This window comes from Arachis hypogaea, chromosome 10 (assembly GCF_003086295.3).
Source record: "Arachis hypogaea cultivar Tifrunner chromosome 10, arahy.Tifrunner.gnm2.J5K5, whole genome shotgun sequence".
Taxonomy (NCBI): domain Eukaryota; kingdom Viridiplantae; phylum Streptophyta; class Magnoliopsida; order Fabales; family Fabaceae; genus Arachis; species Arachis hypogaea.
The window spans coordinates 8,181,936-8,243,049 of NC_092045.1; the positions used below are offsets into that span (position 1 = coordinate 8,181,936).

Genomic DNA, 61,114 nt, shown 5'->3' on the forward strand with positions numbered 1-61,114 from the left:
GTTTGCCCAAGCTTGTACAAGAAATAAAAAAAACTACATTTACATGTTGAAGTAATCAGAGAAAGTTCAGAAAGATTGGGCAGAGTCAAAGTTTGAGACTTTGTGTACTACTACGATAAAAGAAAGCTGAATTTCTATAATGAATGAGTTTTGAATTCATTGTAATTCAACATTTCAAACCATATAATTAACATCATTGAACAATAGTAGAAATGCAAAAAATGCAGCCCAGCAAATTATTATTTGCTTGAAGAGGAACTGAATTCGCAAAAAGAAAGAGAGGGGAAGAAGAAGGGAGCTGCTGTGGTGGTTGATGCCATGGCCATGGCTGCCAGTGAAGAAAGAAGGGAAAAAGAGAAAGAGAAAGGATAATGGAAGAAAAAGAAAAAGAAATGGACATTATGGTAAATGTGTATTTTTTTTACGGTAAACGTTATTGAGGACCTAATTTCAAATTTTAATTTTTTTCTGGAACCCAATTATAAGCTTTTAAACTATAGGGACCAATTTACAATTTCACTGAAAGTGTAGGGATTAACTATGTAATTTAACCTAAATTAAACTATTAAGTATAAATTTAAAGAAAATGATATTGCTATTCCTATTTTTTATAGAATATCACTCCATACATAATTTACATTGTATGTGAAGGTTGTGGTAGGCTTAGAGAAGGGGGGGTTGAATCTATGCCTTCCTTTTAATTTGCTGTTTTGACCCTTTTTAAGCAAAGCTTTGAATCTGATTCTGTTTGAACTCAGCAGCGAAAATTATGAGACAATTTATTTTTGTCTCATGAAAAACAGAAAACAGAACATGACAGAGAAGAAGAAGCTAACACCAGCATATATCCTGGTTCGGTTGCTTTGTGCTATGCAACCTACATCCAGTCTCCTCCACAAATATGGAAGAATTTCACTATAGTTAACAGTATTACATACACCAATTTCACACTCAAGTTCTAGCCTAACTTGACATTGGCTATGCTAACACCTAACTATCTTCTCTTAGTGCTAACCCAACTAAGAAAGGGAAACCAAACAAGTGCAAGATACAAGACAATTAACCAACCTAAAGAAATCTGAAAACAACTCTAGGCTTTTCTCTCAAGTGTATCTCTCAACTATTTCACTCATGGCTTTTTCTTAAGCTTTCTCACTTTGCCTTTTCTCTCAAGAAATTACAGAAAGATAAGCTTAGAAAAGTACATTACAATCAGAAAAACATGAAGGAGATTGACTTCATCAACAGCCTCTAAGCTATGTGAAAAACCAGCTTTGCAAACCTCTGAATTTGTTCTTCAATTTTGGCAGAATGCTTCTTTGATAGAGAGCATTGTCCAAGTAGAGGAACTTCACAGGGAATACTTCACAGAACTCAACTTCTCAAACTCTGGTTTTCTCTCCTTACCTTGAATGAACAGCAAGCTCTTCTTTTATCTTCTTGCACGTTCTTTGGTTCTTCATCCAAGGTCAACACCTTGAGCCTTGAGCTTCACCAACCACAGATTCACTTTTTCTATTCAATCATCAAATTGGAACCTTTCCTTCTGACTTTTCCAACTTGACCGAAAGCCATGAATATGTAACTGAACTTGTTTTCCAATGGTCAACCAAATCTGAACCCTTGAATACCAACTTGGTCCCCAAGTCTTGAGTAAGACCGTAGATACACAGCAGAATAGGGCAGAGTGCAACTTTCCCTTCACAGCCATTTTCGGATAGAGCAGAGAGTAGGGAAGAAAGGATGAAGATCTGATTCATGCAAGATGATATGGTTTACCTTTCTTAAGCTTGATTTAGCTTGGGATTTCTGTTTTAGCTTCTGTGCTTCAAGCTTCAACTCTCTCTCTCTTGCTTCTTTGGTTAATGGCTTATGGAAGAAGCTTTTCTTCTCTTTCTCTTTCTTGCTTTTTCTGAAATCTTGATGTGACTTGATTAGAAGGAAGAAGAACGTTGCTTTTAGTTAAGCAGGAGAGAGGGAATTTCAATTCTGAAACCAGTTCGGGCTTGGATCATGTAACCCGTTTGGCCCATCTGATTTCTTTGGCTTTTATCCTTTGCTTTTGTTTGGACTTTACCCATTAGCCTTGCTGCATTGTCCTTATACCTTTTGGGCTATTAACATTTTGGCCTGCAACAATAAACAATTAGTTAATAAGTAGATATAATTAATCAACACTAATTATTTATTTTGCTCAAAAATAATGTTTGTCATCATTAATTAATTTAGTTAATTTCTTAACTCAACAATCTCCCCCTTGATGACAAACATAATTTAAGCAATAATCAAAAGGAAATAAGTTTGAGTTAGGTTTAGAAAAACTCCCTTTGATTTTATGTTGCTCCCCCTATCCTTTTCAACAGTAGCTCCCCTTGAATTTATGCTTTCCTCTTTATCCCTGTTTCACATTGTTCTTAAAGAAAGCACGATAAAGAGTTATGTACAATATATCTTGTACAAGGGTTATCAAATGAGCAACATCACATAATCATCCTATCATTAATTGTATGTTAGCAGCACAAGGATTCGAATGAACTACTAGCAGCTGCATCAACATCAAAATTACCAAAAAATACTATCCTATCCTTACTCCCCCTTTTGTCATCAAGGGTGGACAACCCAAAAACATCAATTCAAACCCTGCAAGGAAAGGTTAGATAGTAATTCAAAAGTTCTAACTAAACCAACAAAAGTGCAACAGTATTTAGAGTTATTACAGTCATCCAAAAAATTGAAAAAGTTCAACATATGCAGAATAAATAAAATTCATGAGACAAAACGAGAGCAGCAGCAACAGTCTTCATGAGACAAATCTTAGGCATCAGAACCATCTCCTTCCGAGGCAGCATCCTCTTCCACATCAGTGGTAATGTCCTCATCATTGTTAAGGTTATCAATGAAGGTCATGAGCACAGCCACTCTATCCCTTGATTTCTTCAGAAAGTTCTCATGCTTGCTAGCTAACTTCCTTTGTTCCTTGCTCAAGGCAATCATGTGATTTGATTGAGACACAAACTCTTGAGCTACATCCTTGACCACATTCAGCAGAGTGGATTTCTTCCCAGTGGAAATTGAAGTACCCTCGGTGGAAGGAGCAGGAGAATCCTCATGGACACATTCTTCATCTTCATCATCTAGTACGACTCTTTCAGATCTAGTGGTTCCTTTGTTCTGTTTCACTGAACCACCCCCCTTTAGGTATGAATGTCTATTTTCATATGTCTCATTGGTCAAGTCAACACCAAAATACTCAAATATGCAAGTTAGAAACATGCCATAAGGAAGTGCTTTATCTTTTGTACTTCGAACAGAATCAAACATGTATCTAGCCATCAAGTATGCAAAAGAAATTTCTGTTTTTGTAATAATGGCATATAAAACAAGTGTGTCAGTGTAAGAAACCCTTTGATATGAACCACTTTGAGGAATCAAAATGTGGTTGACAATGCGGTGTAATTGAGCACGTTCATATCCTAGGGCTTTGTGAGTGGGTGTGATTCCATCAATTAAAGAAACATGTTCACAAATGTGAGCCAATGCATCAAGATAAGAAATTCCAACACCTTCATCCCACTTAACCGAAGTGTAAGCACAAGGCCCAACATCAGTATACTTCAATGCATCACTGACAGTTTCATTATTTAAAAAGATGTCTCTGCCCTTAACATAAGAATGCACACTTCCTTCATGATAGGTCATGTTCGCATAAAATTCTTTGACCAACTGAGGATATACAGGTTTTTTGATGTCAAAAAGGTGATTCCAGTCTAAAAATTCTAAGTTTGCAACAAAAGGAAAACCTTTCTTTTTCAAATCAGGTAAGTCAGCCAGAAAAGATGGACATAGAGTACGGTACTTAATAACTCCATCATAGAAATCGTGGTTCATGGCAGATTTGAAACGATGGGGGTTAAAATCAGAGTGAGAAGTCATATAGTGTGATTTGTGAGCAAAAGGATCAACTTCAGGTTCTCTAACAGATGAGAGAGGAACTCGAGCTTTACCTCTCTGTGAACGCACAGGTACTGACCTTGCCCTGGGTTGTTGTGGCTCGGGAACAGGTTCCTCCGTCGCCGGACGCTTCCCTTTGGATGAGGGTGGCTTTGAAGAGCCAGGTTTTGAAGAGGCAGGTTTAGAAGGCGTTGCCTTTGGTGGTGGAGTAGGTTTGGCAGGGGCAGGATACCTTGGAGTAGTCTTAGTTCGAGCCATGGGATCACACCGAGGAGGAGAGGTTGGAGGAGAAGGAGAAGGGGTAAAGGTTCGGTCTTGAGAGCGAGTGGAAGGTTTTGTGGGCAGTTTGTATATCTTTTCACGAGGAGCCCTTTTTGCAATGACTTTCTTCCTCATAGTGGTGTGAGAGGGAAGAAACCGAAGGGTTGAGGAGAAGTTATGGAGGGAAGAGAGGGAGTGTTGGTAACCGTACCCAAAAGCAAGTTTCTAAAACCATGCAACTGCATCACCATTTGAAAAGACTTGACAAGACATGACCTCATAAAAGAAAGATTTTATTTGATTTTTAAAATTTGAAAACAACAAATTTAACCTGAAACCCTTTTTCGGCCAAAATTAAATTTACTTGATAACCTTTTGGGCCACAAAACATTTAGTGAAAGCCTTTTATGAAACACAAAAAAAAAACAAACAGGATTGTAACATTCACAATTGGGCATTGAGGTGGTATGAAATCAATGAAACACACTTGGACCACTCTTGATCTGAATAATGAGGTTGGCCCCAGATTGAATTTTACTTGAAACAAGCCCAGATCATACTGACTAGATGGAAACGTTCATCACTTGCCTAGAATTGTCTCATGCCTGTTTATGAGACAAAAAGCTACAGCAAATACATCAGTGTTTTTCAAACAAGGAATCATAACTCAAAATTCCTAGACACGTTCTAAGCATGCAAAATCTATCCTCAGCCAATGGTTTTGTGAAAATATCTGCTAATTGTTCTTCTGATTTAACAAATTTAATGCAAATATCCCCCTTTTGGACATGTTCTCTTATAGAGTGAAATTTCACTTCAATGTGTTTGGTCCTAGAGTGCAAGACTGGATTTTTAGAAATATTGATGGCACTCATATTATCACACATTAAAGGAATATTTTCAGCATTTAATTTGTAATCAGCAAGCTGAGTTTTTAACCATAAAAGCTGAGAACAACAAGAAGAAGCAGCTATATACTCAGCCTCTGCAGTGGATAATGCCACTGTTGGTTGCTTCTTGCTTGACCAAACATTTAAGGACTTTCCAAGGAAGCAACATAAACCAGAAGTGCTCCTTCTATCAACTCTGTCACCAGCAAAGTCTGCATCACAATAACCAACTGCAGAAAAGTTATTAGTCTTAGGATACCAAAGACCAAAGTTGGATGTGCCATGAACATATCTAATGATCCTTTTAACTGCAGAAAGATGTGACTCCTTAGGTTTGGATTGGAACCTAGAACACAATCCAACACTTTGCACAATATCGGGTCTAGAGGAGGTTAAGTACATAAGAGAACCAATCATCCCTCTATACCTAGTTTCATCAACATCTTTCTCATTTTCTCCCTTATCCAATTTAGAATTCGGGTGCATGGGAGTTCCCATGGTTTTGGCATTTTCAAGACCAAATTTCTTAACTAATTCCTTGGCATACTTTTCTTGATGAATGAAAATACCATTTTCAGTTTGTTTAATTTGTAGCCCAAGGAAGAAATTAAGTTCACCCATCATACTCATGTCAAATTCACTTGTCATGAGCTTTCCAAATTCAGTACAAAGGGATTCATTAGCTGATCCAAAAATAATGTCATCAACATATATTTGGACTAAAATAAAAGAATCATTAGAATTCTTGATAAATAGAGTTGTATCAGTGGAGCCTCTTTGAAAACCATTTTTCAAAAGAAAAGAGCTAAGTCTCTCATACCAAGCTCTAGGAGCTTGTCTTAAACCATAGAGAGCTTTAGACAATTTAAAGACATGATTAGAATGCTCTTTATTTTCAAAACCAGGGGGCTGCTCCACATATACCTCTCTATCTATCACCCCATTCAAAAATGCACATTTCACATCCATTTGGTATAATTTAAAACCACAAAATGCAGCATAGGCTAAGAGAAGTCTTATGGCTTCCATTCGGGCAACAGGGGCAAAGGATTCATCAAAGTCTATTCCTTCTTCTTGGTCATATCCTTGTGCCACCAGTCTTGCCTTGTTCCTTACAATGCTGCCATCTTCTCCCAACTTGTTCCGGAATATCCACTTGGTGCCGGTCACTTTCTTTCCACTTGGCCTTGGAACCAACGTCCACACTTGGTTCTTTTCAAACTCAAGAAGCTCATCCTCCATAGCCTTAATCCAAGATGGGTCACTAAGGGCTTCCTTGACGTTTTGAGGCTCAATTTGTGAAAGAAGGGCAATGTTTGAACCTTCATTTGCCTTTCTAGTGGAAGACCTAGTTTGCACTCCATGAGAGACGTCCCCAATGACAAATTCCTCAGGATAATTCTTTAAGAACCTCCATTCACGAGGTTTAGTGGACTTGGAGGCAGATTCGGTCACCAAAGGAATCTGTATGCTGCTGTCTGCAGAATTTCCCTCAGGTTCATGAGACAAAATGGAATTGTCTCTTGAATTTTCAGCATTTGCTGTTTCTGGTTCAGCTTGTCCAGAATTTTCTTTTCCATGATTCTGAGCTGATTCATCATCCTTTTGAGCTTGATTTCCTGCATCACCATCTTCCAAAATGCTTTGCACCAAGTTAGTATCACAAAATGTGACATGTATGGACTCTTCAATAATTCTAGCATCTTGATGATAGACCCTATATGCTTTACTAGTTGTGGAATATCCTACAAACAAGCACTCATAAGCCTTTGGATCAAATTTTCCCAAATTTTCTTTGTTATTTAAAACAAAACATTTGCATCCAAAAATGTGCAAGTAATCCAAGTTTGGTGGGTAGCCTTTCCAAAGTTCATAAGGGGTTTTCTTCAAAAATTTCCTTATGATTGTTCTATTCAAAATGTGGCAAGCTGTGTTAACCGCTTCAGCCCAAAGGAATTTTGGAACATTACTCTCACAAAGCATGGCTCTTGTTATCTCTTGTATGCTTCTATTTCTTCTTTCCACAACACCATTTTGTTGTGGAGTTCTTGGACAAGAGAAGTTGTGAGATATTCCAAATTCCTCACAAAAGGATTCAAACAAATTGTTTTCAAATTCAGTTCCATGATCACTTCTTATAGAAGAGATTTTCAAATCCTTTTCATTTTGAATTTTCTTGCAAAAAGGTTCAAAGGCCGAAAAGGCTTCATTTTTGTGAGCAAGAAATAAAACCCAACCAAACCTAGTATAGTCATCCACAATTACTAAACCATAATGTTTACCACCTAGGCTTTGAGTTCTTGTTGGACCAAATAAATCAATGTGTAGCAACTCAAGTGGTCTTTTAGTAGAGATGTCTTCCTTTGGTTTAAAAGAACTTTTTGTTTGTTTTCCCATTTGGCAAGCATCACAAGTGATGTCTTTGTCAAATTTAATCAAAGGGAGACCTCTCACTAACTCTTTCTTTACAAGTTTGTTTATTTGAAACATACTTGCATGGCCCAATCTCTTGTGCCACAACCACTTTTCAGATTCTTTAGAGTGAAGACAAGCTACATTTTGATCCTTTAGTTCATCAAGAGTAAGTCCATACATATTATTGAAACGCTTGGCAACAAACATAACTTCATTTGTTTTTTCATTAACCACACAGCATTCAAGTCTTTTGAAAACAACTAAATATCCTAAATCACACAGTTGGCTAATACTCAAAAGATTGTGCTTTAAACCACAAACAAGAAGCACATCATCAATGAAGGTTGATTCCTCATTACCTACTTTTCCAACAGCAATGATTTTACCTTTACCATCATCTCCAAAGGTCACAAAACCTCCATCATACTTGTTTAGTTTGATGAAGTAGGTTGACCTTCCAGTCATGTGCCTTGAACATCCACTATCCATGTACCACATGTCCTTTTTGTTCTTGGATGCTAGGCAAATCTGCATGATGAGTTTCAAGTAGCCTTAGGTATCCAAATTAATTTGGATCCTTTGAAGTTAATCCATCTTGGTTGCCCAAGTGCATTGAAATCACAAACAACATTGTAGACTTTGTTTCCTACAACTCTCTTTTCAATGAAGCATTGTACATATGAGTGACCAAATTTCTTGCAATTAACACAATGATTTTCTTGAGTGTGTTGTTGAAACTGATGTGAGTTATATTGCTTGAAATGATTAAAGCTTTGAAATTTTCTGGTTTTTGGAGGAGATGCATTTCTTTTAACAAACTGATTTTTGTTAAAGTTTTTCCTCTTTGCAAGAGTATTTTCACCAGAATTTTTTTGGACATTATTGCCTTTCGAATATGAGGTTTTGTTGTAAAATAATGGTTTCTTGAAAACAGCCTCATTTTTTGTGACATAGCCCAAACCTGGTCGGTTTGGACTCGGACCAGTTCTTGGTGAAATTTCAGTTTTATTTGTGTATTCTTCATCAGATTTTTCTTCACAAGTGGAAACATATCCGATACCTGATTTATTTGGTATGGATTTTGTATTTGATGAAGAGGCCACAAATTTTATAGAGGAAGTGTTGGAAACAGCATCTTCCTTGGCTATGTATCCTAAACCAGATTTTTCAAACAATGGTCTTTGTCTTGCAAGTAATTTGTCCAAGTTACTAGAACCTTGTGCAAATTTTGCCAAGTCACCATTCAGCCTTTTAATTTTGTCATTTAATCTTTCATTTTCAGCAATTAACTCATGTGAGGGATCCACAATGTGCTTTCCTTTTAATTTTTCAAGTTCAGATTTTAGAAATCTGTTTTCTTCAATGATGTCTAAAGCACATTCAGTTTCCTTCACTTTTTCTTTTAAAAACTCATTTTCAGCTCTTAACACATCTCTTTCAGATCTGCATTCATTGTATTTGTCAAGCAGTTTTGAGGTGTTTAAGGTAAGATCATCAATAATAGCATGCAAGTCCTCAATGGTCAAATCATAATAGTTTACCTCATCGAGATTGTTGTTTCCAGCCATGAAACAGTCCTTGTCATCTCCTTCAGATTCTTCTTCTTCATTTGAGTCATTCTCAAGATCTTCCCAAGCTGCCATGAGTACTCTCTTCCTTTCCTTCTTTCCTTTGTCCTCCTTTTTGAGCTTTGGACAGTTTGACTTGAAGTGTCCAGCCTCCTTGCAATGATGACATGTCACCTTGCTCAAGTCTATCTTGTGCTCCTTTGAACTTGAGCCCTTGTATTTGCCTTTGCTCTTCAACATCCTTCTAAATCTCCTAGCAAAAAACAAAAGCTCGTCATCTGAAATACCATCACTTAACTCACTCTCTTTCGGTTCTATTTGTGACTTAAGGGCTATTCCCTTTTTCTTTGAGTCTGTGTTTGTGTGTGTGGCTTCATAGGCAAGGAGTTTTCCTCTCAGCTCATCATAGGTTATAGGACTTATGTTGTTACTCTCGGTTAGGACAGTGGCAGTGTTTTCCCACTCTTTTGTGAGGCTTCTAAGGAGTTTTCTCACCAAGGTTTGTTCTGCATAGTTTGTACCCATAGCATCAAGGTTGTTGATTATGATTGAGAATCTCTCAAATGCTTCATCAATGCTTTCTCCATCCTTCATGCTAAACATCTCGTACTCTTTTCGCAGCATATCAATCCTCGTTTCTTTGACTTGTTTGGTGCCTTCATGTGTAACCTGGAGTTTTTCCCAGATTTCTTTGGCTGTCTTGCATCTAGACACCTTCCGGTATTCTTCAAAGCTGATAGCACAGTGAAGAAGGTTGATTGCTTTCGCGTTCAACTCTATCTTCTTCTTATCATCTTCATTCCATTCAGCTTCTTCTTTTGGAGTCACCACTCCATCAGCACTTGTTTTTGTTGGGATCTTTGGACCACTCACAACGATCTTCCATAGGTTGTAGTCAATGGATTGGATGAAGATCCTTATCCTTTCTTTCCAGTAGGAATAGTTCTTCCCGTTGAAGAAAGGTGGTCGGTTGTTTGACTGACCTTCAGTGAGGGTGTAGGCAACTGTGGTGGTGCCCAAGTTGTTCGCCATTGGATCTTTGCTCCAAGCGGTTAAGCTTGATTCTTGAGACCTTAGCTCCTGATACCAATTGAAGGTTGTGGTAGGCTTAGAGAAGGGGGGTTGAATCTATGCCTTCCTTTTAATTTGCTGTTTTGACCCTTTTTAAGCAAAGCTTTGAATCTGATTCTGTTTGAACTCAGCAGCGAAAATTATGAGACAATTTATTTTTGTCTCATGAAAAACAGAAAACAGAACATGACAGAGAAGAAGAAGCTAACACCAGCATATATCCTGGTTCGGTTGCTTTGTGCTATGCAACCTACATCCAGTCTCCTCCACAAATATGGAAGAATTTCACTATAGTTAACAGTATTACATACACCAATTTCACACTCAAGTTCTAGCCTAACTTGACATTGGCTATGCTAACACCTAACTATCTTCTCTTAGTGCTAACCCAACTAAGAAAGGGAAACCAAACAAGTGCAAGATACAAGACAATTAACCAACCTAAAGAAATCTGAAAACAACTCTAGGCTTTTCTCTCAAGTGTATCTCTCAACTATTTCACTCATGGCTTTTTCTTAAGCTTTCTCACTTTGCCTTTTCTCTCAAGAAATTACAGAAAGATAAGCTTAGAAAAGTACATTACAATCAGAAAAACATGAAGGAGATTGACTTCATCAACAGCCTCTAAGCTATGTGAAAAACCAGCTTTGCAAACCTCTGAATTTGTTCTTCAGTTTTGGCAGAATGCTTCTTTGATAGAGAGCATTGTCCAAGTAGAGGAACTTCACAGGGAATACTTCACAGAACTCAACTTCTCAAACTCTGGTTTTCTCTCCTTACCTTGAATGAACAGCAAGCTCTTCTTTTATCTTCTTGCACGTTCTTTGGTTCTTCATCCAAGGTCAACACCTTGAGCCTTGAGCTTCACCAACCACAGATTCACTTTTTCTATTCAATCATCAAATTGGAACCTTTCCTTCTGACTTTTCCAACTTGACCGAAAGCCATGAATATGTAACTGAACTTGTTTTCCAATGGTCAACCAAATCTGAACCCTTGAATACCAACTTGGTCCCCAAGTCTTGAGTAAGACCGTAGATACACAGCAGAATAGGGCAGAGTGCAACTTTCCCTTCACAGCCATTTTCGGATAGAGCAGAGAGTAGGGAAGAAAGGATGAAGATCTGATTCATGCAAGATGATATGGTTTACCTTTCTTAAGCTTGATTTAGCTTGGGATTTCTGTTTTAGCTTCTGTGCTTCAAGCTTCAACTCTCTCTCTCTTGCTTCTTTGGTTAATGGCTTATGGAAGAAGCTTTTCTTCTCTTTCTCTTTCTTGCTTTTTCTGAAATCTTGATGTGACTTGATTAGAAGGAAGAAGAACGTTGCTTTTAGTTAAGCAGGAGAGAGGGAATTTCAATTCTGAAACCAGTTCGGGCTTGGATCATGTAACCCGTTTGGCCCATCTGATTTCTTTGGCTTTTATCCTTTGCTTTTGTTTGGACTTTACCCATTAGCCTTGCTGCATTGTCCTTATACCTTTTGGGCTATTAACATTTTGGCCTGCAACAATAAACAATTAGTTAATAAGTAGATATAATTAATCAACACTAATTATTTATTTTGCTCAAAAATAATGTTTGTCATCATTAATTAATTTAGTTAATTTCTTAACTCAACAGTATGTTTGTATGAATTTATTTAAGAAGGAATGTTAATATCAAAAATAGAAGTGACGATATTTATTTTCTAATTTTAACAAATAATTAAATATTTATATATTGTCTTATTTTAAAAAAGAAAAAGAATAAGATCAGTTCAAAACAAATAAACAATTTTTAATAGGTTAAAGAATGTTTGTTATTCTTAATGTTTGTAATTTTTTTAAAAAAAGCATTTTTCATATTTAGTTTTATTCAATTTTAGTTCTTATGTTTTCGATTTATGTCAAAATTATCTTTTGACAACATTAGAGACAAAATTAATAAAAATAAATGTTAAAATTTTTTTTGTAAAAAATATAAATATTAAAGACAAAAAATATACTTTACTATTTTTTGTATGCTAATAAAATAATGGTTTTCTAAGTAACCAGGACAATAATTTAAAATTACTAGAGCAACTCGTCATAGCTATTTGGTATCTTTAAAATATGCACCTAAAATAAAAAAATATTAATAATTAAAAAATTATTTAGCTCACTTGAAATAAGAATAAATGGATAATTAATCAAAATAATAAAACAATATATATTTTCATGACAAATTTGATATTAGAGAGTGAATTTTCATATTTTTTACTCTAAAAATGGGCTTCATTGCATATGCGGCCGATATGTTGAACTACATTGATAAATTATGAAAGAATAAGAAAATAAATGATGAAAGGTGTTATACTTTGTATTTCTTGATTGATTGAATGGTAAATTATGAAGGTAAAACTAAATATATATAGAGCATTGGCCTATGAAAGATAAAAGCAAATAAAGATAAGATAAAAATAATAAAGGTTAAAATTGTAACTAAATTTATGTATTATGTTGGGCTGAATTTGTCAGCTGTGAAACTTCTTTATTGTTGTCATGGGATAAGGTAAAAGAGCGATTTAATATGCCCCACAAGCTGATGGATAGAAGATGTCAATAATAAGTTCCGATGAAATAGTTGAGGAAGACAAATGTGGCCAGTGATGCAGAAACATAGAAGGAAATATCGTGCTTAAGGGAGAGAGAACAAGCAGCGATCTTCAGAAGGCGCGTAGAGAGCGATAAGAGAGAGCGCAACAAGAGAGGGCGCGTAGAGTGCGATAAGAAAGAGGGTTCGTAGAGCGCGATATGAAAGAGGGCGCGTAGAGCGCGATAAGAGAGAGGGCGCGTAGACCGCGGTTAGAAAGAGGGCCCGTAAAGCACGATAAGAAAGATGATGCATAGAGCGCAATAAGAGTGCAGTTGGAACTGCTAAAATAGAATGCAAACGAACTGCCGGAAAGAAGGCACAGACGGAACTGTGGGGAGAAGGTGCAGATGGCGGGGAGAAGGCACATACGAAACTGCCGGATGTAAGTGCAGATAGAACTGTCGGAAGAAAGGAGGCGCAGACGGAATTGCTAGTAAAGAACAAGGGTAACCAAGACCGAGGTAGGATTTTCACTTGGATAGATGTAATAAGGATTGGATGGATCTTGAACTAAATTGGAAGATTGATTATTCATTGTGGGAGGAGGTTGAAAAAGAAGCATGGTGATTTCTCATCACCGAAAAGTTGATAACTTATATATCCTCCTCAAGAAGGATACCAATGCTCTGATACCATGATAAAACTATGAAAGAACGAGAACAGAAAATATGAAGAAAGGTAAAACTAAATATATATAGAGCATTGGCCTATGAAAGATAAAAGCAAATAAAGATAAGATAAGAACAAATATAGATAAGATAAAAATAATAAAGACTAAAATTATAATTAAATTTATGTATTCTATTTGACTGAATTTGTAAGCTGCGAGATTTTTTTATTGTTATCATGAACTAAGGTGTAAGAGTGGTTTAATATATATTAGAATGAATTGAAAAAATCACAAGGATAATGTTAAAAAAAACTAAAAATACCAATTATAAAAAAAGCTGAAAAGGTAAGGTTTTATATAAATAAACAAACAAGTGTTTACAGGACAATTACGAGGATAACGGACTAAAACCCCAAAGTGGCCCCTGAGATTGGGCGAGTTACCCATAATTGTCCTTAACTTTCAAAATTCCCTAAGAGTATGCCTCACATTCAGCTCCGGGACCCATAGTTTTCCTGCGACCCTTTCCGGCGCACATTCAGCAAACAGAGTAATGATCTGGCACCTCCCATGCCATGCTAGAGCCAAGTGAAATGACGCAGTATCGATTTGGCGCCCAGTGAAAAAGTAAACGACGTCGTTTCATACGTTGGAGCCCTTGAAAACGGTTTGCCTTCACCATATTTATTTGAACACTCTCACACTTTGTCTCCTCTCCTCCACGCTCAGTCTTCGTCTTTCCATTCTCTCATCAGTGGCGCCGAGTTAGCTTCGTCTTTTCCATCTCCTCCACTGTCACACTTCGTTTGAAGAGTTTGGTGTTTCTTTGGAGGCAAGTGATTTTTCTGTCTTCTACGTCGTTGAAGGTATGTGTTGGTTGAATTAATTTTTGAATTTATTTCCTGAATCAATATATGATGAAGGTGTATCATTGCGTTGTTAGTATGTTGGGTTGTCCTAGAGTTTTATGGCTGCATTACCATAAAGGATTGTATTTAAAGATTTTTGTTAGGGCAAAGGGTTTGATGTGTATATGCTCTGTTTTTTGGCAATGAAACATAGATTTTTTGAATATTGGGTTAATACATGGTGGTGACTGTGATATTAATTTATAGGGTTTTAATATGATGAACTTGTTGAATAATGTTGAGGTCCTCTGTTACGATTGTGTGTGATTTAATTGTTTTGAGTTATTGGTGTAGATGGATCTGTTATTGGATATAATGTTTTATCATGGGGAAAACTTTGAAAAAGATGATGAAGGAAAATTGAGGTATACCTCTGATAACTTATCTTGCCTAGGTGATCTGGATGAGGATACCTTAGACGTTTTCTTCACAAAGAAATATTACAAGGAGTTAGGCTATGACAAGGTGCTTCATTGTTGGTGGCTAGTCCGCGGGAGGACATTAGAAACTGGATTAAGGAATCTAAACAGTGACAACGAGTTAAGGGAGATGTGTTTCCTTGCTCACAAGAATAATGGATTGGTGGATGTGTATTTTGAGCATGGGGTGTCATCTCCAGATTATTTACAAGGACAGGAGAAAAAGGTAGGCATGGACAATACAGGAATGAATGTTGCAGAAGGAGAAGGTGCTATGGTCACTTCTAATGACAAAACGAGGAACCCCAGCAATCAATCCCCCCAAAACAAGCCAACGCCTGTCAACACCATTGACATTTCGAACCCTCCTATTAATCAAATACCTCCTACTAATCCAACACCTCCAACTAAGCCAGAATCTCTCTCACGAATCCAAAACCTCCAAGTCAGGAGAAGCCTCTTGCCAATCCAAATGATCAATCTCAAGGAAAGCCTCCTACTAATCAAAAGCCAAAATCTCCTACTAATTCCAAGCCGAAGCCTCCTACCAAGCCTATTCTCCCTAAAAGTGTGTCAACAGCAACACCCAACTCCATATCCAAATCCACCCTCAAGAAGAAAATAACAACAACCACCCATAATTTTAGGCCTTGTACTAGGATTGTTGCTAAGGGAAAGGCAATGATGCAAGCATGACAGGAGGGAGGTGATGCACTATCCTCTGATTCATATGATAGTGACGAAGATAATTTGTATAAGCCAATGATCAAAGATAGTTCTTCTAATGATGATGATTATGATAATGATGTTTGTAAGGCTAAGACTGTTAAAAAAGACATCAGATTTAAACATGCTCCTGTTGCTGCATTTGCTAAAGATAAAGACCAAGTTACTATTGAGGATGATACATTTGTTGAGGAGGTCTCAGATGGGGATGTGGACCTATGATTTGTGGGAGGAACAGGGGATGATGCATATAATGCATACGATCTAGGGGCTGACTCAGATGGGGGCAAATTCATGGCATTCTGAAGAAATGAAGACTCTCCCGAATTTAGAGGATGAGGGGACAGATGAGGAGTCCGAATATGTTTGTCCTATGTTTAGAGAAGGTATAAGGTTTGGAGAACTGCAACTAGAAGTTGGCATGAAATTCAACACAAAATGAGACTTTAAGGAAGCTGTTAGGGAGTTCACAATCCAAGAGGGCAGACGAATTAGGTTCAGGAAGAATGACAATGTGAGGATGAGGACTACTTGTAAAGTGAAAGGATGTCCATGGGTGGTATATGCATCAAGGGATCATGAAGATACTTGTTGGCAAATAAAGACCTTCGTTAATGATCATACGTGCCTAAGGGAAGATAAGAATAGGGCAGCTAACAAAAATTGGGTGGCGAGCAAACTAGTCAAGAAGGTTAGAAAGTACTCAAATTTCAGGCATTGTGATGCTTCCACTTACTTCAAGCCAAGGTTTGACTTGTCCTTGAACAAGAACTCAATATCAAGGGCCCTCTTTGATGCAAGAAATGTGGTGTTCGGGGATGAAAAGGAATAATACAAAATGCTGAGGGATTATGATCTTACACTTCTTAACAGTTAAAATTTGTTGCACTCCTCAACCAGAATCTGATCTAGTGTTTGAGAAAATGTATGTGTGCTTGAATGGATGCATGAATGGTTTCAAAGCCGGATGCCGACCATTAATTAGACTGGATGGTGTTTTCCTGAAAACTAAATTTGGTGGGCAAATTCTGTTGGCAGTGGGGCAGGATACTAATCACCATATCTACATCATAGCGTGGGCAATTGTTGGCGTAGAAAACAAGGAGAATTGGAAGTGGTTTCTTGAGTTGCTACACCAAGACCTTGGAGACTACAGGCAATATGGGTGGTGCTTTATTTCTGACATGCAGAAGGTAATTTGTTATTCATGAGTATGTATGAAAAAGGTGCATTGTTATCCATGAGTATGCATGAAAATTGTATGCATTGTTATCTCTTCCATGTGTTGATCTATGCTGTATATTCATTAGGGAATTGTATGCATTGTTATTCATATCTATGCTAAATTTTAATACTTAGGATAAGGAACGATAGATATGATGGACCTATATGAGTATCGTTTATCAAAATCAGGGACTATTATGTGTAAACTATCAAAATTATCACTTGGCTCCAGCATGGTATGGGAGGTGCCAGATCATTATTCTGTTTGCTGACTGTGCACCGAAAAGGGTCGCAGGGCAACTATGGGTCCTAGAACTGAATGTGAGAGATACTATTAGAGAATTTTAAAAGTAAAGGACGATTATGAGTAACTCGCACAATTTCAGGGACCACTTTGGAGTTTTAGTCATGCTACTTTTTATTTTTACAAATTCATAAAAATATACAATGTGAAAAAATCACTTGAGAAGTGATATTATTATTATCAAAAGTAGAAGTAACATTATTGTTTTTCTTATAAAAAATATTACTAATAAAATTCAAATGACACTACTTTTTAAGGACATTAGAAATATTAAATAATATTCTCATGTCACTTTTTAGCCAAATTCCGTTAAAAAAATGTATAAAGGGATATTGTTGTATTTTGAGTGTTTTATAAAAGGTGTTTATTTCGGTACGATGATAAATTTATACGTATCGATACAATAAAAATATGAACAAATTAAAATACGACATATGAATTATGTTTCCACGTCAATAATTAATTTTTTTTAATTACATATTATATCAATGATTTTACTAAATCATCCCTATACTTTAATAAAAATAAAAAATAAATTTTATTTAATTTTTACAACAGACTTAAATATCCTTTTCTTTTGTATTAGACAAAAACAACTATAATCCTTTTAATTTAATCAAAATTCAATTAACTTTAGTTTTATAATTTTAAATCTGAATTAATTTATAAATCAAAACCAAAATACATTTCATTATTTATATATGCTAAAAAAATTGTTTTATTTCTTATGAACTCTTCTAATCTCTACTACCCCCATTCATACCAAAAAAATTGTTCTTCTTCTTTGTATACCAATCTACTAAACTGATAAAGAGCTAACCTCACCCCTAATCTCCTATTGGACAGTAGCAGTCTATCCTCACCCTCTCCTTTCCTCGTAGCCACACTCCCTCTCCGTCGGTCTTCAGGATAGCAGCACGCACTAGCAACCGCCTTTCGTTCTCCGCCATTCTCCTCTCCGTCTGGACAAAGAAGAAGAAGAACCCAATTCCTCTAGCAAAGACTTTTTCTCACGGCATCGTCGGCTCCGTCGCCGCTGCAGTTCACGACACCGCTCTCGTCGTTTACTTGTATTTTTTTGCCAACATCATCCAAGTTCCTCAGCAAAGACTTTTTCTCTGTTAATTTATCAAATAATTTCTCATAATCTTCGTGAAACCTCTACAAAATATTGAATTGCAAAATAATTTCTCATTTTATCATTATACTTGAATTATATCCATTTTGGTAATTCACTAATTCAGCTGGTTTGTTGGTAATACTCCAAGTTGTTCTCTTTGAAAATTGCGATCAAGTCTGGATGATTTGCTTAAGTTCATTTTGACTTTGATTAGAGTTTATTTAGGTCAAAATGACCTCCTAGTATTCTTAATGCCCAAAGAGTCCCCTTAGTTACAACATGTACAGAAGCCTGGAGTGGTTTATTGCACCTGTAATGTCACGTTTCAGAAAAAAAAAGTAAAAATTTTTTAGGTAAGAGACCTATGGTGTCAATGCAGAATCATAGTCAATATAAAAAATAAGAAAAGACTTGAAAATCACTTTGGAAGATTTCCAAGAATAACAAAGAGAGACTAAAAAAATATAATATAACCTTATTACCTTTGGTTCTTCTAGAACAGCATTTGCAAGGATCTATGTAGAATCCAATCTTTAAGCTAATTCAGATTTTTTTCAGCTACAATATGAAATTAGACTGCCTCAACACTTCTACTTCAGACTCAAGATTCTTCAGCTTTTGCAGCTTTAATTAAATATCATGATCACAGTCAACAGCTTTGAATTCTTATTCTTGTTCTTGCAATTTGGAAACTCTTTGTTGAAGAATTATGATCTGCTCCCTATTATATTCAGCTTCATGCTTAAGTTTCTTCTGCAATAGTTCCACTTTGGCTTTTGTGGCCTCAAGCTTAGCTACCACTTTTGCATGATCAGCCACTTGTTCCTGTAATCTATGATTCTCTGATTCTAAGGTCTAAACCTTTAGACCGAACATCTTTGCCTCCATATTACTTATCTTCAATTATTGTGCAGTTCCTTCACTGCTTTTTCTTGCTCTCTAAGACCATAGCACTCAAGAAGTTGAATCTCAAGACTATGTTCCCTTTCTTGAAGCATTAAAATCATGTTTTTGAGTTTTGTTACCTCTTTTTCATAGTCATCCTTCTCATGACTTACACATTCTGTTGTTTCTACATCTTTTTCTAAAGATTTTCTGTTAGTGGTGGCTCCAAATTCTACTTCTTTCACAAGATTCTGAAATTTAGGAAGGAGTAACTCATTCTTATCTCCATTTTGTCACTGCTATGAGAGATACCTATTGTTAAATTGTTATAGATCACCTTGTTGATGCATGTATCTTCCTGCTATAAGAAAAATTCATAACTATCTAGGTGGTAGTTACATCCATATAATATTTCATAAGTACAATATCTAAAATTCTGAACATTATTTGTTTCCACAACTAATCTTAAGGCTTAGGCTAGAATCTAGCTAGCTAGCTCCAAAGTCTATTTAGTGGATTTTAAATTTTATGATTGACTAGTAATTACAATAAAAGATAAAGTATTTTGTTTTTTTTTTTTCCCATGATATTCTCCGATCGGAAAATCAAGGACTAATCCAATCCATTTAAGGGTCGCCTATTAACCCATGAGTTGCAGCACAGATTTGAAATCCTAACACTTGCTTAAGTGAACAAGTAAGTTAATTACTTGACCAACCCAAGTTTAGATATAAACTATTTTCATAATTTAATAACTTACACTATGTGAATAATTTCCTTCTGAAACAGTACCTAGTGCTGCTCCTATGCCTTCTCCTATATTAGTGTGACTCCTTTGACCTGAGAAACACATTATTAGACATATGAAATACTAAATTCAGAATTGATGAAAGCATCTAAAAAAAATATTTATTGATATTAGACTTAAAAAAACTGAAGGAGAGCCCTTGAGTAGGGGAAGTATTATTGCTGGGTTTGACTCTTTTAGCTCTGAGGTGAGAGTAGATGAATCCAGCAAATGAAAGACCTAAAGCGAAGCCTAATTTTACTATGAAAGGCTTTGGCCCTTTCTCTTCTCTCATGATCACAATCAATCAAGTTTCTTTTAGTTCATGAAAACAGAGAGAAAGATCCTCATCTTCATCCTCCATCTCATAGCCAGCTACTCAAATGATTCATGCCTATAATCATCACAACAAATTGTAAGTAAACTCTGTATCTATAGTTAAATTTTAATATCATATAATTCTTATGATTATAAAAAGTTAATTCAAAAACTAATTACTTGAATAATTAAGGATTAGAACAATATTTATAATAATTATTTTTATAGAATAAACTTTCCACATGAGACATAATATTTTGCTTTAAAATTAATCGAATTTGACAATGAAATGTTTAGTTACAAATAAATACTTATGCTATAATTGCATTTTGGATGATATATATATAAGTACTTGATTGATGCTATATATATATATATATATATATATATATATATATATATATATATATATAAGTACTTGATTGATGCTGCACTTTTGAATTGATTGACAACCCTTAACCTAATTATATTTTGTATGTATAAGAGAGGTTTTGAAGGGTTTTATGATAGAAACTGCAGCTAGCAGCAGCAGGCGCAAGACTTGGTGCACCTTGATCGAATATAATTATATTTTCAGGACCGTATGCGGTGAAATGGTATCTGTCTCTTTCATGTCTATAAAACCAGTAGAACATGTCTGTTTCATGTCCACAAAACCTGTGAAACATGTCTGTTTTAGAATTCACACAAAAAAAGTCACCTAAGTGTGATTTTTGTGTGTTGTTCTGAGAATTTTTTTTTTTGAATTAGATAACCTTCCGCTTATTTTTGAATAAATGAATATTGAAAGCTTGAATTTTTTATATCTAAGGTTAATCATCTATAGGTGGGAATATGTTTCTATCCCTATTATTATAATGGATTTGCTTGTGTGTTTGAATATTTTATTCACTATTACTATAATAGCTTTACTTTAGCCAATCGCGTTATATTTATACAATTATCTCGTGTGAGCTATGGATGCTTTGTTTACCACTGAAGTTGCAAAATTTACTCAGTTGTTTTTTTTTTCAAATAAGAGCATATTCTAACTTTGTTCCATTAGTTTCATTCTAGTTTTCTCTTGAATTGGTGGGCTTTTATTGTTCAAGGACATAATGTATTGTGTATATATCTTGATAAATCTTTAGATTTGTTAAGTACTTCATAAGTCACAGGAAGATCCGACTATAGTGATTTGAGATGGTTTGTTTTGTAAATATTTATATATATAATTCTACCAACTTAAAAGTTATATGGAATTATTAGATTATATTTTGTTGTAAATCTTAAACTAGAATTTCTTGTACTTATATTGAATTTGAGTTAAATCTAATATGAGTATATGTTGATAGTATTTAGGAAAGTGTATTTGATTCTTTTACTGTGAAATATGTTTATGAGGCTTGCTAGGAATGACTTTCTTAAGCGCTAGTCATGGCTAGGTCGAGCCGTGACATAAATCTTAAAAAGTTATATGATCTTTTTGTTTAGTTACTACCGATGATGAGGAAAAAGAATGACTAATTATATTAGGTCAAGCCCAAACAAATTTTCATTATTGACTCATATGAACCATTAAACCATTTATTCTTTCTTTTATCAATTATTATTAAAGAAAGGTCAAGCCCAAACATGAATGCGACTAATTATCTTTTCTGATGCTTCAGCATAATTCAAGCCCAAACATTATGTTGCATTTAAAGATAATGCTAATGATATACTTAGTTAAACTTGGTGCATCATGCATCTAGATGATCCAATGATATAGATCTTAATGTAACTTTTATCAACAATTTTTATTAGATCTATATCAGTGGTTTATTTTGGTGAATCATGTACAACCAACTTTAACTCGGTGCATCTAAGACATTTCATGAATCTAAATAGGGAAGTTATGTTGCTAATATTTACGTGTTGGTATCTATTTGTGTTTGTGACAGGTACATGGGATTGAAGATTTTGAGAGATAGGTTGGGGAAATTGGCTTGAATTTGAGGAGGAAAAGCAAAGTGTGTAGTGTGAAGATGAGAGCAGCTATCTTGCAGATTAGGAGGAAAAAAAGAGTGTGTTAGTTGTAGGATTGGAAATTAAAGTAGTTTATTTGTGTGATGTTTTATAAAACAGTGGAACTGTTAATCAAGAAGGTCATGGCTTCATGACTTTTTGTGGATGAAAAGGCTATCCTAAATGGAAATTTGCTGAAAATCCATAAATCCTTAAACAGCTCTTTTTGAAAATATGGCTGCTTTATAATCACTCATTCTTGATTTTTTTTACAAAATTTACAAGCATCATAAATTAAAATGAGTGACTACAAATATTCTCAAAGCGCACATTAAATGTGCTTAAAAAATATGCAAATCTTTCTGGCAAAAATTGCCATTTGTTTTCAACAAAGTAATAAATACATGTCCACTCTCATCAGAATCTGTACTCAAAATAATGTAGTCAAGATTGAAAAAGTTTTAATGGGATCCATGCCATAGTTTAGTTGAAAATCCATGCTCACTGGTGCTTCCTCTGGACATGCTTCTCAACTTTTGCCAGAAATTTATTCTCCTTCCACTAGTCAAAGGCCCTGAAGAAGAATGTCTCGTGAAAGATTCAAACTCTGACCTGAAGTACTGAGCAAATCTGTTGCTAATAATGCTACATTTTCCTCGCCGGATTGGTAGCCATACAACGGCGTATGCTACCTTTTCAAACATAGGTTGAAACAATAGTTACTACTGGAAGTTTCAACATATGGGGACCATGTATGATAGCATTGTTTAAACCGGAAACAGAAATACTTCCAATGAAAACACTGTGCACCTATTAACTTGAGTGTGCCTTAGCAAACTAGTTGAGTGTTGAATTCGCTTAAAATATGTGATATATAAAAACTTTAAAATAAGATTTTTCTTAGCAGAGATTAAGCTACATATATGGTAGAATGTAGATAGACAAATAGAAAATCCTACTAGTAAATAAGTACCCTCCCCCTTTCAAAGAAAATGATGACTTTGATCCTAACTCTTATCCAGCTAATTGTTGCATGTCAAAGATTTTATTTATGCCACATCTCTTTATCAGAATAGATAAATAACTACATAAAAATCCAAAACTTTGTAATTTATTATGACTGAATAATTAAAAAATATGATATTTTTATATAAGTGGGAAAGTATTCCAATAATAATACTGAATATCTGATCATTAAATTCCAGTTTTTCACTAAAGAATGCCCACATACCTTTTTGCATTGCAAGCAAATAGTGATGCATCACCTTAATTCTGCTATGAAGCATTTTGATGGCACTGTGTATATCAGTAAGGTGAGCAGCCACTATAAAAGGAACACAACGTGGCATTAATTATATGCAATTATAAAAAAGCCAAGCTTTATCCCACTTGGAAGAGTGAGCCACATCTAAATTATAGTAAAGTTCTTCTAGAGCCATTAATTTGATTATCATCAAATTTGTTATGAAATAGCAATAAAATTTTATAACAATAACAGAAGCCAAACTTGTTTGTCTTAAAAATAGGCTTGCTGAGCAAATTAAAAACTATATTGGAAATTTAGGGTCAATGAGAAACCCTCACATTGTGTGGCTGCAAAACCAGTAAACCACCATCCGACGGCTTACGATGAGCAACATGGTCCATTGAGATCCGTTCTGCTTTGACAGTCTTCAACATATCGAGAACAATGGAAGGAGAAAGAGTAAATCTATGAACTTATTAAAAAGCATCAATCTAAGATATGAAAAACAAAAGGTAGCAAAACAGTCATGAAAACCGATATAGCTGGAGCGAACCAAAAAAAAAGAAAACAAAAAAGAAACGCAAAAGAAAAAAAGAAAGAATACTAAATTGGAGGCTTGGAGCTGTTGGGGTTGCTTTGAGTCAAAGCAACCACCCCAGCATTGATATTTGGCTCCTGAAGTCTTCCTACAACCACCGTTTCGAAGTCCTTGCTGCTGCCGAAGGAGGTGTTCTAGCATTTCTCTCCTTTTCATCTAAATATAACCTTGTTCTTAGTATGATGAAATTGCAAAACATATTAATAGAAAATTGGCAGCTCTAAAGGTTTTAACTTACATGGTACCGGCTTCCCTCCTAGCTAAGATCTGCGATTCGGCCAAGATCCATGAATTCCAGGTATCTTTTTCGTGAACATGCGCAGTGAGTACACTGAATTAAACAACCTTTATTATCAGTGTCTGCATTAAACATTTAAATTTATGTTATAAGGTCTGAAAAAATTTTAAAACTTAGCTATGAGAACGACTACTCCTATTGTTCAGTGCAGCAGAACTGACAGCACGGTTGGCCTCACTGAGTTTCATGAGGGTCAGAACATTAGCTGTAGATGTCACCGGACACAATGTAGCATAAGGAAGACTCAATCCATCATCATTGCAGCTCCGAATCTCTAATTTATTATCTCTTTTGTCCTCAGTAAGTAGGTCTCTAACTTGTTCATTGTAAATCTCGACCATTTGAACATAAACGTCATGTCATGATGTCTTTCCTGTCATTAGACATTCGAAACAAATCGTTAAGAGTAAGATAATTGTGTTGAGGAGATAATTTTAATTAAAATCATTACCATGTTTTCATTACGAAGAGAAGCAGCAAAGTTTCCATCAATATTTTCTTTGGCATCCAAGATGCAATTAACCAGTAGCTTCACAAGTGATTCTACATTTTCCTCTGCATCCACTAAAGTAATTAGATAGATGGATAAATTCTGGTACGGTTAAAGCCACTTTAATTTGCTGGATTGCCTGCCAGTAACAAATTATTTTATTGAATTAGAGATCCCACAGTCACAACTACTTCACGTTTCTCTGATTTAGTTACCTTCTCTTATTTAATTTACTGGCCATCATGATGCTCCCCACGTACGCCTCTCATCATGGAATTTTTTCCCCATAGAAGATAGATCACACTATTATGTGCACTTTTTTTAAAATAATAATCACTACAAATATATATGTTGCTACCTCAATTTACTAAGTATTGTTGCCATAAGGTTGTCACTTGTCAAAGTATATCCTCTATCTATTTATGATACTTTAAATCAGAACTGAAAAGGGTGCCGCGGAATTAATCACGTTAAAAATAAGGTTATATTATATTCCGAATTAGCTCAAAGATTGGATTCTACACAGATCCTTGTAATTTGCAAATGCTGTTTTGGAAGAACCAGAGGTAACAAGGTTATATTGTATTCTTTTATTTAGTCTCTCTTTATTTTTCTTGGAAATCTTTCAAAGTGATTTTCAAGTCTTCTCTTAAATTTTATATTGTCTCGCAGTCATTGCTTCTCTTTTCGCGTGGTGTCTCGCAGTCGTTGATGTTCTGCCCTTCGTCGTGTCTCAACCTCCCTCACTTTTACAGTTTATCTTTATGGCCAAAATTTTTAAATTTTCAACCCTCTCAGGTCTCAAGTATCAATCTCTAACTCTCTTTAACTCTATTTATGTGATTCTATTCCTCTGAAATTTAAAATTTGTTCTGAATATGCATATGATATATTATTAATGATTCTGCTGAGTTTTGAGATATTAATTTTTTGAATTTTTATTTGAATTTAGTATGTTAATATTGAATTAATCCTGTTGAGATTGAATTATAAATTCAATTATTTAATTTATTAATTCTGTTGAGATTGATTTTTAAATCCAATCTGTTGTACTTGTTGCTTTGGTGAATTATTGTTTTGCTGTCATTGATTCAAAATTGAAGCATTGCCATAATGCTACATTAGATTTACTATATAGCTTCGTATGATTTTGTTGAATTATGTTTATGATTTTTATGTTGGATGCATCTTTTAGATGTTTTAGATGAGTGAGTTGATTGACTTGCAAAAATTTATATACGAAGAGTTGATCTTTTAATAATTTTATTTTATATTTAATTAAATTAGTTCAATTACGATTCAATTTTGGTTAGACTATTAAATCAATTATTTGACCCGTTTAATAACCAATTCGATTCTCGTAACCTTGATAAATGATAATTACTCTTTATGTTGTGATAAAGGTAGCTTATATGGATGTCCATTTTCAAGAGAGAATGAATTTAATAACTTTGAAAACCTAACATTCTGTAAGTATATAAAAAGAGGTTAAGTCTGAGTGAATAATATATAGCAACAAAACAATTCTCTTTCTTTCTTTACAATTATACAAAATACTTCTCTCCTTTTTTCTTTATATATGTACACTACAACATAAAATATTAGTAAATATATATATGAATAATCTCTATTATATTGAGATATTAATACTGGTGAATATTAATACTAGAGTTATCTAATTATATTTTTTTATTTTATATTTATTTGCTCTTCCTTATTTATTTATTTTACAACACGTTATCAGCACGAGACTTTGATCACATTTTAGGAAGACTCAGGTAATAAATTTTCATTATGTCGAAACTCTCTCATCTTGAATTTAATACTCTTGATATATCTGTAAACAACTATTTATCATGGATACTAGATGCTGAAATCCATCTTGATTCAATGAATCTTGGAGATATCATTAAAGTTGAAAATAATGCATCTCAAAAGAATAAAGCCAAAGCCATGATCTTCCTTTGTCGTCATCTTGACGAAGGATTGAAAAATGAATATCTCACATTAAAAGATCCTGTAGATCTGTGGAAAGACCTTGAAGAAGTATAATTATCAAAAGACGATGATACTTCCTCAATCCCGATATGGATGGACGCATTTGCGTCTACAGGATTTTAAATCCATAAATGAATATAATCAACAATGTTTCGAATCACCTCACGAATAAAATTGTGTGGAAAAAAGATAACTGATAATGATATGTTAGAGAAAATTTTCTTGACCTTCCATGCCTCGAATGTGCTCCTGCAGCAGCAGTATCGAGAAAAAGAATTTAAAAAATATTCTGAGCTAATTTCTTGTCTTCTTGTTGCTGAAAGTAACAATGAGTTGCTCTTAAAAAAATCATGAAGCGCATCTAGTTGGCGCTGGCCCATTTTTTGAAGCAAATACGGCAAATCATAACACCAGAAGAGGTAAATGGCAAGATTTTAGTAACAAGAAAAATTATGGAAGTAAGAAAAATTATATTCACAAGAAAAGATCTCACCAGAAGTGGGATAAAGAAAGAAATAATAGGCAAAATAAATCAGCAGAGGATAAATGTTTATGTTGTGGTGGAAAGGGCCACTGGTCGTGTACCTGTCGTACCCCAAGGAACCTAGTCGATCTGTATCAAGCATCTTTGAAAAAGAACGACAAAGAAAAGGAGACGAATTTCGTTTCAAATGATGTCCAAAATTCCACAACTCATTATGATATATCTGATTTCTTTGAGAATTTTGAAGGAAATATTGGTCATTTGATCAATGATGGAATAATTTAATATGTGGGATTGTTAAGTATTCATATAAATAAATAATGTAAGAAACTTTTTGTTAAGTTTTATCTTTTTATGTATCTGAATTTCATGTATGATATATATGAATAATAATGTTTAATAAAATATTTATGAATTTCAAAATTACTAAATGTGCCAAATTCTAAAATAATCAAGAAAATAATTTTATTGCGCATATACTTCTACTCATTATTATTATTATTATTATTATTATTATTATTATTATTATTATTATTATTATTATTATTTGTCTTTAAAGAAAATGGCAAGGTGATGCGTGAGCATCTTTCCTACCTTTTACTAGTGAATTTGCATTTAATTTGTTGAGTTTAATCAAGAATTAATTATCTTTTAGCCACTATGGATGCTACTTTGAGTCGTGTGCAATTCTGTTTATTTTAGGTAGCATTCGGATGGATTTGATGGAGCTTCCGTAGAAAAAGAGAAGAAGGCGAATGATGCTATCAACCCAGACCTCTCTGCACTCAAACCTGAATAACTCGAGTTACATAGGTCCAATTGACGTGATTCTAGTGGCGTTGGAAAGCTAACTTCCAAAGCTTTCCAACGACATATAATAGTCCATAGTTCTTCTCTATCAATTCTGCCAAGGTTGCGCCTAACTTGAGATTTCTCAAGTTATGCGGGGACTCTTAAGGAATCAAGTGGTCCCCAACTCTCCAAGATGATGCAAGCAGGCAATCTCCTATTAATTCTAATTTAAACTTTATTTTATTTAAAAATAGAAAAAGATATTATTTAATTTTAAAAAATATATATTTTACATTAATTAGGATTAGATATAAAAGGAAAAATATATTATTTAATTTAGAAAATATATTTTACATTAATTAGGATTAGGTATAAAAAGGAAAAGATACAATCTCTCTTCTCTTACCTTATTTCGCACATTACAGTTTTTATGTGAATCCTAATTTTCTCTTTGAACCATGAGCAACTAAACCTCCACTGTTAAGGTTAGGAGCTCTGTCTATTGGATGGATTGATACTATTATTTTTCTATTTTAATTCATGTACTGATTTATAATTCAAGAATTGTTTTCGTTCTTTATCTTATGAATTTGAGTGGAATGGAAGTATGACCATTTTTCTAATTAAGTTCTTGTATAACTTGGAAAAGCTCTTTACTTGAACAACAGCTTGAAAACATATTCTCCTAAATTTCTAATTATCTGGACTTAACGGGATACATGACATATAATCCTCATATATTTGGGTAATTAGGATTTTTGTGCCATATAAACTAGAATTAAGCTTCACCCTCTAATTAGAATTAAGTGACCAAGAAATTGGCGGTTGATGAATTTTAGAGGAGACTAAAATAGTCTAAGAAATTAGGGTTTAGTCAAATATAGTTTGCCATGAATTAAATCTTTCATGATTAAAATAGTTAATAAGAAAAGTCAATCAGAAAAATAGATATCTCTGAAACCTTAACTGTTTTCTCCATATATTATTCATCTCAATTTACTGCTTGCTTTATTAATATTCTAAATTTACTGTTAATACTTTTGAACCTTCAAACACCATTTTCTACTTGTCTGACTAAGCCAATCACTCAATCATTGTTGCTTAATCCATCAATTCTTGTGGGATCAATCCTCACTCATCTGAGGTATTACTTGGTACGATCCGGTGCACTTGTCGATTAGTTTGTGGTTATAAATTCTGCACAAAATTTTTGGCACCGTTACCAAAAATTAATTATAATTAACAACTACTCGTTGTTTGATTTCTTAAATTAGATAATTTTTTTTAATTAATTTTATTTTAATATTATTAATTTTTATTTCTTTATTTATTTATTTTTATTCCCGCAATTTTTTTCTTTTCTTCTTTCTTTCTTTTAGGGGTGCACATGGGCCGGGTGAAGCCGGGTTTGATGTGACCCAGGCCCGGCCCGAAATATACACCGGGTCTATTTATTAGACCCGAACCCGGCCCTAGACCCGATGAAACCAATACACTTTCGGGCCACAATTATACCGGGTGAAAACCGGGTGAAAACCGGGCCGTTAACATTACATTACGTTGATACCTTCTTGTAAACTAGCATGTAAAAATATCCAAATTTCCAAGGCTCTAACCATTAGTTAACATGGTAAAATTCACTTAGAAAAATATAACAAGAACCAACCATTCTTCAAAATTAAAGCATAACCACAATCAATATTAAAGTATAACCACAATCAATACTAATATTGTCTAATAATACCAAATATTTAAATCAATACAAATAACACAATCTTATGTATTAGTCTAAAATCTTATGCATTCTAAACATAAAACATTAACTTATAGTCTTATAATGACTAATAACACAAAATATTAAGGTTTACAATACTTAAATTCCACGTAAGAATAGTCATGATCCATCACTAATAACACAAAATATTAATTGTATATGATGACCGGGTCACCGGGCCGACTTCGGGTGACCCGAGCTATGGCCCGGGCCCGACCCGAAATAATGACCGGGTCTATTTTTGAGACCCGTACCCGACCCTAAACCCGATGAAATCACTCCAAATTAGTTCCTAAAGTGTTCGGGACCGGGCCGGGCCTTCGGATCGGGCCGGGTCTGTGCACCCCTACTTTCTTTCATTCGTAGCCCCCTCCCCTGCTGTTTCATTCTCGTTTCCCATTCCCCTATCCCCTCTTTGGTTTTATTTTATTTTTTTTCTTATCTTTTGATTTTTCTAAAAACTTACGGCATTCCTTTTTTTATATTTCTTTTTATTTTTATTTCCTTTTATTTTTGTTTTTGTTTTCTTCCATTATATTTTTTCTATATTCTATTAGTTTTGTTTCATTTTTATCTTTAACCTTAAAAATATATAAAAAAAGAAATTTTATCATATAATTTTTTTAATTTCTAAAATTAAGTTTAGTGTCCCCTAGTTATTTTTATTTTAAATTTTCTGTTTATTTTTTTATATTTTTTGAAAATTTTTAGCTTTAATTATTTAGTTGTTTTATTTTATTTCTTTTATACAGGTTACCTCACTAGGAATTCTCTGCACTCTGACGTAGAGATTCCCATCTTTTCTTGTTTTCTGTCCGTTTATGCGCAGGAACAGCGACAAAGAACCTCTCTTAGACTTTGATCCTGAACCTGAAAGGACTTTCAGACGGCGTTTACAACAAGCAAGACTTTACAAGGCTGCAGAATCCACTATGGATCACAATAATGCTGCTAATGCCAATGTGGCAAATCCAATTGGAAATGAACAACCCAGAAGAGTGCGTGGCTCTTACACTGCTCCTACTGCAGATCTTTAAGGAAAAAGCATTGTGGTGTCTCCTATAGCTGCAAACAACTTTGAGTTGAAGCCACAACTGGTCACTCTGGTGCAACAAAACTGTCAGTATCATGGCCTTTCCCAAGAAGACCCAAATCAGTTTATTTCTAATTTTCTACAGATTTGTGATACTGTGAAGACAAATGGAGTGAATCTTGAGGTGTACAAACTCATGCTCTTTCCGTTTGCTCTAAAGGATAGAGCAAAACTCTGGCTAGATTCTCAACCCAAGGAGAGTCTGGATACTTGGGACAAGATTGTTACTGGGTTTCTTACTAAATTTTTTCCACCAAAAAAGCTGACTAAGCTTAGGGTGGAGGTTCAGACCTTCAGACAGAAGGATGGTGAGACCCTTTATGAAGCTTGGGAGAGATACAAGCTACTGACCAGACAATGTCCTCCGGACATATTTTCTAAATGGACTCAGCTAGACATCTTTTATGAAGGCTTGGGTGAAATGTCCAAGATGTGTTTAGATAATTCTGCAGGTGGTTCATTGCACATGAAGAAGACATCGGAAGAAACTATTTGAACTTATTGAGTTGGTTGCTAGCAACCAATATTTACACTCTTCTAACAGGAATCCTGTGAACTCTGAGACTCCTCAGAAGAGAGTTGTTTTGGAAGTGGAAGCTATTGATGCCATTCTTGCTCAGATCAAGCTTTTGACTCAGCAACTAAATCTAATTACTCAACAGTTGAGTGGAATGCAAGTTTCAGCTGTCAACACTCAGAATGCACATCTAGAGGTCACTTATGACATGACAAGTAATTTTATGTAAAACGAAAATTATGATTATGCTCAATCTTCTTTTGAACAGGTCAATTACATGGGGAGTGCTCCAAGAAATCCCAATAATGATCCCTATTCTAAGACCTACAATCAGGGATGGAGAAATCACCCAAATTTTGCGTGGAGAGAGCAACCTTAGAGGCCACAAAATTTTAATAATAATTCTCAGAGTGATTTTCAATAGAATAATTTTAATAACCACCAGTTTCAGTCATCTCAGCAAGCAACTTCTCAGTCCCAGCAGAACAATGATTTGGAAGCAATATTGGTAAGTTTTAGATAGGAAACCAGAGCATCAATCAAGAACTTGGAGATTTAAATGGGTCAATTAGCCACAAACGTTAATGAAATTGATCAGAGGACCACTAATAACCTTCCTGGTAACACAATTCCAAATCCAAGAGAAGAATGCAAGGCTATCACCTTGATAAGTGAACAGGTGGCAAGTACGGAAGCACAAGTTAATGAGGAGCCAGTTGAAGAAGAAGCTCCAGAGGAGAAGAAGGAAGAAGTAGAGCACGTCCCTCTAAAGCGTGCGGACAACCCATTCCCAGACTCTCTTGACACTTATCCTACATTGCCAGAGGCTCCTTAGTACAAGCCTAAAATGCCATATCCTCCGAGACTTCAAAAGGAGATCAAGGACAAGCAGTTTTCGAAGTTTTTGGAAGTCTTCAGAAAGTTGCAAATCAATATTCCTTTTGCTGAGATTTTGGAACAAATGCCTCTCTATGTCAAATTCATGAAGGAGTTGTTGTCAAAGAAGAAGCCTTTAAAGGGAGACGAGACAGTGGTTCTGACTAAGAAATGTAGTGCCATCATTCAGAATAACTTGCCAAGGAAGATGCCGGATCCAGGGAGCTTTCAAATTCCATGCACCATTGGGAGCACAACCTTTGAGAAAGCATTATGTGATATGGGGGCAAGCATCGATTTAATGCCCTTGTCTGTGATGAAAAAGTTGCAAATCCAAGAGGCACAATCCACAAGGATAGCATTACAGATGGCAGACAAATCTATAAAGCCTACATATGGATTAGTGGAGAATATCTTGGTCAAAGTGGGTAAGTTCTTCCTCCCAGCAGATTTTGTGATTTTTGACACAGAGGAGGATGAGAATGCCTCTATAATTCTAGAAAGACCATTCCTAGCCACTGGGAGAGCTCTAATTGATGTAGAAGTGGGTGAATTAGTGCTTAGAGTGCATAATGAGCAACTAGTTTTTCACGTCTTCAAAGATATACTTTCAGCAGGTGAAGAAGAGAGGTGCATGCAGACTGAGTTTATTGATCCAAACCTTCAAGAACCCCCTGATGATGCATAGCAGAAATTGCAGCTCAAACCTCCTCTAGTGACAACCAATAAAATTCCTCCTGACATCAAACCTAAGTTTGGTGTCAGGAATGCATCATCCACCAAGGCGGAGGCTCCCAAAAAGAAGAAAGTACCTAGGGGATGGAGAAACAAAAAATTTCCACTGAAGACTTCTCCCCAGGAATCAAGGTGGTGTTGACTAGCAATCCAGTATTCACTTATACAGTAAACCTCTCTGTAGAGCATATTGAACTACTTTATGAGGACACAGGGAGAAGATTCACAGTGAGGAGAGAAGAGCTAAGCCCCTATGATCCTCCTCCTTAGAGGAGTTGACTGTCAAGCTAGTGACGGTAAAGAAGCGCTTGTCGGGAGGCAACCCGATAATTTCGTATCCTTAGCTATTCTTCCGTTGTGTTAATTATCTTATTTGTTTGATTTTTATTGAGTTTTTACTGTTTTCCTTTGTTTTAGTATGCTTGATCATGCAGAATTTTTAGAACAGTAACAAGAGCAATTAAGAAGAATTTTTGACACCCTGTTTTCAGCTTTTCTTTGCTTGAGGACAAGCAAACTTTTAAGTTTGGTGTTGTCGCTTCACTTTTGGCCTTTTCTGTTTATTTTAATGGCACCAAAGGGAGGTAAATCATTTTTCACCGAGGAGCACAGCCTGAAGAATGAGACGGCCACTAGGATAACTGAGGTGGTTGAGTTCCTTTCATTCTATATTTTCCTTCGTTCTTATTATGTTATATTCCTATTTTCTGCTGTTTTACTTGAATGTCTGCATGATCCTTTGTTATTTCGATTCCTAGGTTCCAGTTTATTTTGCTATTTTTTATTCTGTTATTTGCTTTTAATTTTACAAAGTGTCTCATGTATCGCTCACTGAGTTTGAATCCAAAAGAAAAAGAAGAAAATGATGTATTGTATGAGAATTAGAGTCTATAACAAAGAATAGTCTTATTCACTTAAATGTGGTGGTGTTTTTTGTGATTTTGAATGCAGGACATGAACAGTGCATATCTGAATTTGAATCAAAGGATGTCGATGTATAAGGAACAGGAATTTAGAGAACTATTATAAATTCTCTGAAGTTAGTGAAAGTTTAATCCTTGAAGCAAAAGAAACAGCAAAAGAAAAATAAAGGCAAGGTCCAAGGCTTTGAGCATCAATGACCAGGGAGGTCAGACATGATTAAAGGCTCAAAGAGTTGTTTCCCTAGTCACATGCTTGTGGTGTGAATACGTCAAGTAATCCCTGAGACAGAACACTAAGAGTCGAGATCAAATGCATTTAACAGAGTATGTCAAAGGCTTTGAGCAGCACTATTTGGGAGTAACTGAAAAAAATTAGAACTTAAAGAGAGTTCCCCAGTTAAGTGCTTGTGGTATTTTTGTATCAAGTATTACTTGAGACAAAACATTTAAAGTCACGGCTAGACTCAAGGTGCAAAGCACCAAAGAAAAGAGAATTAAAAGAAATTTTCTGTGTTCAAGGATTAAACTGAAGTATAAAAGAGTAGAGAATTCATAATATTATCTGGTTTCTAATTCTGAATGACAGTTACATTCCTCTGATTCAAAGGAGAGTGAGATGCCAAAACTATTCAGAATTGCAGTGTGCAAACCCCACTTTAAGAAGAGACATGAGCTTAATTGAACATTCACTTCTCATGCAAATTCACATCCTAAGCCTATATTAGTTTTGGTTGCTTGAGGACAAGCAACAGTTCAAGTTTGGTGTTGTGATGCGTGAGCATCTTTCCTACCTTTTCCTAGTGAACTTGCATTTAATTTGTTGAGTTTAATCAAGAATTAATTATCTTTTAGCCACTATGGATGCTACTTTGAGTCGTGTGCAATTCTGTTTATTTTAGGTAGCATTCGGATGGATTTGATGGAGCTTTCGCAGAAAAAGAGAAGAAGGCGAATGATGCTGTCAACACTGACCTCTCTGCACTCAAACTTGAATAACTCGAGTTACATAAGTCCAATTGACGTGATTCTAGTGGCGTTGGAAAGCTAACTTCCAAAGCATATAATAGTCCATACTTCTTCTCTATCAATTCTGCCAAGGCTATGCCTAACTTGAGATTTCTCAAGTTAGGCGTGGACTATTAAGGAATCAAGTGGTCCCCAACTCTCCAAGAAGCAAGCACGCAATCTCCTATTAATTCTGATTTAAACTTTATTTTATTTAAAAATAGGAAAAGATATTATTTAATTTTAGAAAATATATATTTTACATTAATTAGGATTAAATATAAAAGGAAAAAGATATTATTTAATTTTAGAAAATATATTTTACATTAATTAGGATTAGATATAAAAGGGAAAAGATACAATCTCTCTTCTCTTACCTTATTCCGCACATTATAGTTTTTACCTGAATCCTAATTTTCTCTTTGAACCATGAGCAACTAAACCTCCACTGTTAAGGTTAGGAGCTCTGTCTATTGTATGGATTGATACTATTATTTTTCAATTTTAATTCATGTACTGATTTATAATTCAAGAATTGTTTTCATTCTTTATCTTATGAATTTGGGTGGAACGGAAGTATGACCCTTTTTCTAATTGAGTTCTTGTATAACTTGGAAAAGCTCTTTACTTGAATAACAACTTGAAAACATATTTTCCTAAATTTCTAATTATCTAGACTTAACGGGATACGTGACATATAATCCTCTTATATTTGGGTATTTAGGATTTTTGTGGCATATAAACTAGAATTAAGCTTCACCCTCTAATTGGAATTAAGTGACTAAGAAATTGGCGGTTGATGAATTTAGAGGAGACTAAAAAGGTCTAAGGAATTAGGGTTTAGTCAAATATAGTTTGACATGAATTAAATCTTGTATGATTAAAATAGTTAGTAAGAAAAGTCAATCAGGAAAATAGATATCTCTGAAGTCTTAACTGTTTTCTCCATATATTATTCACCTCAATTTATTGCTTGCTTTATTAATATTCTGAATTTACTGTTAATACTTTTGAACCTTTAAACACAATTTTCTGCTTGTCTGACTAAGCCAATCACTCAATCATTATTGCTTGATCCATCAATCCTCGTGGGATCGACCCTCACTCACCTGAGGTATTACTTGGTACGACCCGGTGCACTTGTCGGTTAGTTTGTGGTTGTAAATTCTACACCACAAGGACATATAGTAAAGATGTTTGCCTTGCGGATAGTGAAAGCTCGCATACGATTCTCAAATGTAATATGTATTTTACTCGTCTTGTGCTAAAAGAAGAATATGTTAATACTATTATTGGCTTAGGCACCTTGACAGAAGGCTCTGGAAGAGCTATAATTTTGTTTTCTGGAAGAACAAAACTCATAATAAATAATGCACTATTGTCTACCAAGTCTCTAAAAAACTTGTTGAATTTCAAAGATATTCGCCGAAATGGATATCAGATTGAAACAATGAATAAGGAAAATCATGAGTACTTGTATATCACAATTCATGATTCAAATAAAAAGGTTATATTAGAAAAGTTACCCTCATTTTTATCTGGGTTATATTATACTAAAATTAGTGCAAATGAATCGCATGCCATTGTAAACCAGAAGTTTACTAACCCAAATGAATTCATAACTTGGCATGATTGATTGGGTCATTCGGGAACAACCATGATGCAAAAAATTATTGAAAATTCTCATGGACATTCACTAAAGAACCAGAAAATTCTTAAATATAGTGAATTTTGTTATGTTGCATATTTTCAAGGAAAGCTAATTTTAAGGCCATCAGCAGTAAAGATTGAATTTGAGTCATCTAAATTTCTAGAAAGGATTCAAGGCGATATATATGGACCTATTCATCCACTATGTGGATCTTTTAGATATTTTATGATCTTAATAGATGCATCTTCGAGATGGTCACATGTGTTCTTGTTGTCTTCTCGCAACCTGGCGTTTGCAAGATTACTTGCTCAAATTATTCGATTAAAAGCACAATTTTTAGAAAATTCAATAAAAGCAATTCTTCTTGATAATGCTGGTGAATTTACTTCCAAAGCCTTTGATGCTTATTGTATGGCTAATGGAATAAGCGTTGAATATCCTGTAGCTCATGTTAACACACAAAATGGGTTAGCAGAATCACTTATTAAACGCCTCTAATTATTTGCTAGACCCCTTGCTTATGAGAATAAATCTCTCAACCTTGGCTTGGAGGCATGCTATTTTACTTGCCGCAACACTTATTCGTTTGAGGCAACAAGTTAGCATCAGTTTTCTCATATGCAATTAGCTTTTGGCCAGCAGTCAAATATTTCTCATTTAAGAATATTCGGGTGTGCGATATATGTTATTATTGCACCACCTTCTCACACCAAAATGGGACTTCAAAGAAAATTGGAGATATATGTTGGATATGATTCTCCTTTTATAGTGAGGTATCTTGAGATACAGACTAGAGATATATTTAAAGCTCGATTTACAAATTGTCATTTTGATGAATCAAAATTTTCAACATTAGGGGGGAGAGAATAAGCTTCCTGAAAAGGAACTTAATTAATTAGAATACATCATCCTTAATACATTTTAATCCTCGATCAGGGCAATTTAAACTAGAAATTCAAAAGTTTATACATTTGCAAAGAATAGAAAATGATTGCCTGATACATTTTCTGATACAAAGAGGATAACCAAATCCTATACACCAGCTGAAAATGCTCCAATTCGAATTGATGTCCCAGTTGGACAAGTGGCCACTGAAATAAATTCACGCGCAGAAGCGTGGTAGACCTGTCGGTTCCAAAGACAAAAATTCTCGGAAAAAAGAGGTAAATACTATTCCTATAGAAAAAGACATAGTAAAGATACATGCAGTTGTCCAAAATTCTGATATAGTTTTGACACCAGAAGACGTTCAGGTACGTGAAAACTGTGAAAATGACGAGATCTTAATAAATTATGTCTTTACAGTAGAAAAATGGAATCGAAATAAGACAATTGTCGATAAAATATTTGCATATAATGTGACATTAAATATCATGCATGAAAGTCAGGATCTTGAGCCAAGAACAATCGAAAAATGTTGACAAAGGAATGATTGGCCAAAATAGAAAGAAGTTATGAAAGTTGAGTTAGACTTACTTGCAAAACATGAAGTCTTTGGACATGTAGTTCGTACACCAAAAGATATCAAACCTGTTGGATACAGATGAGTATTTGTGAGAAAAAAAATGAGAAAAATGAAGTTGTACGCTACAAAGCTCGACTTGTGGCATAAGGTTTTTCACAAAGGCCCGGTATAGATTATGAAGAAACATATTCCCATGTAATGGATGCAATAACATTGCATTATTTGGTTAGTTTATCCGCATATCATAAGCTACATATGCATTTAATGGATGTAGTAACAGTCTATTTATACGGATCATTAGATCGTGATATCAATATGAAAGTCTCTAAAGGACTAAAGATATCTAAACCATCTAATGAATATTTGCATGTGTTATACTCAGTCAAATTACAAAGATCCTTATATAGTATAAAGCAATCTGCACGAATGTGGTATACTCGTCTTATTAAGTATTTGGCAAAAAACGGATTTAAGAATGATGATATCTGCCCATGTGTTTTCATAAAGAAACATGCATTTGGATTCATTATAATTGCTGTGTACGTTAATTATTTAAATATCATTGGAACTCTTGAAGAGATTCCAGCAATTATAAAAATTCTAAAAGAAGAGTTTGAAATGAAAGATCTTGGAAAGACTAAATTTTGTCTCGACCTGCAGATCGAGCATACGAAAAATGAGATCTTCATTCATCAAACAACATACACAGAAAAAATATTGAAGAGATTTTATATGGACAAGTCACATCCATTAAGTATCCTAATAATCGTAAGGTCTTTGGATGTGGAAAAAGATAAATTCCGTCCTAAAGAAGAAAATAAAGATATCCTTGGTTCTGAAGTATCGTATCTTAGTGTCATTAGAGCACTAATGTATCTTGCTAATAATACACGCCTAACATATCATTTGCGGTGAATTTACTATCAAGGTATAGTTCCTTTTCAACCAGAAGACATTGGAATGCAAACAAACAAATCTTTCGATATCTTCATGGAACGGTTGATATGGGATTGTTTTATTCATATGAATCCAAGTCACAACTTGTTGGCTATACAGATGGAGGATACTTGTTTAATCCAAATAAAGAGAGATCTCAAACAAGATACTTGTTCACATATGGTGGTACAACTATATCATTGAGGTCCACGAAACAAATGATAGTAGCAACCTCCTCTAATCATGCTGAAATACTAGCGATACATGAAGCAAGTCGTGAGTGTTTTTGTCTCAGGAGTTTGATCCAATATATCCTGTCATCATGTGGACTAATTGATCGTAAGATAGCTCAAACTATCCTGTTTAAAGATAATACAGCATGCATTGTTCAACTTAAGGGTGGATACATCAAATGTGATAGAACAAAACATATTTCTCTCAAATTTTTTTCACTCATGATTTTCAAAATCAATGGACAATTGAGATCCAATAGATCCGCTCAAACGATAATTTGACGGATTTATTTACAAGTCACTTCCAACACCTTCCTTTGAGAAATTGGTACATTAGATTGGAATGCGCCGATTTCGAGATATTAAATGATGTCGACAAGAAGGGAAGACTGTACTCTTTTTTCCTTGATCATATTTTTTCCCATTGTGTTTTTCTTGACAAGGTTTTTAATGAGATAGTCTCTATCAAATGATATTGTACTTTTTTTCCTTCACTAAAATTTTTTTTTATTGAGTTTTTCTTTAGTTAGATTCTAATGAGGCATAATCCTAAATGAACATCCAATGAGAGTGTTGTGATAAAGGTAACTTATGTGGATGCCCATTCTCAAGAGAAAATGAATTTAATAACATTGAAAACCTACATATATAAATAAGAGGTTAAATCTTAGTGAATAATACACAACAACAAAACAAATCTCTTTTTTTCTTTACAATTATACCGAATACTTCTCTCTCTTCTTCTTTATATATATACACTACAACATATAATATTAATAAATATATATATATATATATATAAATCATCTATATTATATTGAGATATTAATACTAATAAATATTAATATTAAAATTATCTAATTATATTTTTTATTTTATATTTATTTTTTCTTCTTTATTTATTTATTTTACAACACTTTATTCTTTTTTAGTTTTTTAACCCATCCGCCAAAGGAAGTCGTTTTGGATTTAAGGAAAAAAAAAAAAAAAACCCTAAGCCTAATCTTCGAAGAAGCCTGCCAACATACACTCACACTCACAGCACAGAGGCAGAGCTTTCCTCAACCTTCTCTGTCAGCGCGTCTCGCGGGCCTTCATCTCGTCGCCGCCGCTCGCGGGCCTCCATCTCGTCGTCGCCGCTCGCCGGCCTCTCTGCGTCACCGCGCCGTCTCGTTGCTCGCCCTCACTGGTCGCTGCTGCCTCCATCTCTACTCGCCCTCTGCCCTATTCTCTTGTCTCCTCTGCCTCCCTCTTCTCTTCTCTGGCTCGGTTCTCTCCCGCTGCGTGCGGCTAAGGTGAGTTTTCTTAGTTTTTTTAAGTTATTCAATCATTATTGTTTAATGTTTTGGGTGATTGTTGCTGCTGATCCTGTTTTCATTAGCTGCCATGGTTGATTTTTTGCTGTTTTTTTTCTCTAATTGTTGCTCGTTTTTTTTTCTGATTGTTGCTGTTTTTCGTTATTGTTGCTGTTTAGCGTTGGTTGATGCTTGCTGTTTTTTTTTTCCTGATTGATGCTTGCTGTTTAGATGATTTGAATCTGCTGATACTATGTTAGATGATAGGCTCTGTCAATTAATTAGGTGATGTACTAATGTGATACTATGGTTAGATGATTTTTTTTTTTTTTTTTTTGCTTTTAAGATGGTTTAATCAAATACACTAATGTGAAGACATGTATTTAAATTTTAAATTTTAATTTTAAGTTTTTGACTATTTTATATTTTTAACCTGTTCAACCATTGAACCTGAGACCCAGTAACCAGCAGCCTGACCGATTCGATGGGTGGGTTCTGACAACTATGCTTAACTCAGTAATCCCCAAAACTCCGAACCTCCATTCTCTTTTCCGTTCTCCATTCACCCCTCTTCTTACTTCTCTATTTACCTTCCTTCCTTCCTCGATTCACAGCTTCAGTCTTGTCCCTTGCTTCCTCTGTGTCCTTCTTCCGATGTTATCTCAGTTCGGGTAGGTCCTCTCATGCCTGGTTCTCCTTTTAGCTCTCAGTTTTATATTATTTTTTGTCATACCCTGTTGAACATGAAACGAATCTACCAGTGGATTTTGCCATTTTGATTATCTCCGGTAGAAAAATTTTACTTTTGGTAAATGGTTTTTGATTGGTGAGCTGGTTCTGAAATTTGATATGAGATATTATATAGTATCTGAAGTTAGATTGAGGATGTGACAGACTTGGATGATGTTTGTAGTAACTATGAGTTTGGGTTGGGGAATTTTTTTTGTTCTCTTCTTACATACTTTTAATTTTTTCCCCTTAAGTAGTCACACTAAACCTTTTGGTTCAGTTATTATTGTCTATTGTGCATGGATTTTGAGTGAAAAGCTTTGTTGTATATGATGATTGATGAAGAAGCTTCCCTTTCCATCCACAATTACTTGTTCTATTAGGAATACACAAGCTCGATTACATTCCAGCACTTCCTTTTTATTTTTTCCCTCTGATTACTCCAATTCAAATCAATTTGCACTTTTTAAAACTTGAATAATTTAAAATCCTATGTGTGTAGAGCAGTGTCAATATTGGGAAATAGATTTTATATATAATAGATTTTGATATGTCAAAGTAGTCGAGTTAGCTGTGTTAGCTTTCAGGGAAGTTTGAAGCTAGAGCCGTAGAGGCACTTAAAAGGATATCTAGTTCTAAAAGACATGCAAACTTTTAACCAATTAAAAGGAAACTCTGGTTTTGTTAGAGATCTGTTGTCATGAAAATGAAATTGGAGTTTCGTAATTTAATTGATTTCTAGTGTTTTCTGGGAAAATATAATGTTGTAGTGCAATTTATATTGTAGAGCACTTTGATTTGGTTTCCGTTAAAACATATAATTTGATGAATAATTGAGCATATAATCCTATAATTAAAATTTAGAATATAATGTGTTATTAATAAGGGGTAAAATTGTTGAAGCAAAAAAAAAAAAAAAAAAATAATCATTAAAGGTTCATTCTAAATCATGGAATTCAATTCAATGGTCTCGCAGGCCCACATATAGACATTCCAAACACCCTATCAGTGTGCCTGTACCCTGTACAATGTGGGCAGCCCTACAAGCTCGAGCATCGGTTTCGTCGTGGTGGCTTTCTTCACGGCAATGGAAGCTAGCATTTTCGTCTTCCTCTTCTGCCGTTGATGCCGTTGGAAAATGCACCCTTGATCTTCATTTCTTAAAAATCTAATCTACAAAGACACTGATGGAAAATGTGAAAAAATATGAATAAATAATAATAAATATTTATATCTTATCCAACCTACTATGCATATATATGTTTAGCTATTATTGGTCTTATTTAATTTTATGGCTACTTGCAGTTTCCATGTATCATATGGCTTAAGCTCAAGAAACCTAAAAAATATGGCTTGTCCTGGACGATTAATTGGATAAATTTATTTGTATTTGATTATTAATAAGTTCATCTTCAATTTGAAAAATTATTCGTAAAGACACTAGCTAATTTTGTTCTTTTATCATTAAATTTTAGATATGCATTATTAGCTAGTGTCTTTACGAGTAATTTTTCAAAAATTGAAGATGAATTTATTAATAATCAAATACAAATAAATTTATCCAATTAATCGTCCACGACAAGCCATATTTTTTAGGTTTCTTGAACTTAAGCCATATGATGCATGGAAGCTGCAAGTAGCCATAAAATTAAATAAGACAAAAATAGCTAAACATGTATATGTATAGTAGGCTGGATAAGATATAAATATTTATTATTATTTATTCATATTTTTTCACATTTTTCATCAGTGTCTTTGTAGATTAGATTTTTAAGAAATGAAGAACAAATTTTATTTTTTCTAGAATTCTTTTTTTATCTTTTTTCAAAATTATATTTCACAAATACTTTTAAAATACAACCATATTACATATATATATAGAAAATTAGTTATCCGTACAAAATATATATTAAAAGAATAAATATAAATTAAAAATAAATTAAATAATACATATATTTAATAAATAAAAAAATTATTGACTGATTTTTTATATGTATTTAACATTTTTATTTAAAATATCAAATAATAATAACATGTACTACTTACATAGTAAGAGGTGGGAGCAAATGTGAATCCACTCAGAAATTCAAGAAGAGACCCAAAAAATGGGACACAAATTCCTATGAACATTGTAATTCCTACACAATATAGAATTAGAAAAATTGGAGTTTTGTTGTTAGAAGCCATTCCAAATCAAGTGATAAATGAATAACATACTAACATATAGAAAGCGAGTTGTGAATCGCAGGGTAGTAGAAGGTGAGAAATTCAACCTGTGTAACTAGGAAGGTTTCAATCATATCAAACACAGGCATTGTGGCTTGGATTTCAAGGACCACATTGTGGCCTGCGTATGCAAAAGCCACATCTCCCAATGCAAAAAAAAAAATTAAAGACACCATCGCTCCTGCTTTTTATTTTTACAATATAGTTTATGTTTTTGGAAATCTCTTTTTTGATAGACGCAGTCCAAGCGATTGTTGAATAACTGCTCCAAAAGCATATTAATCCAACATTAAGTGAAATTATGATAACATTTACAGTATTGACTGAATACCTTAGATACAGGTAAATTCTTTTTAGTAAAAAAAAAAAATCAAATTATTAAATATTTTATATGTTGTGGCAAAATTTATACTTACCTGAGAGACATGACGGCTGCACCAACAGAGATAGCGGAAATAGAGTTAAAGTTAGGAATTTGTGCAAGCACTAAGTTGACAGAAACAAACACTATGATCCAATAAGTGGTTCTGATTTGCTTGCAACTAAGGCAAAAAGTTTCATGAACCTTTTTTTAAAGACTTGCTTTCAGTCACCATATATACAATACATGTACCAATTTCAACAAGCAGTTGTTAAAGAACTACAATCCATAGACCAAGTTTTTTTCCAAAGGCTTCTTGTCCCAATTCATGATATCCGTCATTTCTTTTCTCCCCAGGTACTATTTTGTACATCTCAACCGTTTGCCATAGCGTGTATAGTGTGATTATCCATGACAGGATCATTAATGTAATACCAGCACCCTTGTTTTTTTTTTATATTAAAAAACAAATCTCGATCAATTTCATTTCAAATGAATAACATAACAACAAAATTATAGATATATATAATAATTGGCGAAAACTTTTTAGTATTCAAATAAATTAAACAATATTCTTATCTTTATCTTCTTCAATTCAATGCATATGAATCGTCATGTTGGAAAACAGGAAGCTAAATATCCAGAGGCCAGAGTGACTTTAAAACAATGGATTAAGTAAGATATTTTAATATAAAATAATAAAATTTGACCAAAATTCTAAAAACTTGTTTGTTTACGTTTTTATCTTTTATTCTCGCTTTATTTTTAATGTTTTTTGTATTCATGATTTTAGGAGAGAAAAAAAGAAAAAATAACAAAAAGATTATTTTTTTATTTTTTTTATAAATTCTAAAAACAAAAATATTAAAAAATAAAAAATCTAAAAATAAACAATCATCTACAAGTCATCCATATTATGTCAACCACAGTAATTAATCCATTTTAGTGATAAGAAAACATATCATATATATAATAATAACTTGTGAACTTGTGAAGATAAGTAGCATAATTAGAACTTGAAGAAGAAACACAACTAGTATTACTACCAACCCATATGTGACATGGTATAAGGAAGGCTAAGAATTTCAGCACCAACCATGGCGGTAAAATTGTGAAAAGCAAAATACTACCATTTCGCATTTTTTGAGAAGTTATGGAAAGTCAACCATTAAATTTTTTTTGCTTTGAACCTCTTGTTGTTATTAACCACACATAATAAGTAAGTGGTGATAGTTTGGCATCTGCAGCTATAACAACAACAACAATAAGAAATTCAAAGCAAAAAAACGGCTTCTCATAACTTTCAAGAAAGTTTTTGCCTGTGCTTTTATGGCTACACACTTAGGTACATGTATGTATGTTCCTTTCTCATTCAGAAAAAGAAAATCATCTTAACTCTATCTTATTCGTTCTTAAAACATATTTATAGAGGCAGATTGGGTTGTTATGGTTTTTAAGAAAGGGGAGGGGTTTATTTATATAGTGGATTTGGTGAGTATGTAATTACCTTAATGCCCCTATCAATTCCCAACTTTCAGTTACACGTCTTTCTTGTTTTCATGATTTTCCTCCTATAAAATTGGTTATTTTTTAAAATTTAACTTAGGTGGTTCACTACATACTCATGATGTGTGTAGTCTTGAAGTTACCCACATTACATCTATATAAGTAAAACAATTTAATTTTAAAAAATAACCACACAAGTAAAATAACTTAAATTTAAAAAATAATAATTTAAGAAAATAATAATTTATAATTTATAAATAAAAATAATAACTTAAGCAAATAACTTAAAATTTTAAAAATAATAACCTAAATAAATAATTTTAAATTTTAAAAAATAACTATCTAAGTAAAACAACTTAAAATAAAAAAAACAACTTAAATAAAACAATCTAATTTAAAATTAAAAAAATAACAACTTAAATAAATAATAATTTATAATTTATAAATAAAATTCTAAAAATTTCTAACAACGACGTCTAAGCAAATAAACTAATACACTCAACATATGAGCGCAACATTAGTGTAAGAACTTCTTATTTGTATTACTATAAAGATAAAGATAAAATTACTATAAAGATAAAAATAAAAATTATACTATTTTTTTATTTTTTTTGGTCAGTGAATTGAACAACCTCCAACTTTAAATACCCAAATAGATTGGACAACTTCCAATTTTAAGTACACAATACACCTACACACTTCTCACATATTTATCACATTTTTCTCCTCAAATGCATCATCTAAAATTTAAAATCTAGATCGTAGTGGTGGAGACTAGAGGAGTAGAGGGAGTGAAATATCACCCGAACTAAGGCTCTTCGGCTTCTTTTTTAGTTTTTTAACCCCTCCGCCAAAGGAAGTCGTTTTGGATTTAAGGGAAAAAAAAAAAAAAAGGCCCTAAGCCTAATCTTCGAAGAAGCCCCCCAACATACTCTCTCACACTCACAGCAGAGGCAGAGCTTTCCTCAACCTTCTCTATCAGCGCGTCTCGCCGGCCTCCATCTCGTCGCCGCCGCTCGCCAGCCCCTCTGCGTCACCGCTCCATCTCCTCGCTGCTGCCTCCATCTCTACTCGCCCTCTGCCCTATTCTCTTGTCTCCTCTGCCTCCCTCTTCTCTTCCCTGGCTCGGTTCTCTCCCTCTACGTGCGGCTAAGGTGAGTTTTTTTAATATTTTTTAGTTAGTCAATCATTATTGCTTAATGTTTTGGGTGATTGTTGCTGCTGATCCTGGTTTAATGTAGCTCCCATGGTTGATTTTTTGCTGTTTTTTCCCTCTAATTGTTGCTCGTTTTTTTTTTTCTGATTGTTGCTGTTTTTTGTTATTGTTGCTGTTTAGCGTTAGTTGATGCTTGCTGTTTAGGTTGATTGATGCTTACTGTTGCTGTTTTTTTTTGTGATTGCTGGTTTTTCTCTGATTGATGCTTGCTGTTTAGATGATTTGAATCTGCTGATGCTATGGTTAGATGATAGGCTCTGTCAATCAATTAGGTGATGTACTAATTGATACTATGGTTATATGATTTTTTTTTTTTTTTTTGCTTTTAAGATGGTTTAATCAAATACACTAATATGAAGACATGTATGTAAATTTTAAATTTTAATTTTAAGTTTTTGACTATTTTATATTTTTATTTAAATAAGATTGGGTCAACCTGTTACCTGATCAACCAGTGAACCTGAGACCCATTAACTAGCAGCCTGACCGATTAGATGGGTGCGTTCTGACAACTATGCTTAACCCAGTAATCCCCAAAACTTTGCTTCAATGACCATGAAAAATTTTACTTTTGGTAAATGGTTTTTGATTAGTGAGCTGGTTCTGATATTTGATATGAGACATTATATAGTATCTGAAATTAGATTGAGGATGTGACAGACTTGGATGATGTTGTAGTAACTATGAGTTTGGGTTGGGTAATTTTTTTTTTGTTCTCTTCTTACATACATATAATTTTTTTCCCCTTAAGTAGTCACACTAAACCTTTTGGTTCAGTTATTATTGTCTATTGTGAATGGATTTTGAGTGAAAAGCTTTGTTGTATATGATGATTGATGAAGAAGCTTCCCTTTCCATCCACAATTACTTGTTCTATTAGGAATACACAAGCTCGATTACATTCCAACACTTCCTTTTTATTTTTTCCCTCTGATTTCTCCAATTCAAATCAATTTGCACTTTTTAAAACTTGAATAATTTAAAATCCTATGTGTGTAGAGCAGTGTCAATATTGGGAAATAGATTTTATATATAATAGATTTTGATATGTCAAAGTAGTCGAGTTAGCTGTGTTAGCTTTCAGGGAAGTTTGAAGTTAGAGCCGTAGAGGCACTTAGAAGGCATATCTAGTTCTAAAAGACATGCAAACTTTTAACTAATTAAAAGGAAGCTCTGATTTTTTAGAGATCTGTTGTCATGAAAATGAAATTGGAGTTTCGTTATTTAATTGATTTCTAGTGTTTTCTGGGGAAATATAATGTTGTAGTGCAATTTATATTGTAGAGCACTTTGATTTGGTTTCCGTTAAAACATATAATTTGATGAATAATTGAGCATATAATCCTATAATTAGAAATTTAGAAGTGTTATTAATAAGGGGTAAAATTGTTGAAGCAAAAAAAAAAGAATCATTAAAGGTTCATTCTAAATCATGGAATTCAATTCAATGGTCTCGCAGGCCCACATATAGACATTCCAAACACCCTATCAGTGTGCCTGTACCCTGTACAATGTGGGCAGCCCTACAAGCTCGAGCATCGGTTTCGTCGTGGTGGCTTTCTTCACGTCAATGGAAGCTAGCATTTTCGTCTTCCTCTTCTGCCGTTGATGCCGTTGGAAAATGCACCCTTGATCTTCACGAGATTGAGAAGGTTCTAACGGATGTTAAAGCTGACGACGTTAAGGTTATACCATCTCCCAAGCACTGTGATTGGGCTGATTTCATGGTTCTAGCAACCGGCAGGTCCACGTGGCATGTCAAGAACATCGCTCAAGCTCTAATTTACAAGGTAGGTCTGCTCGTTCTTTTTTCACATCCCTATTTACTTTTCAATAGGTTGAAAAGTAAAAGGTTTTTGGTATTGAAACCTGAAAGTTTTGATACTTGAATTGGCCATTTTCATGGGTTTAATGCTGCCAAGTAAGAAACCAAACATGTCTATCATTTTGTAGTTTCTAGGCTTAGTTCTTGCTATGTTATGATTTATGAATAAAACTGCTGATGCATTTTTTTGCCTTGTATTATTTTTTAAAGAAATTCGAAATTTGTTTATTTATTTATTTATTCATTTTGTTCGTTTTTGTTATAAGCAGGCTAAGCAGAAGCAAAAAGGTGCAGACCGAATGATGCTACCTAGTGTGGAAGGTCAAGCAGGAGGAAAGTGGATTGTAATTGACTCTGGTACTTATTTATTATTATTATATTTGTTTCTTTTCCATCATTCTTTGTTTCTTTTCAAATTTTCTTGTCAAATTTAGAAATGCAACAAACCGAGGTGAAATCTAAGTCTGCATACAGGTAGTGATATTCAGAATGACATGCAACACTCAAAGTACATTACCATATTGGTTAAGAAAAAGAAATGTGCTTTTATCTTGCATAGTGTTTTCTATTTTTAATTTTTATCTTTGCCTTTTTAACTTTTGTTATAAAAGTAAATGTCAATTTATTTGTTGGGTTTTCTTATTCTAAACATTTTTTTTTTCTTTTCCTTTGGGATTTAGGTAAAGTGATAGTTCATGCACTTGATGAAAAGGCTAGAGCTTACTACAATTTGGAAGGACTTTGGACAAGCCCAGAGAGATTGCGAAACGAACCTATTGAGGTAACTTTGTGTCTAGCTTTGAATTGTTTTGAGGAAAAAAAAATTGGAATTAGCTTTCATTTGCAGTATCAGTAAGTTAATAATTCCATATATTTGAAGTTTCTGAAACATTTTTTGAAGCAACTGATTTACATCTAAACTAAGCGATCTTCTGTTTATTATTTTATCAATTGGATATCTACATAAATCTTGAGAATCATGAACTAATCAATATGCAACTCCCATCGATAAAGTTTGTGACATGGAAGTTTTCACTTGTGAAATTTGGCCTTGTGTGTTGGCTGTGACTAGTGAGTCAAATTCGGAAACCATTATCTGAGAATGCACAATTTTAATATAGCTTCTACTTCTTTGGTTGGCATTTGGTAAGGACATCTTCACTTTGATTCAACACTTAGATTTGTATGATGATAGCCAGTCGCGAGTCACATTTTGGGGGTAACGAGTACAATTCATTCCGAGAACGACACTTCAAAATTTAGCCCTTTAGCATAGGAGTTCTTAGAGTACAAGTAATATGAACACATTCAAAACAAAGATAGAGAGCCTAAATCCTTTATTTCAAAGTGACCTTCTGGATCAATTAATCTTAGGAATTACATTTTTTATTTTGTTGCCTCAAGGTTAACTAAGTACCATGGCTGAATGTGATGATCTTCATTTTCTTGTGGTCTTAGGATTTACATTTACAAAATGCTTTGGTGAAGATTCGCCGGAAAAATAACTCGAAGAAACCTGCACAAAGGAATGCTTAATCTTAAGATGCAAGGGTGCTCCAAATAACACATCTCTATTTCTTGTTTAAGGCTTCACATTAGATGTAACATGTAAGCGACAATCTTCGAATTTGTAACATGTTGCTCTATTTGCTTGTGTGTCAAGTACTGCACACCAATCTTAAGCTTTCATGTTAACCAAAGTTAAAAGGTCACAAGTGTTATGCGGAAGGCACATAACTTCAGTTTAGTGTATTACCAGATTGGTGCAACCCTTGCAGTCATATTCATGCGAATTACAGTTGCACCAAATGTTACAACACAAAGGGACTTTAATCCTATTTGCTTAATCATCATGGGATAAATGAAATTCCTGTCAAATAGTAATAATAATATTTTTATATACAAAGGTATTTCTAGTGCCAATGTCCCTAATTTTTATTTTTATTATTTTAAAGACTAGAATTTAAGATCATGTTAAAAGATAAAAGATAAAGACTTGTTATCTTAATTACTCATATAATTGTCATGAAACTTTAATAATTATAAACATAAAAATAGCCCTAAAATAAAGTTTTGATAAAATAAATATTACTTTTATCACAAATGTTTTGGGTAAATATTTGTTATTTTTAATATTTTGCCTTATTTGTATTTGAGATATTTTAAAAGTGACTAAATATTACTTCATAGATAATTCAATAAAAATGTGACGTTCACGGTATATGTTATTATTTTTATTAGTAATTTTTTATTAACAAAAATATTATATTAAGTTATATTTGAAATAGTTAAGACAAATAAAATGGAAAAAAATCAAAGAGAAAAAGATATATTGATATTTACCTTAAATGATAACAATGACACGTTGGCCATGAAATTCAACTAAAAAAATTAGTTGAAAAGGAACTCTCTTTAAAATTTGTGGAGGTGATTCCAAATTCTAATATAAGGTTGTATTTTTTCTTAATTTCTCCATATAATTTTATCCTTTTACTATATATTAAAAAAAAAAGGAAAAGAGTACGAAGGACCGCTTTTTATTTTTAATATGACGATGAGATAGATGCAATGCGTAAAATAAGAGTTTGAACGTGTAATACATATGTATAGAATTAATAACAGTTTCTACATAAATGGTTAAATCAAATCATGAATCACAATTTGAGTGAAAAGAGAGACGAAAAAAAGAGAAGTCAGAGATTTCAAAATAAATCGTTACTCTTATTTTCATTGAGTAAAAAATTATCCTTTGTCACTAACTCAAATCGTTAATGATAATTTATTTTGACATTAATCCATTCCTATCAGTGTATTACATTAAATTTATATAATATTGTCGTATTACATCCTTTATTTTACCATATCTAAAAAAATGAGCACAACCGCACAATATCATAATTGGTTCATATTTTCATATGCTTATGTTTAGATCTAGCTGATGGGATCATCATCATGTGCCACCACGATCCTTAAATCTGAATGGAAAAATCAAAATAAATTGTTTAAAAAGTAACTTGTTTTTGTCGGTTCAAAATATATTTAGTTCTCTTGTTCATCTCTATAAGTTAATTAAATTTTTAAAAGTAATCATTCAAATTGGGCAACTAACAATTTGAATGTGACGCGTCAACAAACCAGCTTCTAACTAATGCCGCCTTAATAAAATCCTTTACAACTCAACAATATCAATTATTTTTACTATTAAAATTATAAACAACTTTATGTTCCAATTCTCCAAATTCCTTCATATTAATTATATTGTATTATATTATATGTGCCTAATGGTTGTCTGGCAGAATATTCTGACAATATTCGCAAATAAAAAATAAAATAAAAGAAAGGCAGTGATTGAGATCAAACTTTAATATAGTTAGTAGACAACTAATAAAATATAAACAATGGGCAAATAAAAAAGGGTTGCAAAAAGAACATAGTAAACAAACTTTAGGGCACATTGAAATATTATGATAATGAAGTAACATAGTTACATCCATCTCTTAAAACAAGAGGAAGAAAAAGCCTATGATAATGTCCCTCTTACTAACTAGACCCAAATACTAAAGGCCGAAATTGTATTTAAGTGACACAACAGCACTCAAATATTAACACAAAAGTGTTTTTTTATTTATTTCCGGAATCACAGAAAGAAAAAATTTAGAAAATGTTGCAATCAATGCTTTAAACTTCAAGCCACGGATGCAATGTGCACGATTAAGTCAATCACACGGGAGCTGCAAAAAATAAATAAATAAATAAAAGAAAAAGAATGTGGTTAAACAAAGAAGAATCAAAGATAAAAACATCTTCATATATTCTAGAAGAAGGTGATGGTGTAGTGAAATTACCTGTAACCCCATTCGTTGTCATACCAAGAGACAAGCTTCACAAAGTTCTCATTCAAAGCAATTCCAGCCTTAGCATCAAATATGCTTGACCTGAATTAAATCACAACAATACATTTAGTTATTTATTTTTTTGGGAATTAAAATAAATGGTATTTTATACACAAATGATTTACCTGCTGTCACCAAGAAAGTCAGTGGACACAACATCATCTTCGGTGTAACCCAAAATACCCTTCAATTTTCCTTCTGATTCCTCCCTGATTTTTTACATTTCCACATAAAAAAAAATTGAGGTTAGGTTTTGGACCAAAAATATAATATAATTTAATTTAGGTACATCAAAATGGAACTAGAAAAAAAAAACCTACTTGATAGCATTCTTGATCTCAGCATAGGTTGCCTTCTTCTCTAGCCTGACCGTGAGATCAACAACTGAGACATCCACAGTAGGAACTCTGAAGGACATTCCGGTCAATTTACCATTCAGTGATGGAAGAACTTTTCCCACAGCCTGTTGTTTTTCACACAAATTCAAGTATTCATTCGTTAGACCAAGGCCTTGTTTAGATAAGTTTATAAGAAAAAGAACTTTTTTTTTAGTATTTTTTTAAATAAAAAATCTTTTTAAAAAAGACGTAAATTATAATTTTTTCAAAAAAATCTTTTTTAGTGTTTTTATTTTTATTAAAAATTTGTCAAACACATTAAAAAAAAATTATTTTTTTTTATCAACTTAATAATGCCCAAACAAACACAAAATTGAAAACCTAAATAATTACAAAATATATATTTTCAGCTTCCAATCAAAATGTGTATCGATTAACAAATTTGTACCTTGGCAGCACCAGTGCTGCTGGGAATTATGTTGAAGGAAGCAGCTCTTCCACCCCTCCAATCCTTGTTTGATGGACCATCAACGGTCTTCTGAGTAGCTGATTAATCATAAAAAAATAAAGGATAATTAATACAATAATCTTAATTTTAAATTCAAATTGAAAAATATACAAGTGAAAAATCTAATTTCCTAACAATTTTGAATAATTTATAATCTTCTAAAAATTTAGATAATTTAGTCCTTCAATCATACTATTTTTTAAAAGATGACACCGACTAATTTGTCCTTCTATTGTAAAAGATCATAAACCAATTTGTCAATTTGTTTTGTCCAAAGTACAAATTGTTAGGAACTAATTTGGATTCTTACTCTAATACTCTACAATATATGTAAATTGATAACCTGTAATGGCGTGGACAGTGGTCATAAGACCCTCAACAATTCCAAATCGGTCATTGATAACCTGTACAAGATTGAAATTAAGATAATTACACAAAAGCATAAGCATAAGAATATTTGAAATTAAGATTTAAGATCCATCAAATTCATTAACCTTGGCGAGGGGAGCAAGACAATTGGTAGTGCAGCTGGCGTTGGAAACAATGTTAAGTTCAGGTTTGTATTCATGCTCGTTAACACCAACAACAAACATTGGTGCGTCTTTACTTGGGGCTGAGATCACAACCTTCTTTGCACCACCCTATACTCATTACAATAATCAACAATTATTACTATTTAGTTAAGTATTTTCAAAAGGAACATCAAATTCATTGCATCACTTTGATGCACCCAACACTGACCGAACATGATACCACACAGGAAGGACATAACATATTTATAAAATATAAAATATTTTTTAGATTAATTATAATGATATTTTAGTATTTTATTAATATTAAAATATAAATTAATTTTTTACTTGTTTTTAATGTTTTTTTACTTATATAAAATATTTAAAATATTTTTTATTTTAATAATTAATAATATATATTATTTCTGAACTCATTTCAAAAATACATGTTAAGAATAGTGTGTTCGATATTTTTTTTTATCTTTATTAAGACATGATTAGACGCAGAACAAGATCGAAACCGAAAGATTGAGAATGAGAATGAGAATGGACACAAACCTTCAAGTGTGCCGCGGCTTTGTCCTTATCAGTGAACACACCGGTTGACTCAATAACATAGTCAGCACCAGCTTCACCCCATGGAATCTCCTCAGGGTTTCTAACATAACAAAATAAATGTTGGTAAATCGATTTATACTTAGTTTCAAAAGTTATTATAGCATTGGCCTAACTTCATACAATGAAATTGAAATATTGAGTTTAATTTTGATGTAACAAAAACACGAAACATGAATTTTATAATAATAATAATAATAATAATAATAATAATAATAATAATATCTTAAAAAAAAAGGAAGAAAAATGTTATAAATACCTGAATCCGAAAACGGTAACTGGGTTTTGACCAAAGAGAAGGGTGTTAGAGTCCTTGACCTTGATATCAAAATGCTTCCACTGGCCATGAACTGAGTCATATTTGAACATGTATGTCTGCCACCACAATCACATTCTCAGAAAAAGGAAATCTAATAGAACCATGCATATAATCAAATGATTATTTATTTATTGTTACCATGTAATCAGTGGAAATGAAAGGATCGTTTACTGCAACAAGCTCAACATCGTCCCTCTGAAGAGCAACTCTCGCAACCAAACGCCCAATCCTTCCAAATCCTACACACACAAATTCAAGATAATTAATTGGACTGGTTTTGCAAATTGATGAGCATTTACTAAAAACAAAAAGGAAAAACCAATTACCGTTGATTCCAATCTTAATCTTCTTAGATGCTGCACAAATAAATCAACAAGAAATGCAAAATATATTAGAAACCATGGATTTGATTTGGAACAGAGAATGAAAGAGTGATTGAATGAAAGTAAAAGTACCCATGAGGAGTGAAGAGTTGAGAAAATGGGTTTAAAAAAATTGTGATGGTGATTGTGATTGAGAAATGAGATTAGAGAGTGGTTTGGTGAGAAAAACAGGGGTTAAGGGGGGTGGCTATTTAAAAGGGTTTTGTGTCTCAAACTCTGAATTGAAGGGTGTCTCAGTCACGTGACTTTGGCTTGGAGAAAAAGAAAACTGAAAATCTGGCTTGGACCCGCCGAGCCGCCGGTTTGGGTTCGGTTGGCTTCCAGAAAGAAATAGCCCAGGGCACTGCTTTAGTGGTTTTCACCTCACCGCTGATTTAGTAGTCCATAGTTTTTTTTTAACCATTCGTGTTCCAGTTTTATTATGAAATATTTGATTCATTTAATTTCATTTTGTTTAAATTAACTAAATTTACAATTTGGAATATATTAATAATTTTAAGAATTATATGTTTTAAATCATATTATAATTTTTGTTTTGTATATTTAATTTACTGTTTTAATTTAAATAAAATCATCTAAAATAAAAATTAATAAAATAAAAATTTAATTATTATTAAATTAAAATAATAAGACAATATTTTATAATAACTATAAATTTAATAATAATTAATTTTTTATTTTATTATTTTACTATTTTTTTCCTTTTAAAGTTTTTAAATTATTCTAATTTTATATTAAATATCGATTCTCACTGCTTTGATTTCGCTGATATCCTTAATAATTATTTTTTGAGAAAAGGATAAATAGGTTTTTGATTTTTTGTCTCGTGGATATTTTTGTTCCTGACCATTTAAAAATACTTTTAAGTCCCCACCTCTTTAAAAGTTGAATGGATTAGTCCCTCTGTATAAATACTTTAATCAAACCCAACGAAAAAGTCTAACGTGACTCTCATTCTAATGACCTGGCGTTACAGATGCACACGTGGCATATAAGTGGAATGGTAGTTTTAAAAATTAGACAAATAAGTCCCCTCAAAATTGCGTCGTTTTGTATGGCAGCCATTTACATACATGGGTGGTGAGCTTGGCTCCTCTGGACATTTCCATGGCTTACATAGCTTCTCATGGTTAAATTGTCTTTAATTGGCCAATGTTATTGATTATCACCACCACAATTTGAATGCGATTTTCCTCTATCACCATTCATACTCTCAACCATCCAAAGAAAAAAAATAGTTCTTGCGAGGAAATTTAATATTCCCTTGATAAATCAGGCGAAATGATAGAAGGTTGCACCATAGGCAGAAGATAAAGAGCAAAAGTTGAATTGGCAATGTTGGAACTTCACAATGGTCCATTATCTCTATGATACAATTTTTACATAGGGCACATTTTTAAACAATGTTAAAAGATTTCTAGCATATTGGACATTCCAGCCCTTCTTCTCTCCCAACAATCGAATTCTAGTCATCAGAACATTCTGATGCAGAATGAGTTGACTTTGTAAAATTATTTTTCTATCGCACGCTTTCAGCAACACAGTTTAAAGTAAAGTTTCACATTCTCAATCACAATAGGTAAAATGACCAAGTATAACAGATTATTTAGACTTTAATAGAATTATTAGTGGTTAACTCTAAGCATTCAATTTGAAAAAGTCAAATAGAACAGAGTCACATAAATATAGCCAGGTAAAACTTAAAAAAATATTTTTAAGAAGAAAAAAAAACAAAAAAAATAAAATATTAACCACAATAACATCTTTCCTCAAAACTAAATGATGTTGTAAAAATAGAAAACCGAACATATATTAAAAGTACATATTATATACACATCTTGCTAAGCAATGATCATATGCAATACACCAATAATATTAATCTAATTCATGCATCTATTACACATCCTATTAACTATAGAAGATGCTCATAATACATGTCTTCCTCTCTTCGATTTTACTATAAATAATAAAATAAACATATAAAAAAAATCTTTTCTAATTCATTTTCAAGTAAGGGGTCATATTCTTCTATAGTGAAAGATCCTAGTGCATGTATTTATTTAGTACATCACAATAAGTATCATTCATATGTGCCACTCTGCCAATTGCCAAAACACCAACACTCCCTAACTTTTTCTTTGTGAATGATAGATCAACACACAGTTCATTATATGCTCACTCATTCATTTGATTAGTAACTTCTCTAAACATTATCATTAAAAAAGAGTTAAATATTATAATTTGCATTTATTTTTTCCTAAATACAAGATAGAATGGTTCAATTTTTTTTTATATTTGATCACAAAGATAACAATTAAATAAGATGATGGCCTACGAATTTAATACTTGTAGCATTGTGCTTAAATAACTCCATCATGATTGAATGAAAACTTTTAGCATAATCAGGATTTAATTAAGACTACTTAAAATCGTACCTTAATCCTACATACATAACAATCAAGGGAACAAAGGAACTCAATCAAATTGTCTCAGAAAAGCATCAAGAAAAGGTAAAAAAGTTTCAAATAGTACGAGTACCTAATTACGCACAGATTATTCACTATTCAAGCCTGGAATATGATTATGGAGCTTGTTCAAATAAAGAACATCAAATTGATGGAAGAAAACTAAAAATAGCTCAATTAATCAATCTAATTAACAACTAGAAATGTGAATAAATATGTTTGATAAGCATTCACATATGAATGGACTCAACTCTCGAACATAACTAGTAGCCATAGTAGCGTCAAAATTAATCACCACTTAACTGGCGATCCACACCAAAAGATGGAGGGTATTGGCGGAAAAGGAAGGGAAGAGAGCAATAACGTTTCATATATCAGCTAGTAAGAAGGGATGAAAGTGTATGTAAAGGGCTATCATAGTTTTGAGGGGGAGGGACTTATTTGTCCAGTTTTTAAAATTACTTTTCCACTTATACGCCACGTGTGCACCTGTAACGCCAGGTCATCAGAACGGGAGTCATGCCAGACTTTTTTGTTGGATTTGACGGAGGTATTTGCACGGAGGGACTAATCCGTCTAACTTTTAAGGAGGTGAGGGACTTAAAAGTATTTTCAAATAGTTAGAGACAAAAATGTTTGTAAGGCAAAAGGTTAGGAACCTATTTGTCTTTTTCTCTTATTGAGAAAACCAAAATATTTAACATCCAAATGAATCTCACGGCGTTACCAAATAATTTGCGATATGTAGGTAATTGTTACATGGTTTAAAGACTTTATTCAAAAATAAATATTTCTGTATAATTTACTTTTATATTAATATATAAATATATAATAATTTTTTTCATAATGGAATTTTAGTAATATTTTTTTTATCACGTTATGGACTAGAGAAAGCTGTCGAAACCGAGAGAAAACCTGTTCGAACTCATTTTTTCATCTCCGAGTCAAAACCACCACCTTGTTTTGGGTCGACTCATCATCTAGGTTGAATACTTCTTAATTTCTATGCTTCCAAATTCACCAACATTCAAAAGATAAGTTTTTTTTTTCAGAACAACAATCTTTATCCGTTAAAACATATCCCCTCTGAGTTGCAGAATAGAAAGATATCCATAACAGTCTACTTAAGAGTGATCGGAACACAAGTATCAACCACCATTTTCGAAAGAGTTGGGTCATGAATTTAGAAAAATTCTTGATCCTCTGTCCCATTAGACTCAATGCCACCTCTTGACTTAGCTTTAACCACAACTACCCAACTAGACTTGCATAACTCCAGAAAAGGCAAATAGTATATCTCTCGTGCATTTTGAGGTAGAATAAAAAGATTGTAGTGCTTATATTTTCTGGTCACATTTACTTCAGTAATATTGTAGTCCTTGTGCTTTCGCGTTCCTTGTCGCAAACTTGGATCATACCATTGATATTTAAACACAAACACCTTGTATCTCACTTGGTTACCCTCCCAATTCATTTCTTCTATGTTTGGTTCTCTAACCACATGGACGTCGTCAATCGACCCCCATCCATATTGAAATTTGAGGCAGACTGGTTAACTCCCTGCTCATCCACTTCTTCGTGTTTCGTCCACATACAATACCCATCCTTAAACCCATTATGGTAGACGTGAAGTATTATATTCAAGGTTCTAACCACTTAGTCAGTCGACACTTATAGCATGGACACCTAGATACACTTTGAGACATAAACATTTTCATGTTGAAGACAAACACAACAAACGGGTCAACCCCCGCAAATAATTCAGGTTTTAAAACCCTTGACCATTGTTGTCCCTATCATACTTCTACAAATTATGACTTGGAATCATCTTCCAACAAACACCCTAGAATTTTTCTAACAACACAACTTATTAAAATTTTTAGAAAATTCGACAGAGGTGTCTCTTATAATTAGAGTCTCCAACCAAATTCGATTATCATTTTTTCTCAAACCAAACATGTTTTAAGGAATAAAAATGAAATTTTGGTAGAAATTTCTCTTAATTCAGAGACATCTACCAAATAAATTTAACAATTTTCACAGAGAAAACAATTATAGGCATAAATCAGAACAAACGCGAATTCAATAATACATCAAATCTGACCGTTTTAGTGCACAACCCCTTGTAACTTTACAATTTTCCAGCAAACAAGGGTTTTGAGAAGGCGCCTATACGCGACCTTCTCCCACTTCCGTCTTAAAACGCTATCTTAGAAAAAGTAAGTCTGGCATAAAACTTAAACAATTGATTATATTTAGAGATATAAAACCTACCTAAAACACGAATGCACAGAATACGGAAGAAGCGAACTCCAATTGATCTAAGAGAAGTAGTACCGTCCTAATAAAAAAGAAAACTTATTAAATTCACAAGGTGAAACTAATTCAACAAACTAAACAAAGTCTTCCAACATCTCGAGTACTATTAATCTCACCCTACTTAACTCACTTTAACTTAATTTAATTTCTATTTATATTAAATTAACATAAAAAATCCTAATCATAAATTTTATTGCACTAATTTAATCAAAAAATCTAAAAAAATAAAAAACTATACCAAATCTTAATCACAAACTTCATTATACTAAGTTAATCAATAATTTCATAATGCTTAACAAAATCCTAAACTCACATAAAAATCTAAAAAAATAAAAAATGTCACAATTACTTCTAATGGTAGCTGCAAGATGGTGGAGGCATAGTGGTGACAAGAGGCGGCAGTGACGGCGACAACGTCACCAACACCGACGGCAATGACCCCGAATGCGAACAACGACAGCATTCCTAACGGCTCCAGCAGTAATCGATAGCTCTAGTAGTGACAACGTCCAGCAGCGGCGGTAGTAGACGCTCCAGCTGGTGGTGGCGATACTGCAGCTTTAGGGCAGAAGAGAAAAGACGAGAGAGAGAGAGAGAGAGAGAGAGAGAGAGAGAGAGAGAGAGAGAGAGAGAGAGAGAGAGAGAGAGAGAGAGAGAGAGAGAGAGAGAGAGAGAGGTTTGCATTTGAATTTTACCCCAATTTTACTATTGGATTTACCGGCGAAAACTTCTGACAGTAAATTGAGTAAATGTAGCGTTTTACTAAATCAATATACCAGCGGCCGAATCGACAAAAGATTCACAAGTAAAGTTAGTGCCGGTGAAATAAGATTTAGTGTCACTAATTACTGTCAGATTTAGTGTCCGAATATAAAATTCGATGGTAACTAATTCGGAAAACTAATTCTAGCTCTTATCCAACACAAAAACTACTGCTAAATCCGACTGTTAGCCGTCATTAAATTCGACGATATTCAACGTGTTTTTTGTAGTATTTATCCTTTATTCCAATGAACCTTTTTTCTCAGTAAATAAGTTTTGCTGAAGCTCTCCTTCTAAACCTATTTAAATTCCGTTGTGAGTTGACTGGAGATTTAAAACATATGAAGAACTGGTTCCAACAACCAGGCATTATTGTTCCAAACATCTCTAATTTTTAAATTAATATCAGAGATATATACAAAAGAGAAGTAATCACAAATTTTGTCGTCTGGGTGCCAAAAATCATACCATGCTGATTGATCTATATTACTAGGATTCCAAGCCAATCTTTTTTTAAGACACTGAATTGCTGTCACAATGTTCTTTCAACAACATGATGCATTATTTAGAACAAATAAATTAATGTTCAAAGGTTATTTGATATATTTATTAAACATAATTTGAACTATTAGTTTGTCTTGATAATTTAGTATCTGCCACACCAATTTTA

The 61,114-nt window shown here is 33.5% G+C and overlaps 2 protein-coding genes, 2 long non-coding RNA genes, 1 other non-coding gene and 1 pseudogene across 5 annotated transcripts; 2 read left to right on the top strand and 4 right to left on the bottom strand.

Moving 5' to 3' along the window:
* Nucleotides 1-23,279: 23,279 nt before the first annotated feature.
* On the bottom strand, nucleotides 23,280-24,058 carry LOC140175457 (uncharacterized). The gene is made up of 3 exons (XR_011866265.1): nucleotides 23,909-24,058; nucleotides 23,643-23,729; nucleotides 23,280-23,382 (listed from the first exon to the last, which is right to left on the bottom strand). It is a non-coding gene; the product is annotated as an uncharacterized lncRNA (long non-coding RNA).
* Nucleotides 24,059-31,099: 7,041 nt separating this feature from the next.
* LOC112719103 (small nucleolar RNA R71) lies at nucleotides 31,100-31,208 on the bottom strand. The gene has a single exon (XR_003161419.1). It is a non-coding gene; the product is annotated as a small nucleolar RNA R71 (small nucleolar RNA).
* An 8,904-nt stretch (nucleotides 31,209-40,112) lies between these two features.
* Nucleotides 40,113-50,236, top strand: LOC112715060 (protein Iojap-related, mitochondrial). Its single transcript, XM_072204571.1, has 5 exons — nucleotides 40,113-40,467; nucleotides 47,965-48,295; nucleotides 48,600-48,687; nucleotides 49,011-49,111; nucleotides 49,789-50,236. The coding sequence occupies exons 2-5, from the start codon at nucleotides 48,017-48,019 to the stop codon at nucleotides 49,864-49,866; spliced, it is 546 nt and encodes a 181-aa protein (XP_072060672.1). The 5' UTR covers nucleotides 40,113-40,467; nucleotides 47,965-48,016; the 3' UTR covers nucleotides 49,867-50,236.
* Nucleotides 40,892-42,308, top strand: LOC140175805 (uncharacterized). The gene is made up of 3 exons (XR_011866422.1): nucleotides 40,892-40,983; nucleotides 41,082-41,138; nucleotides 42,173-42,308. It is a non-coding gene; the product is annotated as an uncharacterized lncRNA (long non-coding RNA).
* A 1,525-nt stretch (nucleotides 50,237-51,761) lies between the features above and the next one.
* LOC112715058 (glyceraldehyde-3-phosphate dehydrogenase GAPC2, cytosolic) lies at nucleotides 51,762-55,106 on the bottom strand. Its single transcript, XM_025766801.3, has 12 exons — nucleotides 54,971-55,106; nucleotides 54,842-54,871; nucleotides 54,654-54,754; nucleotides 54,456-54,571; nucleotides 54,140-54,239; nucleotides 53,564-53,710; nucleotides 53,413-53,473; nucleotides 53,010-53,107; nucleotides 52,544-52,686; nucleotides 52,349-52,432; nucleotides 52,176-52,265; nucleotides 51,762-52,061 (listed from the first exon to the last, which is right to left on the bottom strand). The coding sequence occupies exons 1-12, from the start codon at nucleotides 54,972-54,974 to the stop codon at nucleotides 52,016-52,018; spliced, it is 1,020 nt and encodes a 339-aa protein (XP_025622586.1). The 5' UTR covers nucleotides 54,975-55,106; the 3' UTR covers nucleotides 51,762-52,015.
* Nucleotides 55,107-55,963: 857 nt separating this feature from the next.
* On the bottom strand, nucleotides 55,964-56,462 carry LOC112717272 (uncharacterized; annotated as a pseudogene).
* Between the last annotated feature and the right edge of the window lie 4,652 nt (nucleotides 56,463-61,114).

Bases quoted from the DNA above. Each gene is read 5' to 3' on its own strand.
- LOC112715060 (XM_072204571.1), top strand. From the start codon at position 48,017: ATGTGGGCAGCCCTACAAGCTCGAGCATCGGTTTCGTCGTGGTGGCTT. The intron at 48,688-49,010 runs GTACTTATTTAT...TTTGGGATTTAG, and splicing joins GTGGATTGTAATTGACTCTG to GTAAAGTGATAGTTCATGCA. The intron at 49,112-49,788 runs GTAACTTTGTGT...TTGTGGTCTTAG, and splicing joins TGCGAAACGAACCTATTGAG to GATTTACATTTACAAAATGC.
- LOC112715058 (XM_025766801.3), bottom strand. The intron at 54,572-54,653 runs GTAACAATAAAT...TTGTGGTGGCAG, and splicing joins TCATTTCCACTGATTACATG to ACATACATGTTCAAATATGA. The intron at 53,711-54,139 runs GTTTGTGTCCAT...TAATGAGTATAG, and splicing joins AAGCCGCGGCACACTTGAAG to GGTGGTGCAAAGAAGGTTGT.